Source organism: Oncorhynchus tshawytscha, unplaced genomic scaffold (assembly GCF_018296145.1).
Source record: "Oncorhynchus tshawytscha isolate Ot180627B unplaced genomic scaffold, Otsh_v2.0 Un_contig_2082_pilon_pilon, whole genome shotgun sequence".
Taxonomy (NCBI): domain Eukaryota; kingdom Metazoa; phylum Chordata; class Actinopteri; order Salmoniformes; family Salmonidae; genus Oncorhynchus; species Oncorhynchus tshawytscha.
Window position 1 is genome coordinate 10285 of NW_024609663.1, and position 71271 is coordinate 81555.

The window sequence follows — 71271 nt, forward strand, 5'->3', positions numbered from 1 at the left end:
CGATTCCCACGGGGGACCAGTAAGAAAAAAAGGTAAAATGTGTGCTCTCACTACTGTAAGTCGCTCTGGGTCAGAGCATCGGCTAAATGACTGAAATGTCAAAATGTAAATCTGCTATAGGAGACATATGACTTACTTAATTATGGAGAAACCTTGATGATTGATTTTATTAGGATCTCTTTTAGTCCCCATTTGGACTAATCTTCCAAGAGTCCTTAACATTAAAATACAATTTATAATACAAACACACTTTCACATATAACACACTATTACAAACATACATAATACACTAGCATAATGACCCAATAAATACTCAATCTAAAAATTAAAAATTAAAATAATAAAAAAATATATGTATTGATTCTTTATCTACTATAGTCCCACAACATTTCTATATACTATATTTAAATGGTTTTTAAATAATGTTTAAACTTATTAAACTTAAACTTATTAAACTTAAGTTAATTTATTCAATTTCTTTATTGCTCTAAATCAAAATATCAAAATATTTTGCCCATTTCTTTTTTCTGTCTGGATAACGCATAGATGGTGGACAATCTATTCCTAGTATTTACGGAATGTCTGTCTCTTACCAACTGAATACCATTGTGAATAGAACTTGGCCGTTTTAAATGATGTATATTATAAAATAAGCATGTTTTTTTCAATTATCTTGTCGATTGATGACCAACCAAGAACACTGCGCATGACTGCAACAGAAGAACCATATCTCCGCCTTAAAACAATCCTTGCTGCTTTATTCTGTGCATTCTGCAGCCTCCTAACTTCACTAGATGATGCATTTCCCCAGACCACCGAACAGTAGTTCACTTGACTCTCAACCAGGCCTGTGTTATTTGTTGAAGGATTTTCCCTGGTAAATATTTAGCTATCCTTCTGATTATGCATGCTGTTTTAATATTTTTTTTTTACATTGATTAATTATTTGAGACGACCATGATAAGCAGTTGTCTAGCTGCACTCCCAGTAGTTTGGTTTCTGCCACTTCTTCAATTTGTACTACTCCCATACTTAATTGTATCCCATGCTGTTTTGGCCTTTTCCTAGTTGAACAGACCAACATAAATGTGGTTTTCTTGGTGTTTAAAGCAAGTTTGTTTTGGCAAACCCATTTCCTGATAATCTCCAAATCTCCTTGCAAAGCTTGCTGTACCTGTTGAACCGATTGTCTTGCTGCATAAATTGTAGTATCTGCAAATATAGTAGCTTGAGTTTCAACCAAATCTGCTATAGGAGACATATGACTTACTTAATTATGGAGAAACCTTGATGATGATGTCTGTTATACAGTATATGCAAGTACAATTAAGCATGTCTTCAAAGTTCATAAACACAATATACACAAAGTGGAGTAAAAAACCTTTATTACTAAAAATATCTGATATTGAAATGTTCAAACAACTTACTTGAAGCAATACAATGATGTTCAAGTACATCCAACACTACCTTTCTTTGAGTTCATTTTTTTGTCTCATTTTAAATGAATACTGTAACATTGCATACTGTAAGATGGTCATTGTCATTGTCATGTGGATGGGGTTGGGGTTGGGGGAGTGGTGGGGTGCAACTGTAGAAAAGAGGGGCCTGTCCCAGAATGCAGCACAACACTGTGCTCGATCCACACTCCATGTGGCGCTTGCTGATGATGTCATTCGGGAGCGGATAGACCATTTATCTGTAGCAGGAACGTTTCAGACCTGTCAATTCTTCAGAAATGCAAGATATTGATGGAATCCATTCAGTCAGTATTAGTCCATTCCACAGGAGGCTGGTGATGGGAGGATGGCTCATAATAACTTTCCTTACTCCATGCAAACCTAACCTGGGTAACTAATTGTTAACCCCAAACTAGCATCATCATACTGGCTCCCAGGCTAACACAAACTAGCATCATCATACTGGCACCCAGGCTAACACAAACTAGCATTATCATACTGGCTCCCAGGCTAACACAAACTAGCATCATCATACTGGCTCCCAGGCTAACACAAACTAGCATCATCATACTGGCACCCAGGCTAACACAAACTAGGATCATCATACTGGCACCCAGGCTAACACAAACTAGTATTATCATACTGACACCCAGGCGAACACAAACTAGTATTATCATACTGACACCCAGGCTAACACAAACTAGTATTATCATACTGACACCCAGGCTAACACAAACTAGTATTATCATACTGACACCCAGGCTAACACAAACTAGTATTATCATACTGACACCCAGGCTAACACAAACTAGTATTATCATACTGACACCCAGGCTAACACAAACTAGTATTATCATACTGACACCCAGGCTAACACAAACTAGTATTATCATACTGACACCCAGGCTAACACAAACTAGCATCATCATACTGGCACCCAGGCTAACACAAACTAGGATCATCATACTGGCACCCAGGCTAACACAAACTAGTATTATCATACTGACACCCAGGCGAACACAAACTAGTATTATCATACTGACACCCAGGCTAACACAAACTAGTATTATCATACTGACACCCAGGCTAACACAAACTAGTATCATACTGGACACTCACCTGTTGTCACTCCTATCAGTGGCTGTCCTTAACGTGTAATGTGTAGTAGGACCAGGGCTCGGGGACGTACAGGTGACCGGGGTATTTCTTACGCAGCACCGGGTCGCTCCACAGCCAGGCCACCCACACGGCCACCAGGAACATGGTGACAGAGAAGCTGGCGAACAGAAAGAGGCCATTGGCGTCTGGGACAGAGCCCTTATGCCGCTGGTGGATCACCGTGGCTACCATAGCTAGGAAGGTGAGGAGGAAGAGTTGGAAGATCTGACCCTCTGTGACCAAGTACCTGAGAGGGTGTGAGAGAGGGGCAGAAGTGAGAGCTGCAGTCAAGATACTTTCACTTTCTAGAAGGAAATACTTAGAGTTGAGCCATGCTTCACACAGTGAAATGTCCCATACTTCAGGTACTTTCAGTACGACATAAATCAGAGTACATTAATCCCATAATGGAGTACATTTAGCAATTAGAATTCAGCAAACCTCTATGACAGTGAACATCAACTAGATTCAGCCAATTTCTTTCTTGAGCAGATGGTCAGAGGACCGGAACATAATTACAAATAATTTGTAGACTGCAAATTGATTGCAAGAAGCCCAAACAGATATTTCAAAACTTGCTTACATTTGTATACGATCACACATATCTTGCTACAGATTTCCCAAATTAAAATCACTTGGAGGTGAATTGCTGGTGTTTTTACAGTCTTATATGTCTAATAAAAATAAAACGTTTTTATAAAGTTCTACAAATCTATGCTCAGAAAACATTTCTCAAGTCAAAAGGAAGTAATGAGGGAACTGACCAATAGCAGAGGGCCCTGGGTCCGAGTAGCAGCCAGCCTAACACAAACTAGCATCATCATAATAGAAGGAAGTAATGAGGGAACTGACCAATAGCAGAGGGCCCTGGGTCCGAGTAGCAGCCAACCAGACACAAACTAGCATCATCATAATAGAAGGAAGTAATGAGGGAACTGACCAATAGCAGAGGGCCCTGGGTCCGAGTAGCAGCCAGCCTAACACAAACTAGCATCATCATAATAGAAGGAAGTAATGAGGGAACTGACCAATAGCAGAGGGCCCTGGGTCCGAGTAGCAGCCAGCCTAACACAAACTAGCATCATCATAATAGAAGGAAGTAATGAGGGAACTGACCAATAGCAGAGGGCCCTGGGTCCGAGTAGCAGCCAGCCTAACACAAACTAGCATCATCATAATAGAAGGAAGTAATGAGGGAACTGACCAATAGCAGAGGGCCCTGGGTCCGAGTAGCAGCCAGCCTAACACAAACTAGCATCATCATAATAGAAGGAAGTAATGAGGGAACTGACCAATAGCAGAGGGCCCTGGGTCCGAGTAGCAGCCAGCCTAACACAAACTAGCATCATCATAATAGAAGGAAGTAATGAGGGAACTGACCAATAGCAGAGGGCCCTGGGTCCGAGTAGCAGCCAGCCTAACACAAACTAGCATCATCATAATAGAAGGAAGTAATGAGGGAACTGACCAATAGTAGAGGGCACTGGGTTCGAGTAGCAGCCAGCCTAACACAAACTAGCATCATCATAATAGAAGGAAGTAATGAGGGAACTGACCAATAGCAGAGGGCACTGGGTTCGAGTAGCAGCCAGCCTAACACAAACTAGCATCATCATAATAGAAGGAAGTAATGAGGGAACTGACCAATAGTAGAGGGCCCTGGGTCCGAGTAGCAGTCAGCCAGACACAAACTAGCATCATCATAATAGAAGGAAGTAATGAGGGAACTGACCAATAGTAGAGGGCCCTGGGTCCGAGTAGCAGCCAACCAGACACAAACTAGCATCATCATAATAGAAGGAAGTAATGAGGGAACTGACCAATAGCAGAGGGCACTGGGTCCGAGTAGCAGCCAGCCTAACACAAACTAGCATCATCATAATAGAAGGAAGTAATGAGGGAACTGACCAATAGCAGAGGGCCCTGGGTCCGAGTAGCAGCCAGCCTAACACAAACTAGCATCATCATAATAGAAGGAAGTAATGAGGGAACTGACCAATAGCAGAGGGCCCTGGGTCCGAGTAGCAGCCAGCCTAACACAAACTAGCATCATCATAATAGAAGGAAGTAATGAGGGAACTGACCAATAGCAGAGGGCCCTGGGTCCGAGTAGCAGCCAACCAGCATCATCAAACTAGCATCATCATAATAGAAGGAAGTAATGAGGGAACTGACCAATAGCAGAGGGCCCTGGGTCCGAGTAGCAGCCAACCTAACACAAACTAGCATCATCATAATAGAAGGAAGTAATGAGGGAACTGACCAATAGCAGAGGGCCCTGGGTCCGAGTAGCAGCCAACCAACACAAACTAGCATCATCATAATAGAAGGAAGTAATGAGGGAACTGACCAATAGTAGAGGGCCCTGGGTCCGAGTAGCAGCCAGCCTAACACAAACTAGCATCATCATAATAGAAGGAAGTAATGAGGGAACTGACCAATAGCAGAGGGCCCTGGGTCCGAGTAGCAGCCAACCAACACAAACTAGCATCATCATAATAGAAGGAAGTAATGAGGGAACTGACCAATAGCAGAGGGCCCTGGGTCCGAGTAGCAGCCAGCCTAACACAAACTAGCATCATCATAATAGAAGGAAGTAATGAGGGAACTGACCAATAGCAGAGGGCCTGGGTCCGAGTAGCAGCCAGCCTAACACAAACTAGCATCATCATAATAGAAGGAAGTAATGAGGGAACTGACCAATAGTAGAGGGCCCTGGGTCCGAGTAGCAGTCAGCCAGACACAAACTAGCATCATCATAATAGAAGGAAGTAATGAGGGAACTGACCAATAGCAGAGGGCACTGGGTTCGAGTAGCAGCCAGCCTAACACAAACTAGCATCATCATAATAGAAGGAAGTAATGAGGGAACTGACCAATAGTAGAGGGCACTGGGTTCGAGTAGCAGCCAGCCTAACACAAACTAGCATCATCATAATAGAAGGAAGTAATGAGGGAACTGACCAATAGCAGAGGGCACTGGGTTCGAGTAGCAGCCAGCCTAACACAAACTAGCATCATCATAATAGAAGGAAGTAATGAGGGAACTGACCAATAGCAGAGGGCACTGGGTCCGAGTAGCAGCCAGCCTAACACAAACTAGCATCATCATAATAGAAGGAAGTAATGAGGGAACTGACCAATAGCAGAGGGCACTGGGTCCGAGTAGCAGCCAGCCTAACACAAACTAGCATCATCATAATAGAAGGAAGTAATGAGGGAACTGACCAATAGCAGAGGGCCCTGGGTCCGAGTAGCAGCCAGCCTAACACAAACTAGCATCATCATAATAGAAGGAAGTAATGAGGGAACTGACCAATAGCAGAGGGCCCTGGGTCCGAGTAGCAGCCAGCCTAACACAAACTAGCATCATCATAATAGAAGGAAGTAATGAGGGAACTGACCAATAGCAGAGGGCCCTGGGTCCGAGTAGCAGCCAGCCTAACACAAACTAGCATCATCATAATAGAAGGAAGTAATGAGGGAACTGACCAATAGTAGAGGGCACTGGGTCCGAGTAGCAGCCAACCAGACACAAACTAGCATCATCATAATAGAAGGAAGTAATGAGGGAACTGACCAATAGCAGAGGGCCCTGGGTCCGAGTAGCAGACAGCCTAACACAAACTAGCATCATCATAATAGAAGGAAGTAATGAGGGAACTGACCAATAGTAGAAGGCACTGGGTCCGAGTAGCAGCCAACCAGACACAAACTAGCATCATCATAATAGAAGGAAGTAATGAGGGAACTGACCAATAGCAGAGGGCCCTGGGTCTGAGTAGCAGACAGCCTAACACAAACTAGCATCATCATAATAGAAGGAAGTAATGAGGGAACTGACCAATAGTAGAGGGCCCTGGGTCCGAGTAGCAGCCAGCCTAACACAAACTAGCATCATCATAATAGAAGGAAGTAATGAGGGAACTGACCAATAGCAGAGGGCCCTGGGTCCGAGTAGCAGCCAACCTAACACAAACTAGCATCATCATAATAGAAGGAAGTAATGAGGGAACTGACCAATAGCAGAGGGCCCTGGGTCCGAGTAGCAGCCAGCCTAACACAAACTAGCATCATCATAATAGAAGGAAGTAATGAGGGAACTGACCAATAGTAGAGGGCACTGGGTCCGAGTAGCAGCCAGCCAGACACAAACTAGCATCATCATAATAGAAGGAAGTAATGAGGGAACTGACCAATAGTAGAGGGCACTGGGTCCGAGTAGCAGCCAACCAGACAGGGGCATCGTCTTCTCCTCTTTGACGTGAGTAAAGCAGCCAGTGAAGTAGAGGAAGAGGATTATGAAGAAAGGAATATACCTGGAGGAAGGAGAGAACTCTGTTGAAAACTAGTTCATGTCAACTTATTACAAACTCATTGCAAATACTGAACACTGGTCACTTTAAAAATGTTTACATACTGTATATAGTGTATTCTAGTCAAGACTCATCCTATATAACTGCTGCTGTACACACCTTTTCTAGCCACATACTGTCCATAATGTCATTGTCTATCCATACCATTATAAATACATATTTATATTCCGGACTCTGATATTGCTTGTTCTAATATTTCTTAATACCTTTATTGACATTTTTTGGACTTGCATTTGCTTATTGTTTTGTTCGGTATTACTGCACTGAACATAAGCTTTTCGCTAAACCCGCAATAACATCTGCAACGTATGTGTACCCGAACAATAACATCTGATTCTTAGATATACAGACCAATATATAAAGCAACTCAATTTGAAAAACAGTCCTTGTTCAACCACTTTAAAAAGTTTTTAATCTAAGTTCTATTATCAACCAATAGCATGTTATGACAGTAAGCAGAAGAGAATATCCCATTAAAAGTGATGACCACATACCACATCAAATGTCCCAGTTGTTCATCATAAAAATAAAGAAGCTCAAACGAATCAATCTAAAATAAATCAAATAAGAAACATGTTCAAACAATATCAACAGCATGTTTGTTGTTGGTTGATATGAAACAGCATACATTTGAGCTCTATCAGGCACCATGTGTTCATTCATCCTGGTTAACCCAGAACTATAATCTTCCGTAATTTGGTCATATTGTATCAGAAGGAGTTGGGTGAAAAGCAGAAGACGTTTCCATCCCGTATGGACTAACAAAGTATATCTTCTCTAATAAAAAGGTGTAGCCTACCAGTGTAGCAGGTTTGAGGTCTTTGATGATGGGGTTCTCTCTGACAGACAGGTGGAGCTGGTAGCCACTCAGCAGCAGACGATGGTTGATGGAGTCGCCCACCAGGTGGATGCTGGCGCCCATCACTAAGGTGATGATGCTCAGGTACACGGCGGAGCGAGGCAGGGCCCTGGGACTCCTCTCAATCAGCTGCTCAGAGAGGGACGAGAGCACACACACATTAACAGGCATGTAAACACACACACACATTAACAGGCATGTAAACACACACACACACTAACAGGCATGTAAACACACACACAAACACACACTAACAGGCATGTAAACACACACACACACACACACTAACAGACATGTAAACACACACACACACATTAACAGACATATAAACACACACACATTAACAGGCATGTAAACACACACACAGTAACAGGCAAGTAAACACACACACACACATTAACAGACATGTAAACACACACACACATTAACAGACATGTAAACACACACACACACAGTAACAGGCAAGTAAACACACACACACACATTAACAGGCAAGTAAACACACACACACATTAACAGGCAAGTAAACACACACAGTCAGTGTGCATACACACAGTCACTTAGTATAGCATGTGAGCATCACAAATGAATCGGATTAATTCATTCCATATTGAAAAGCGATTATTTTGGACACATTTCATTATCACTGTAGCTTATAGGGCAACTGCAATTGTGAACAAACGGTATCAACCAGCCTTGTAGTTTGTGTTTGGTGGTTCCAGACAGTCACCCACCTTGAGCAGTAGGAATGGCGTGATGACGTTGTAGGCCATGTGAAAGTAGTCTCCAGCACTGGGCTTGTTCAGGGGGAACCACTCCAGAGGGAGAATGATCTGAATTAAATCATGGATACAACACAGGGCTGCATTCATAGCATAGACATGAATGCTGCTATAACTAGGCTATTTGTTTGTTACACTTAGTTATTTACTCAAATATATTATTGTAGCAGGGTGGTTCCCACGCCAGAACAGCCCGGAAATATTTTGGGTATCACAGATTGTTATGGCAATTCTCACATAGACACTTAATTGGAAGGAAGTATGATAGACATGCTTTTTACATTTTCATCACAATGTTTTTTTTCTTTGAAAGTCATGTTGAAAGTGCCTCCTGTAAGAACCTATGATCCATGAACAGTACGTGATCCAGACATCTCAGTGCCATTGACACCTCTAGCACTGAGATGCAGAGCCTTAGACCAATGCGCCACTCGGGAGACCAATTGCCAGAACAACCTGAGATACCCACATTTTTTCAAGCTGTCCTGGTATGGAATCTCTCAGCAGGTTGTCCATACCATTACAAATGGGCCCTCCAGTCCTTGAGGGCCTGATTGGTGGCAGTTTTGCCCCAGACCCAGCTAACACACCTGACTCCAATAATCAACTAATCATGATCTTCAGTTTAGAATGAGATTTGATTAATCAGCTGTGTTTGCTAGGGATGGAGAAAAGAGTGACACCAATCAGGTCCTGGAGGACTGGAGTTGCCCAGGCCTGCCTTATAGTGTGCCTTAAAATATGGAATATGCCTTGAACATTCATTTATTCAACATAAAACATTAATATCTCAATGTACCTTTTTTGATGTAGCATATTTTTAGACATTGTTTGGAACAATATACTCTTAAAACAGGTCAGTGGCTCTCTGGTACTTTAGAAGATATGACCCATTTATAAAAGACATAGGTCTTCAGTAAATCATAGCCCACATTTAGGATTGCACATTCAGCAAATCACCAGCAGAGGGAGTTCCATTTGAATCCATTTTCCCATTCACTGTGTTGGTGGTGGTAATAAAATGCATCATAACTTCAAAATTAGCAGACAACCAACTCTGGAAATGTGATGTACTTAGAGTATATTATTCCAACCAATGTCTTTCAATGAGGAAAATGAAAAAGGGTACTTATGAGTTTTATGTTGAATAAATGAATGTGACAAATTTAATTTCAGAACTTAAACATACTCCGTATTAGTGATAGGGGCTATAAAAAAAATCTATAGTTACATATTGCAATATTATTGTGGGCGATGTATCAATACTTTGATTACAAGTATAGATTTAAAAAAAATGTAAAAATCTAATTCACCAAAACTCATCCTATAGCTTGTTCTCCATCTTTTTAAATAGTGAGCCAACATGTTTTCAGCACTTATTTCCATGACTGATAAAAACTAATTTTCCCATGTCCTCTCTTATCTCTCCACAGCAGACATAGTGTATCAAATAGCAGAATCGTGAGAATCGTAATACATATCGTATCGGCACCTAAGCATGGTGATGATAACATATTGTGAGGTCCCTGGTAATTCCCTACTCCACACTACATTTTTTATTTAACCTTTATTGAACTAAGCAAGTCAGTTAAGAACAAATTCTTATTTACAATGACGGCCTACCCCGGCCAAACCCTCCCCTAACCCGGACGACGCTGGGCCAATTGTGTGCCGCCCTATGGGACTCCCAATCACGGCCGATTGTGATACAGCCTGGAATCAAACCAGGGTCTGTAATGACACCTCTAGCACTGAGATGCGCCTTAGACCACTGCGCCACTCGGGAGCCCAAATGCCAGAACAACCTGAGATACGCAACATTTTTTCAAGCTGTCCTGGTATGGAATCTCTCAGCAGGTTGTCCATACCATTACAATGGGCCTTCCAAAGTCCAGTATCCAGTTTTGTACTGTGAGATAGAACCACAGGTCAAAGTGGAACTGTGGCCTCTTCATTGATGACCCTTTTGGCTTGGACTCTGGTTGGCTTTAGAGAAAGACATATTAGGAAGATTGAATTCCCTCCAACTCCAAAACAACATTATACAGAATGACAATGTATGAAGAAGACATTAGCCAATATGAAGGAACACAACAATGCTGTGGTAGGCCTACACCTATATAAATACACATGAATAACATTGTCATTATCTTTCTGTTCATATTATTCATCACTATTATTGTGTTGTTGGCCTTGATCTACCTCCGAGGTTAACGCCAGTGGGGGAAATAGGACGAGGACATGTAAATAAATAAGATGCATGTTATTCAGTGGGCTGTTTGCCACAGTCTATACACAGTCCAATGCATTCCTTGTACAGGCCCCATGTGTTCCTAACTCTCTGCAAATAATGGGCAATATAAAAGCCAGTATACACTGTATTGTATAGCTGTGCTTGACAACCTTCACAGCCGCCATCATTTGAAAGCATTACAGGCTGACAACTTCCCTGTCCTTGGTCACATGACACTGACCATGAGCACATTACAAGGCAAGAAGAACTTCAGCCAGCAAGCACAGGCAATAACTAACCTAGTTTAGAATATAAGGGGCAGTTTTGAGTGGCAGACTGATATGCCTTTACAGTATATTTTCTACTGACACTGTCTGACAGTAGCCTAGCGGACTAAACTCCACGGTGCAGGAAGTTTCTGATAAACTTCAACAGAGAGGACCCGAGACCAGGCTTTGTGGAATCTAGCTCTGACTAGATCAATTCGCCTTAGGTCAATACTAACATGAATTTAAATTATGAAACGCTCACCTTGTTTAAAAGCACCCGAAGCTTTTGGGACAAATAAAACCACTCGTGGGCCAAGTCGCCAGTTGGAGAACCCGGTCTTACAGCAACAGCAATGAACAAACAGGCGGTGGTTGTATTTGAATGAACTATTTTTTTTTTTTTTAACTTTATTTTACTAGGCAAGTCAGTTAAGAACAAATTCTTATTTTCTATGACGGCCTAGGAACAGTGGGTTAACTGCCTGTTCAGGGGCATAACGACAGATTTGTACCTTGTCAGCTCGGGGATTTGAACTTGCAACCTTCCGGTTACTAGTCCAACGCTCTAACGTGATAGATTTCAGTAAGCAAAGAAATGTATGCAACTACAGACGACAAACATAAGTGCAAGTGGGGCGTTTCATAATTAACATTTTAAAGTATTGACCATGGGCGAATCGATGTAGTCGGAGCTAGATTCCACCAAGCCTGGTCTCGGCTCCACTGTTGGTAAAGTTCACAAACGTCCTAAACCATGGGGTGGAGTTCAGTCCGTTAACAGTAGCCTAGTCTTTATTCTTTACGTTTCGTTGATAGACAAATGCCTGAGACACTTCGGCTTATCAGGGCGACTATTCGACATGCACGGTGCCTTCCAACTACTGGCCCGCTAGATGGGAACATTAATACTTGCCGATGATATAAACACGTTAATCACAAGTTAACTGTTCAAACCTGGGGTTTGTTGACGACCGAGGTGCATTGCTTTGACGTTTCCGTACCGCGGATTGCATTCTCTTCCCGATGTCCTCCAATCCTGCAACGAAAATTCGCCACTTATTTTTCTTCTTTGGTTTTTGGCGGTTGGCATCCAACCTTATGGTGCATTACCGCCACCTACTGTACTGGAGTGTGGGCCAAAGACAGATACTATTGTAAATCCTACCTGCCATGTCCCGTTTTCCTTTATAAAGAAGATAACAAAATATTTGGGACTGTATCTAATGACGTTCGACTCAATATCCTCTTTAAACTCATTTCCTGTATCCCCTTCTCCCTCAAACTGGATCTCAGTCTCTCTCTTTCCCTCTGATACTACCCACACTGTGTCAGTACATGCCCCACTGTCTCTATTTCCTGGCCATATTCACACTCTCCTGTTGGATGCTTTCCTATCCCATTTAGAGTCTTATTCAACCAGCTGTGTTCCAGCCTTCATCTTGTAAAAAATAGCCTCCTCTGGGCCCCCGATCTGCGGGCCCCCTATGTAATTTGAATACTGCCCCACCATGCCAAAGCATTAATTGTTGACGTGGGTCCATCACGTTTACATTTTGACAAGAAGATCTTTCTTTAATCTAGGCTATATGATAAATGATCCCACTGATGGTTTCACCAACAAAATGTTTATTTGCCACTACAAAAGCATCATATTTTAGTGTATTGATGACAATAAATCAAATTAATTAGCTAAATAAATCATACTATTCAATAGTTTCAATACCATGTTAAGATAATGAAATGCATTCTGGGATTCATTGTGCAAATACTCTCCAAAGCGTGTTTCTGTCATTGTTTTTAAGCAATAGTTGAGCTAGCTATCAAAAATAAAGAGAGAAAGTCGAGAATAGAAAATTACAGATTAAAAAATCAGCAATGCATCAACAGGAAAGTGGAGCCCAAAAGAGGAAGGCCAAAAATGAGAACGCAAAGGAGATATCAAAATTAGTTAAATTAGATTCCTTTTTCAAATGCAGTTCAAGTTCAGCCATTGCTAGCAGAAGCAATGTAGTGGGACCAGATAAGGATGTAGGTTTACCATCGCCAGCAACAGCTTTCAGCGGGTCAAGTGAGCCAAGGCCAAGCTGTTCCATCGTGCCAGAAGAAGCAACTTTGACAGAGGAGGATACTGAGCACAAGCCATGCCGGACATGCTATCCCCGGGCCGGGCGGGGAGGCTGAGGAGCAGGGCGACCTAGAATCATGGCGGCTGAGGAAACAGATGGAAGTGGGACAGACGGCCTTTTCAAATTTCTGGTGACAGTTGTTGGAGCGCATAGTTAATGTAACTCTCACACTTGCATCATGTCATTTGGCGTTCAGATGGCACCGTGAAAAGCTGGGGCAGGCCAACGGTGGGAATTTACTCAGTATAATTGAACTGCTGTCATTTTAAGACCCAGTTCTGAAATACATTTTAGAACGCTCTGCAGGATCCGTTAACTATCTCAGTCATTATCCAAAATGAGCTGATTTATATCTGAGTCTAGCGAGTGAAGTGTGACATTCAGGGAGAGATGCAGGAAGCCCATTTTTGTTTCTATTATTATGGACACCGGATGCATCCAAAGTAGACCAGAAGTCAAGTTTATCGCTATGTGAGCAAGATAAGGGATGCAAATAATGTCGCCACAGATCTGACCATCACAGAGTCGTTTCAGGGATTTCTGGAGACTGCTGACACATCAGCAGCTGAGCTACAACATAAAATCCTGGGCAGCAAAGAGGATAATGGGCTGGATATTTCAAAATGTCTTGGGAGAGGTATGATGGAGCGGCTAACATGAGCGGGGTCTAGTCGGGTGTGCAGGCCAGAATATCCGAAAAAGAGAAGCTTGCTGTTTATGTGCATTGCACAGCGTACAAACTTAACCTGGCTCTCAATGACTCTGTCAAAAATGTGCCAGAGATTAAACAGTTTTATGATACTGCTCTGCACCTTGTTCGGGCATAGCATAAAGAGATGGTCAATGTTGAGTGGTATGTTTGATTTGGCATCAGCAAAAGAAAATGTCATCTATGATGATCTTTATGGCCTTCCTGTAACATCGGGTGGTGTAGGTGTCCTGGAGGGCAGGTAGTTTGCCCCTGGTGATGCGTTGTGCAGACCTCACTACCCTCTGGAGAGCCTTACGGTTGAGGGCGGAGCAGTTGCCGTACCAGGCGGTGATACAGCCCGCCAGGATGCTCTCGATTGTGCATCTGTAGAAGTTTGTGAGTGCTTTTGGTGACAAGCCGAATTTCTTCAGCCTCCTGAGGTTGAAGAGGCGCTGCTGCGCCTTCTTCACGATGCTGTCTGTGTGAGTGGACCAATTCAGTTTGTCTGTGATGTGTATGCCGAGGAACTTAAAACTTGCTACCCTCTCCACTACTGTTCCATCGATGTGGATAGGGGGGTGTTCCCTCTGCTGTTTCCTGAAGTCCACAATCATCTCCTTAGTTTTGTTGACGTTGAGTGTGAGGTTATTTTCCTGACACCACACTCCGGGGGCCCTCACCTCCTCCCTGTAGGCCGTCTCGTCGTTGTTGGTAATCAAGCCTACCACTGTTGTGTCGTCCGCAAACTTGATGATTGAGTTGGAGGCGTGCGTGACCACGCAGTCATGGGTGAACAGGGAGTACAGGAGAGGGCTCAGAACGCACCCTTGTGGGGCCCCAGTGTTGAGGATCAGCGGGGAGGAGATGTTGTTGCCTACCCTCACCACCTGGGGGCGGCCCGTCAGGGAGTCCAGTACCCAGTTGCACAGGGCAGGGTCGAGACCCAGGGTCTCGAGCTTGATGACGAGCTTGGAGGGTACTATGGTGTTGAATGCCGAGCTGTAGTCAATGAACAGCATTCTCACATAGGTATTCCTCTTGTCCAGATGGGTTAGGGCAGTGTGCAGTGTGGTTGAGATTGCATCGTCTGTGGACCTATTTGGGCGGTAAGCAAATTGGAGTGGGTCTAGGGTGTCAGGTAGGGTGGAGGTGATATGGTCCTTGACTAGTCTCTCAAAGCACTTCATGATGACGGAAGTGAGTGCTACGGGGCGGTAGTCATTTAGCTCAGTTACCTTAGCTTTCTTGGGAACAGGAACAATGGTGGCCCTCTTGAAGCATGTGGGAACAGCAGACTGGTATAGGGATTGATTGAATATGTCCGTAAACACACCGGCCAGCTGGTCTGCGCATGCTCTGAGGGCGCGGCTGGGGATGCCATCTGGGCCTGCAGCCTTGCGAGGGTTAACACGTTTAAATGTCTTACTCACCTCGGCTGCAGTGAAGGAGAGACCGCATGTTTTCGTTGCAGGCCGTGTCAGTGGCACTGTAATGTCCTCAAAGCGGGCAAAAAGTTATTTAGTCTGCCTGGGAGCAAGACATCCTGGTCCGTGACTGGGCTGGATTTCTTCCTGTAGTCCGTGATTGACTGTAGACCCTGCCACATGCCTCTTGTGTCTGAGCCGTTGAATTGAGATTCTACTTTGTCTCTGTACTGACGCTTAGCTTGTTTGATAGCCTTGCGGAGGGAATAGCTGCACTGTTTGTATTCGGTCATGTTACCAGACACCTTGCCCTGATTAAAAGCAGTGGTTCGCGCTTTCAGTTTCACACGAATGCTGCCATCAATCCACGGTTTCTGGTTAGGGAATGTTTTAATCGTTGCTATGGGAACGACATCTTCAACGCACGTTCTAATGAACTCGCACACCGAATCAGCGTATTCGTCAATATTGTTATCTGACGCAATACGAAACATATCCCAGTCCACGTGATGGAAGCAGTCTTGGAGTGTGGAGTCAGCTTGGTCGGACCAGCGTTGGACAACAACCACCCGAGCCACTGTCTGTTCACCCCGCTATCATCCAGAAGGCGAGGTCAGTACAGGTGCATCAAAGCGGGGACAGAGAGACTGAAAAACAGCTTCTATCTCAAGGCCATCAGACTGTTAAACAGCTCCAGCCACTTTAATAATGGAAAAATTGATGTAATAAATGTATCTCTAGCCACTTTAAACAATGCCACTTTATATAATGTTTACATACCCTACATTACTCATCTCATATGTATATACTGTACTCTATACCATCTACTGCATCTTGCCTATGCCGTTCGGCCATCATTCATATATTTTTATGTACATATTCTTATTCATTCCTTTTCACTTGTGTGTATAAGGTAGTAGTTGTGAAATTGTTAGGTTAGATTACTTGTTAGATATTACTGCATGGTCGGAACTAGAAGCACAAGCATTTCGCTACACTCGCATTAACATCTGCTAACCATGTGTATGTGACAAATAAAATTTGATTTGATTTGCAGCCGTCATAACGCTCAGGAAGGAGACGCATTCTGTCTCCTAGAGATGAACGTACTTTGGTGCAAAAGGGGAAAATCAATCCCAGAGCAACAGCAAAGGACCTTGTGAAGATGCTGGAGGAAACAGGTACAAAAGTATCTATGTCCACAGTAAAACGAGTCCTATATTGACATAACCTGAAAGGCCGCTCAACAAGAAAGACTCAACTGCTTCCAAACCACCATAAAAAAGCCAGACCACGGTTTGCAACTGCACATGGGAACAAAGATCGTACTTTTTGGAAAAATGTCCTCTGATCTGATGAAACAAAAATAGAACTGTTTGGCCATAATGACCATTGTTATGTTTGGAGGAAAAAGGGGGAGGCTTGCAAGCCGAAGAACACCATCCCAACCGTGAAGCACGGGAGTGGCAGCATCATGTTGTGGGGGTGCGTTGCTGCAGGAGGGACTGGTGGACTTCACAAAATAGATGGCATCCTGAGGATGGAAAATTATGTGGATATATTGAAGCAACATCTCAAGACATCAGTCAGGAAGTTAAAGCTTGGTCGCAAATGACTCTTCCTGTCACCCCCTGACCTGAGAGAGCCTTTTTATGTCTCTATTTTGGTTTGGTCAGGGTGTGATTTGGGTGGGCATTCTATGTTTTGTTTTCTATGTTTCTTTATTTCTGTGTTTTGGCCGGGTATGATTCTCAATCAGGGACAGCTGTCTATCGTTGTCTCTGATTGGGAATCATACTTAGGCAGCCCTTTTCATCTCCTTTCAGTGTGGGTAGTTATCTTTGCTAGTGGCACTTAGCCCTCTAAGTGGCACAGTTGTTGCATTGTTTTGTTGGTGACATTTTAAATGAAAGGAAAATGTACGTTCACCACGCTGCACTTTGGTCCTCTTCTTTCAACGGCCGTGACACTTCCAAATGGACAATGACCCCAAGCAGACTTCCAAAGTTGTGGCAAAATGGCTAAAGGACAACCAAGTCAAGGTATTGGAGTGGCCATCACAAAGCCCTGACCTTAATCCTATAGAAATTGTGTGAGCAGAACTGAAAAAGCGTGTGCGAGCATTGAGGCCTACAAACCTGACTCAGTTACACCAGCTCTGCCAGGAGGAATGGGCCAAAATTCGCCCAATTTATTTTGGGAAGCTTGTGGAAGGCTACCCAAAACATTTTACCCAAGTTAAACAATGCTACCAAATACTAATTGAGTGTATGTAGACTTCTGACCCACTGGGAATGTGATGAAATAAATCAAACCGGAAATAAATCATTCTCTACTATTATTCTGACATTTCACATTCTTAAAATAAAATGGTGATCCTAACTGACCTAAGACAGGGAATTATTTTACTATGATTAAATGTTAGGAATTGTGAAAAACTGAGTTTTTAAATGTATCTGGCTAAGGTGAATGTAAACTTCCGACTTCAACTGTATATATATTCCCTCTCCTTCAGTCATTTGAAACCTCAAATCCCCTTTTCAGGCTCTAGGGCCTGAGAGAGTGGGACTGCACGAGTCAGTAATCTGTAGCTCCTCAGATGTTAAATCTTTCAAATCCAGGATTAGCTCAGTTGCAGACACAATGTCAATCTTTCTTGACTTTTTTTCAACTTGCGCAGTGCCGTTTACCACTATTGTTATAAAAGCGACAAAGTCTCTCACAACCCCATCTTTAAATCAAGCCACCCCTAGTTTGGGAAACAATGCCTTAGACTGTGGATAAAATATTTGTGAGGTGATATACTGTGTGTTTGTAATACATATCCATTTGTTGTGTATAGAAATGATAAAGTGATCAATATATTTTGTGTACAAATAATGTTTAAAAAGGAAGAAAACAAAATTGAAGCGATATCGAGAATTCCTCTTCATGTAACATTCAGTGGATTGATTCTTTATATACAGCTTGACTCCCAACTGCTTCAGTCTCTTCCTGCTCCTCAGTGGATTGATTCTTCATATACAGCTTGACTCCCAACTGCTTCAGTCTCTTCCTGCTACTCAGTGGATTGATTCTTCATATACAGCTTGACTCCCAACTGCTTCAGTCTCTTCCTGCTCCTCAGTGGATTGATTCTTCATATACAGCTTGACTCCCAACTGCTTCAGTCTCTTCCTGCTCCTCAGTGGATTGATTCTTCATATACAGTTTGTGACTTCCAACTGCTCCAGTCTCTTCCTGCTCCTCAGTGGATTGATTCTTCATATACAGTTTGTGACTTCCAACTGCTCCAGTCTCTTCCTGCTCCTCAGTGGATTGATTCTTCATAAGTCTCTTCCTGCTCCTCAGTGGATTGATTCTTCAGTTTGACTTCCAACTGCTCCAGTGACTTCCAACTGCTCCAGTCTCTTCCTGCTCCTCAGTGGATTGATTCTTCATATACAGTTTGACTTCCAACTGCTCCAGTCTCTTTCTGCTCCTCAGTAGCATTGGTAAATCAGCGAACAAAAGCAAGGCCTACGTGTTTAGTACTGTGTACTTGTCCTATAGTCAATGTAATACTACCAGAGGTACCACTAACTCTCTGTCCCTCATTGCAGTATATATGGAGCTCTTGTTCAGCTACCAGTTTATTCATCCGTGCTGACAATGTGAAGAACAGTTCATTGCTCCTTCCACATTGTATCTTGTCAGGACTTCACCTCTGTCCAACACCAAGAAGCCATAGTGGTTCACTTCAGTTGTTCACCTCTTCTCCCAAGCCCACCCCCACCACAGTGTCCAGTTTAATCATAGTAATAGAATACAAATATATGCCATTTAGCAGACGCTCTTATCCAAAGTGACTTACATTCATGCTTGTATATATTTTACGTGGGTGGCCCTGTGAATCAAATCCACAATCCTGGCATTACAGGCACCATGCTCCACCAACTGAACCATCCAGTTCCTACATCCCATATACATTGTCATTAGCATGTGGCTAATGGCTAGTGCTAGTGGTACTGGCAGCCCTTGGCTATTGGATGTGACTGTGTCTTCTCAGTGTGTTCTCCCCGGGTGGCTGACCAGAGCAGAGTTATGTTACGAATCCCTTTTGGCCCGACAGTCTAGGGGGGGGATGGTAATGAGACCCGTAACATAACTCATGCAAATTATTGTGACAAAGTAAGTGTGAACGAAATAACCACGACAACAGATATCTACCGTCAAACTCCAGGTTTATTTATAAACACACGGTAATGGGAGGGAGCAGGAAAAGGGGCGGAGCTGGACCCAAGGAAAGAAACAATAAATATACAAAAACACACCTAAGCTAGACTAGCCTACTTTAACAACAGCTAACTAACTAACCAAAAATACAGTGGGTGGTCGCCCAGTTCTAACTAGTGTATTTAACAAAGTTCATCTACGGGTAGTGTATGCCCATGGGCGACTTGTCTTGGTTTCCCCCTTTTCCCACCAGCAACAAACAAACACCATAACCAAAAACAATACTCACAGGTGATGACAAAGTGCTATGGAGGTGCTCAAACAAAAGAGAGGTTAAGACACAAAGCGAGAGTGAAACACAGAGACCTACAGACATGGCATTTACAGAGAGATTGAGCTCTAGAGCAAACAACTGATGGGGTTTTTAAACCATGGGAAAGGATCTGTGATAGGGTAGGAAACAGGAGGAGGTGTGTCTTCTGATTGATGATTGAATTGGTGACTGATTGGGGAGTGATGATTTTCACCTGTGAGGGGAGAAGGAGAGAAAAGAACACAGGATACACACACACAGGATACCTGTATCCGTAACACAGACTAAAGAGGAAGATGATGCCAAGGCTGAGGGTTACACTCAGCAGTGCCGCCCCCAGTGTGTTGGTGAAGGTGATGTGCAGAGAGTATGTGAGGAGCCACGGGCGTCGCGTCACCATGTCCTGCTCAATGGCCTCCATCTGGAAATGAGTGCCGATTATGCCGAACATGTGGAACAGTTGGTGGCTGTGACCTTCAGAGGGTGCAAAAGGACTGTGGTTAAATACCTACAGTGTATTGGTATAGGAGAGGTACGAAGCAGAACTCAACAAGGAGTACTGTAACTGGCCAGCAACAGAGGAACTGGCCTCCACAGCATAAGGGGGAAACAGGAAGGCACAGTGAGACCCAGAGGCAGTGATATAAAGAATATTATGTTGTTTTAATGCTAAATATGTCATACCACTAATGTCAAGCCAGTGTTGATCAGTATCCACTGTATTACAACAAGTCTTGCACAATACAGTGACAAATCATTCTGAAATGAATCAAACAAGCAGCCTTTCCAGATAGACCATGCACTTTGACCTATGTAGTCGAAGCACCCTGGTAGGTGTGTTGCGAAGAGTAATGTGGTCAAGAATGCCAGGGCGATGTGGGTGTGGTGGAGGGGGTTGTTGTCAGTGCAGCACTCACCCACACAGAGGAAGAGCTGTCAAAACACAGTAGAATGTATTAGCCTCGAGTCACGTGAAAGGCTTCTATAGGCTCTTGTCACAGTCATACACATGGCTGTTGAACCAGAATAGTATTGTATGTACAGGATATAAGAACTGTTCAGAAGCAGAGGTCAAGTATACTTCAATGCACACCTGCATTCCCATGAACGGGCACACAGCGATAATTATACCATTGACAACCGAGAGAGCAGAGCCTGTTAAGACTCATTGTACCTCAGGCACAATAATCAACATCTCAGACAATACTAGCTTCAGCTCATTTCAAATCAAATCAAATGTTATTTGTCACACGCGCCGAATAAATATGACCTTACAGCGAAATGCTTACTTTACAAGCCCTTAATTAACCAACAATGCAGTTTTAAGAAAATACCCCCAAAAAAGTCAGAGATAAGAATAATAAATAATTAAAGAGCAGCAGTAAATAACAATAGCAGGACTATATACAGGGGGTACCGGAAGAGAGTCAATGTCAATGTGCGGGGGCACAGGTGTTGAAGTAATTGAGGTAATTTGCACATGTAGGTAGGGTGGCTGCAGTCTTTGACAATTTAGGGCCTTCCTCTGGCACCACCTGGTATAGAGGTCCTGGATGGCAGGAAGCTTGGCCCCGGTGATGTGCTGGGCCGTATGCACTACCCTCTGTAGTGCCTTGCGGTCGAAGGCCGAGCAGTTGCCATACCAGGCAGTGATGCAACCTGTCAGGATGCTCTCGATGGTGCAGCTGTAAAATCTTTTGAGGATCTGAGGACCCATGCCAAATATTTTCAGTCTCCTGAGTGGGAATAGGTTTTGTCAGACCCTCTTCGCAACTGTCTTGGTGTGCTTGGACCATGTTAGTTTGTTGGTGATGTGGATGCCAAGGAACTTGAAGCTCTCAACCTGCTCCACTAGAGCCCCATCAATGAGAATGGGGGCTGCTCGGTTCTCCTTTTCCTGTAGTCCACAAACATCTTCTTTGTCTTGATCAGGTGGCGGGAGAGGTGGTTGTCCTTGCACCAAACGGTCAGGTCTCTGACCTCCTCTCTACAAGCTGTCTCATCGTTGTCGGTGTTCAGGCCTACCACTGTTGTGTCATCAGAAAACTTAATGATGGTGTTGGAGTCGTGACTGGCCGTGCAGTCATGAGTGAACAGGGAGTACAGGAGGGACCTGAGCATCCACCCCTGAGGGGCCCCCATGTTGAGGATCAGCGTGTCTGATGTGTTGTTACCTACCCTTACCACCTGGGGGCGGGAAGTCCAGGATCCAGTTGCAGAGGGAGGTGTTTAGTCCCAGGGTCCTTAGCTTAGTGATGAGCTTTGAGGGCACTATGATGTTGTGTCGCTGAGCGGTAGTCAATGAATAGCATTGTCACATAGGTGTTCCTTTTGTCCAGGTGTGAAAGGACAGTGTGGAGTGCAAAAGAGATAGCATCATCTGTGGATCTGTTGGTGCGGTATGCAAATTGGAGTAGGTCTAGGTTTTCTGGGATAATGGTGTTGATGTGAGCCATGACCAGAAAGGTTCATCCCTAGTCCCATGATCTGACTAAAAACAATAAAAACATCACATGAATCAAACATTGACACAGTACACTTCAATATGACAAACACTGTTCTACACTTATCAACTTTTCCTCAGGCACGGTGAATTTGGTCAGGTCGCCCAAAAAGTTACATATTGCAGCTTTAAAGTCAGGCTAATAACACTTCCCTGTGGATATTTTGTCTCAGATTACCTCCTACATAAGGACAAAAATCATCAGACAACAGAACCACACTATCTACTGTGGACTTTACCTTTGTTTCATCTGTCTGTGAACACATTGGACAATAGTGCAATATTGCATGCAGAGTTTTAAGGGAGACATACAAAACGGGTCTGCTGAAACTTTTGAGGGCTACTTGGATATATCTGGGCACCTACTCTGCACTGGGGCATTATCTGAGCAGACACCTGCCTACTGCTGCTTTCATCGTTCCACTTGACATTGTGCCTTCTACTTAACAATGTGCCTTGGATGTTTTTGGACTACTGCCAAACTTGAACTGCACTTGGATTTACTCTTTTTGACTCTCCGTGTCCTGGAGTAGTGCTTACCATGCTCTCGGCTTTCAACCGACCTGTACTGGAAATGTAAGCGTGCGTGCTGGTGGCAGGGAAGTCAGGCGCAGGAGATCGAACTTGGTATAAACGGAGCAGTTTAATAAGAGCTCAAAAACTCAGACAACCAAAATATACAAATAAAACATGTGGGTACAAAACCCGTCGCACACCAGAACATATCTTACACAACGCTTACAAACAAACAATCACCGACAAGGACAATGAGGGAGAACAGAGGGTTAAATACCCAACATGTAATGAATGGGTTTGAAACCAGGTGTGATACAAGACAAGACATAACCAAAGGAAAATGAAAAGAGGATCAGCGATGGCTAGAAGGTCGGCGACTTCAACCGCCGAATGCGGCCCGAACAAGGAGAGGGACTTAACATCGGCGGAAGTCATGACAGGAAACTACATCCCCTCCCATCTCACCTGCCCTCCCCATCCTACCCCGACCCCCACTCGAGGAGAAAGAACGGCCAAACCTCCCCGGCTGTGTCACCAGCTGTCATCATCGGCAGCTCTATGGTGAGAAACATCTCGGTTCCCAGAGCAAACAAAACCCCTGTGCTATCCAGGAGCATGTGTACATGACATTACAAGGCTGCTTCTGACCATTCTATGACAGATGCCGGGAGCTGACACTGTAATAGTCAATGTGGGGTCAAACAACATCAGGAGGGCTGGCTCGGAATTTCTGAAGATTCCTTTTAAGAAACTGATTCTAGCATTGAAAGATTTCAAAAGCGTCCTGTCATTTCTGGTCCGGTACCATCGTTTGCCCTGGGTGTGAAAGATTCAGCAGGCTACTGGCATTACACATCTGGCGAAAAGATTACTGTAGCTCTGTTGGAATCAGTTTTATAGATAACTTTGACACCTTCTGGAAACAGAAGATGCTCTACAGGAATGACGGAGTTCATCCTAATCATCTTGGCTCCTGGACTCCTGGACTGTCTATGCATTTCAAGGCTGCGTTAAGACAATGACTTCTCAATGACCCAAGACCAGCTCAATTAATCCCTACCATTGTGACAATGAGTTGTCACAATGCTGCGTCAAATGTACATTATCCCAGGGGCATTGGCAGACACAATACCTTGGATGATACAATGGTAATCCAGGTAGAATCAGGACGGTAGGTAGAATGGGGAATTCCCCAGGATAGCTGTTTAGGCCCCTTACTTTTTTCAATTTTTACTAATGACATACCACTGGCTTTGAGTAAAGACTGGGGGATAGGTTTATGACAGTCATAAATACCTCTTCCCCCCTTTTCCCTTCTCTAACCTATTGAGGTTAAATTTAAAAAAAAACCTTGGTTAACACAGAGATTCTGGGAACCTCAGTATGTGGGGGGAAATGAACTATATTCTGATAATCCGAACAATTGAACATATGCGGTGGTACTTAATGAATATGATGTCAGTTCAGTTGTCATTTGAGACATTCTCATCAATGATAAGATGACATAAACTCTACAGTGGAAAGTCTATACATCAGAGTTATCAGATTCACATTAAATTGTTCAATTGAAATGTTTGAATATGAAATTATTTGTGGGATGAAATGTGATTTTAGCTTCTAAAATGTGGATTTTCATAAGTTAGGGCTGCTCACTCAGTGGCCCGCCCACGTGAAGAGACAGAGGTTGTAAACTATGACATCCCTTTTCTCCCTTCCCATATAAAGCCTTGACGACAACATAACTTCCTGTTCCAATGAGGTAGGATGACGATCCTATGTCAGAATGGTTCAGATAAAACTACAGAAGAAGCCAACATCAGCATGAGCTTTGGTTGCGAATGGTATGAACTTTGAACTCTTATTCACGACAGAAGTGATACCTCCTAGCCGTTGAGTTAGCGACCGCAGCTGCAAACGCAGGTTAGGAAGGAACAGACAGAGTATCCCATCTACCACACAACGACGTTACTACAATTTATTCAAGTGACCACCAGAGACATTCTTCAAAGGACAAAGGACTCGGTTTGGCAACACGGTCTTTCACTCAAACCCCGCCCCTTTTCTTTTGTGTAACAAGCTGTGATATCTATTCCGCCCGCTAGGGACGTTTTCCTATGACGTAAAGAATTATCCAGGTATAATTAATACTTTGTATATGTAATTCTGTGTGATTAGTTAGGTATTTAGTAAATAAATAATTAAACCCAATTTTGTATTGCTGATTCAACTTGTTAGCCAGGATTCTTGCAGATAACCAATAATTTACAACTTTCAGATTATGAGACTGAAGTAAGCTAAGGATTAATGTTGACTGCTATTGATGTAAAATATTACTAGGTCTTTAGAGTTTATTCGGAAGATAACAGCTCTATAAATATTATTTTGTGGTGCTCGACTCTCTAGTTAATTACATTTACATGATTAGCTCAATCAGGTGATATTATTTTATAGAATAGCATGTCATAGCAATTAATCCGGCACAGCCAAAGACACGACAACAGTGTTTGGAGGATATATTGGCAGTTTGCCGGCCCTCAACTTTGTCTCTGGCCTAATAACACCCGTGCAAATATATCCTCCGAACACTTCTCGGGCATTATCACTTAATTAGAAACCCATGACCCGTTATTGAACTTGGGAATAAACTGTAGCTTGGTTCAGTGAAAGGTAAATGTTTGTACAGTATCTAGCAGGAACTCTTCTTGTTTAAATATTACACAGGACACTGTGGTTTTATATTCCCATCACAAATCACATGACCACCTTCAATTAAATTCCCTCACTTTCTCTCCTCACCTTTCGTACAATCATCACTCAATCAAATCAAAGTTCATTAGTTCTATACACAGATTTGCAGAAACTATTGCTGGTGCAGTGAAATGCTTGCATTTCCCTAGCTCCGACAGTGCAGCTCTGAGTTACAGTTCATATAAGGAAATCAGTCAATTTAAATAAATTCATTAGGCCCTAATCTACAGATTTCACATGATTGGGAATACAGATATGCACCTGTTGGTCACAGATACCTTAAAGTTAGTGGCGTGGACCAGAAAACCAGTCAGTATCTCGTGTGACCACCATTTGCCTCATGCAGCGTGACACATCAACTTCTCATAGAGGTGATCAGGCTGTTGGTTGTGGCCTGGGGAATGTTGTTCCACTGATCTTCAATGGCTGTGCGAAGTTGCTGGATAATGGCGGGAACTCGAACACGCTGTCCTACACATCGATCCAGAGCATCCGAAATATGCTCAATGGGTGACATGTCTGGTGAGTATGCAGGCCATGGAAGAATTGGGACATTTTCAGCTTCCAGGAATTGTGTACAGATCCTTGCTGTGCATTATCATGGTGAAATCAGAGGTGATGGTGGCGGATGAATGGCACGACAATGGGCCTCAGGATCTCATCACAGTATCTGTGTATTCAAATTGGCATCGATAAAATGCAATTGTTTTCGTTGTCTGTAGCTTATGCCTGTCCATACCGTAACCCCACCTCCACCATGGGGCACTCAAAGTTCACAAAGTTCACATCAGCAAACCGCTAGCCCACAGACTGCCATCTGCAAGGTACAGTTGAAACCGGTATTCATTGTGAAGAGCACACTTTTTCGGTGTGTCAGTGGCCATCGAAGGGGAGCATTTTGCGCTTTCTTCACCACACTGTCTGTGTGTAGGGACCATTTCAGTTCGTCAGTGATGTGCACGCCGAGGAACTTTAAGCTTTTGACCTTCTCCACTGTTGCCCCATCAATGCATTTGTATATGCATTTATTATGGATCCCTTAAGTTCCTACCAAAGCAGCAGCTACTCTTCCTGGGGTCCAGCAAAATTAAGGCAGTTTATACATTTTTAAAACATTACAATACATTCACAGATTTCACAACACACTGTGTGCCCTCAGGTCCCTACTTCACCACTACCACATATCTACAGTACTAAATTTGTGTGTATATATAGTGCGTATGTGCCAATGTTGGAATTTCTTCACAGTCCCTGCTGTTCCATAAGGTGTTTGTGGATGGGGGGTTCTCTCTCTGCTGTCTCCGTTAGTCCTTTCGTTTTGTTGACGTAGAGGGAGAGGTTATTTTCCTGGCGCCACACTGCCAGGTCTCTTATCTCCTCCCTGTTAAGTTTTGTTGGCGTAGAGGGAGAGTTTATTTTCCTGGCGCCACACTGCCAGGTCTCTCATCTCCTCCCTATTAAGTTTTGTTGGCGTAGAGGGAGAGGTTATTTTCCTGGCACCACTCTCCTTACTACCTTATTCAACTAAAACCACACTTGATAGTAATTTTTAAAATGTAACTAGGCAAGTCAGTTAAGAACAAATTCTTATTTACAATGACAGCCTAGGAACAGTGTGTTAACTGCCTTGTTCAGGGGCAGAACAACGGATTTTTACTTTGTCAGCTTGGGGATTCGATCTAGGTTACTAGTCCAATGCTCTAACCACTAGGCTACATGCCGCCCCTATCCACATGTGTTTTTTGTTTGTTGTTAGCTAACTAGCACCCACACAATTGAAAAGGGAAACGCATATAGCCAAATCCAATGTTTTAGAGTTCTTCTATTATTTAAATCAGTTGACCTTGTTAATTTACTACCTGCACTGCAATCTCAATATACCCACTGGGAACACACTGGTTGAATCAACTTTGGAATAGACGTTGAATTGACTTCTGTGCCCAGTGGGTAGGGTAGTCATTGCTCCATACTGTACTTGTGTGCAGAAGTACAGTATGTCTTTCCATATCTGGCTTGGGTAGTTCGCCTAACAGTTGTAATATTTCACATAAAAGAACATGCACTTGGGATGTCTGAAACAGAAGTGACAAGGATTAAGACAGTGAGTAAGAGCCAGAGATCAATTAACCAAATATACATGTCAAGAATAATACTCAACAGCCTGACAGCCTTTTTCATCATACGTCATCATACGTCATCAGAGCACATTGTACTGTCTACACTCGGTTTGCTGTTTACATTAAAACATCTTCATTAAATCGATTTTAATCCGAACTAAAGTTTTGTTGCTAAGGATTCCATGACGCGGTTAGCCTTTACGGCTAAGTTTGTGTTCCTTTACTTGCGTGGATTCCGCGAGTGCTAGCTGGCTGTACTACAGACAGCTGTCGTCGTCGTGGGAAAGACTCATTGTTATCTTTTCATAAAACAACTGGTTGCAGTAAAGAGACTGAACATTATGAAGTGGATATGAACACACATACTCAATTACATGCTTGCTTACACATACAGACTTATACAGTCGTGGCGAAAAGTTTTGAGAATGACACAAATACTGAAGTATAATTAGAAGCATTTCAAAAAGTTGATGCAAAGAGTCAATATTTGCAATGTTGATCCTTCTTTTTCAAGACCTCTGCAATCTGCCCTGGCATGCTGTCAATTAACTTCTGGGCCACATCCTGACTGATGGCAGCCCATTCTTGCATAATCAACACTTGGAGTTTGTCAGAATTTGTGGGTTTTTGTTTGTCCACCGCCTCTTGAGGATTGACCACAAGTTCTCAATGGGATTAAGGTCTGGGGATTTTCCTGGCCATGGGCCCAAAATATCGATGTTTTGTTCTCCGAACCACTTAGTTATCCCTTTTGCTTTATGGCAAGGTGCTCCATCATGCTGGAAAAGGCATTGTTCGTCACCAAACTGTTCCTGGATGGTTGGGAGAAGTTGCTCTTGGAGGATGTGTTGGTACCATTCTTTATTCATGGCTGTGTTCTTAGGTAAAATTGTGAGTGAGTCCACTCCCTTGGCTGAGACGCAAACCCAAATCAAATCAATTTATAGAGCCCTTCTTACATCAGCTGATATCTCAAAGTGCTGTACAGAAACCCAGCCTAAAACCTCTAACAGCAAGCAATGCAGGTGTAGAAACCCCACACATGAATGGTCTCAGGATGATTTACTGTTGGCATGACACAGGATTGAGGGTATCTTTCACCTTGTCTTCTCCAGACAAGCTTTTTTCCGAGATGCCCCAAACAATCTGAAAGGGGATTCATCAGAGAAAATGACTTTACCCAAGTCCCCTGCAGTCTAATCCTTGTACCTTTTGCAGAATATCAGTCTGTCCCTGTTGTTTTTCCTGGAGAGAAGTGGCTTCTTTGCTACCCTTCTTGACACCAGGCCATCCTCCAAAAGTATTTGCCTCACAGATGCACTCACACCTGCCTGCTGCCATTCCTGAGCAAGCTCTGTACTGGTGGTGCACCGATCCCGCAGCTGAATCAACTTTAGGAGACGGTCCTTGCGCTTGTTGGACTTTCTTGGGCGCCCTGAAGCCTTCTTCACAACATTTGAACCGCTCTCCTTGAAGTTCTTGATGATCCGATAAATGGTTGATTTAGGTGCAATCTTACTGGCAGCAATATCCTTGCCTGTGAGGGCCTTTTTGTGCAAAGCAATGATGACGGCACGTGTTTCCTTGCAGGTAACCATGGTTGACAGAGGAAGAACAATGATTCCAAGCATCACCCTCCTTTTGAAGCTTCCAGTCTGTTATTCGAACTCAATCAGCATGACAGAGTGATCTCCAGCCTTAGGAGTGATCTCGTCAACACTCACACCTGTGTTAACGAGAGAATCACTGACATGATGTCAGCTGGTCCTTTTGTGTCAGGGCTGAAATGCAGTGGAAATGTTTTTGGGGGATTCAGTTCATTTGCATGGCAAATAGGGACTTTGCAATTAATTGCAATTCATCTGATCACTCTTCATAACATTCTGGAGTATATGCAAATTGCCATCATACATACTGAGGCAGCAGACTTTGTGAAAATTAATATTGTGTCATTCTCAAACTTTTGGCCACGATTGTACATACACACACACACACCTGATCTTGCTCTCTCACTCTCTCTTTCTTTTCTCTTCTCTCCCTCTCTCCCTATTGTCGAGAACAGTTTTATGATTTAATGTGTTTATTGTTTGTCTATATTTTATATGTATTTGTCCACAAGTTTATATATGTTTACAACAGGCAAGGGGAAGATATCAGAATAGGGGCATTGGGGAATAATAACATACAGTATTGTATGGAATACATTTGTACTGTAGTGAAGCCGTCTCTAGAGTAATGCAAGGTCTCTTTCATGACCATGTAAAACATAAATTCCTATGGAAATGCTGGGATGTGTTTTTCAGTTATGTTAAAGGTAATTATGATGCAACTATGATGGGGATACGATATGGATTACAATTATCATCATGAATATTAAGGCTACATGCACTACATGTTACACACATAGACACTCAACCATGCAAATTGGCAGAGTTATTATTTATTTGGACAACACACATTAAAGTCTTACTCTTATACAGACATCGTACACACTCTCATTATATCATATCCAATATCATACACATCAACCTACTCAGATTTGTTACACACATAATATCTTGTCTCAATTTTCTAACATCTGTGGCATTGTCTCACAGGCAAACAGGCAAGGGAATAAAACAAATATTGATAGAACCTATTTCTTGAATTCTAAATATCAGACATTTGAAAGTTCTAGTTTTGACCTTCATAATACCTCTGATGGCAGTAACTTTACAAGCACTAATTATGGCCAATTTAGCCTGAGAATAGTATCTAGTTATGGTAAGGGGTGAAATAAGTATAGCCAGTTTAGCAGATTCTATAAAAAAAAATATATAAAAAGATCAGGATTTACGTGGCTCAAAGAAAAGGAATATAACATATACTGTTTACAGGAAACTCACTCTACATGGTGAAATAATTTTATGTCATGGACAAAGGAACCCAAAGGGTGTGATGATATTAATTAACAAAAATGTCGATTTGAATGTGCAAATAGTCAGGAATGAATCGCAAGGAAGGTGGATTCTTTGAATATGAAAGTGGACGAAAAAGAGATTTGGCTCATTAATCTAGATGGTCCAAATCAGGATGATCCACACTTCTTCAAAAACATTTATACCAATTTTTTGAACTTACAGGCAACAAATGATCTAATCATTATGGTAGGAGACTATAACACAGTATTAAGTACCTCAATGGGCCATAAAGGTAATCACTCTACAAACTATCATCGCCGTGCTCTTAAGGAAATTACAAATATTATGGACACATTAGAAATAGTGGATATTTGGAGACTAAAATATCCCAGACCTAGTCAGATATGCATGGAGGAGACTTAATCAAGCTAGTCGTCTTGAGTACTTTCTTGTCTCTTTCTCTCTTGCATCAAAGGTTAAAAAAGTTTTAATAGGAGACAGAATGCGATCGGATCTTCAAATCAAATCAAATCAAATATGTTTATATAGCCCTTCGTACATCAGCTGATATCTCAAAGTGCTGTACAGAAACCCAGCCTAAAACCCCAAACAGCAAGCAATGCAGGTGTAGAAGCACAGTGGCTAGGAAAAACTTCCTAGAAAGGCCAAAGCCTAGGAAGAAACCTAGAGAGGAACCAGGCTATGAGGGGTGGCCAGTCCTCTTCTGGCAGTGCCGGGTGGAGATTATAACAGAACATGGCCAATATGTTCAAATGTTCATAAATGACCAGCATGTTCAAATAATAATAATCACAGTAGTTGTCGAGGGTGCAGCAAGTCAGCACCTCAGGAGTAAATGTCAATTGGATTTTCATAGCCGATCATTAAGAGTATCTCTACCACTCCTGCTGTCTCTAGAGAGTTGAAAACAGCAGGTCTGGGACAGGTAGCATGTCCGGTGAACAGGTCAGGATTCCATAGCCGCAGGCAGAACAGTTGAAACTGGAGCAGCAGCACGGCCAGGTGGACTGGGGACAGCAACGAGTCATCATGCCAGGTAGTCCTGAGGCATGGTGCTGGGGCTCAGGTCCTCTGAGAGAGAGAAAGAAAGAGAGAAAGAGAGAATTAGAGAGAGCATACTTAAATTCACACAGGACACCGGATAAGACAAGAGAAGTACTCCAGATATAATAAACTGACCCTAGCCCCCCGACACATAAACTACTGCAGCATAAATACTGGAGGCTGAGTCACGAGGTGTCAGGAGACACTGTGGCCCCATCCGATGATACCCCCGGACAGAGCCAAACAGGAAGGATAAACCCCACCCACTTTGCCAAAGCACAGCCCCCACACCACTAGAGGGATATCTTCAACCACCAACTTACCATCTTGAGACAAGGCTGAGTATAGCCCACAAAGATCTTCGCCACGGCACAACCCAAGGGGGGCGCCAACCCCCAGAATTAAAAGGGTTTTACCAGGTACTGTTCATCTTGATCAGACAGAGAGGTCGGTGGCGAGGGAGATAATATACAACAACTACTAGAAATAATAGAACATCATGAAACATACAAGAGCCAGGAATGGTATTTATAGCAGATTTTGAAAAGGCATTTGATAAAGACCGGATTTTATTTATAAATCCCTGGATTTTTCAATTTCGGTAATTCTCTTATAAAATGGGTAGAAATAATATATAGCAACCCCAGGTGTAAAATAAACCTCTCTCTAAAAGCTTCACTCATTCAAAAGTTTTATTTGAACCCTAAACGGTTCTCAAGTAGATTACTAAGAAAAGCTCATCCATTGTTTAAATATTTTCTTTTTGCCTTTGTGCAGATTGCTATGTCTCATTTTTGATTAATTGAAAATTATACTTTTTTCAAAGTAACTATTTTTCAAACAAGCATTGCAGAGCTGGCTACAATTTGAATTTCATCCCCCTGAAAAGATAGAACAAATATTACCACAAATATTATGGCTGAACTCAAATGTGCTTGTTGATACAATACCTGTACTTATGGGAAAGATGTTTGAAAAGGGTATTTTGTTCTTAAATTATATTGTAAATTAGAATGGTAGAGTTCTGACCTTCATGGAGTTATCAGAATTATACGGAAAGGTCTGCTCAATCCAAGAGTACAACCAAATGAGTACAGCATCGCCCCAAAAACGGAGGAGGCGGGTGGCAGTGGGAGGAGGTCGGGAACTGGTCTATCTACCCAATATAAAGGATCAAAACTAGTGGAGGAATAAAAATAGCAGAAATGGGAAAGTATATCAGTTTCATTTGAGGACCGGGATGTTGACAACTGTGCCATGCAGATTGCAAAATAGTTGTGAAAAGATTTTTGATGTACGGATTCCATGGTACAGGGTGTATGAGTTGATATATAAAACAACACAATATTTAAGACTTCACGCTTTTCAGCAAAAATTATTATATAGAATTCTTGCCACCAAGAAAATGCTGAATATTTGGGGCATAAAATCATCGAAGCTCTGCAGATTTTGTTTTGAGGATACAATCAATAGACCATTAATTTTGGTATTGCCCTCAGTGTAACGGGTTTCTTCTTCCTCCTCTGAGGACCTCCGGCAGCTCAGGACAGGTGGGAGACTCCGGCAGCTCAGGACAGGCGGGAGACTCTGTAGGGAGGAGACGGAGAGACAGCCTGGTGCAGGGGGCTGCCACTGGATAGACCGGACCGTGGAGGCCCACTGGAGGTCTCAAGCACCGAGCCTGCCCAACCCTACCTGGCTGAATGCTCCCCGTAGCCAGGCCAGTGTGGTGAGGTGGAATAGCCCGCACTGGGCTGTGCTGGCGAACCGGGGACACCATGTGTAGGGCTGGTGCCATGTACCCCGGCCCGAGGAGACGCACTGGAGACCAGATGCGCTGAGCCGGCTTCATGGCTCCTGGCTCGTTGCCCACTCTAGCCCGGCCGATACGAGGCACTGCTATGTACCGCACCGGTCTATGCCTGCGCACCGGGGTAACCGTGCGCCTCACGGCATAACACGGTGTCTCCCCCGTCCCCCTCTCTTCACGGTAAGCACGGGGAGTTGGCTCAGGTCTCCTACCTGACTTAGCCACACTCCCCGTGTGCCCCCCCAATACATTTTTGGGGCTGCCTCTCGGGCTTCCAACCGCACTGCCGTGCTGCCTCCTCATACCACCGCCTCTCGGCTTTCACTACCTCCAGCTCTGCCTTGGGGCGGCGATACTCTCCGGGCTGTACCCAGGGTCCCTTGCCATGTCCAGGAGTCTGGAGATCGCTGCTGCTGCCCGTTACCACACTGCTTGGTCCTTTGGTGGTGGGTGATTCTGTAACGGGTTTCTTCTTCCTCCTCCGAGGAGTAAGAGAGGTCGGACCAATGTGCAGCGTGGTAAGTGTCCATTTTAATATAGAAAACTGAACACCACAAAAATACAAAATAACAACGTGAATGAACAAACGAAAATCGAAACAGTCCCGTGTGGTACAGACACAGGAAACAATCACCCACAACTCAAAGGTGAAACCAGGCTACCTAAGTATGGTTCTCAATCAGGGACAACGATTGACAGCTGCCTCTGATTGAGAACCATACCTGGCCAACCACAGAAATCCCAAATTATAGAAAAAAGAACATAGACAACCCACCCAACTCACGCCCTGACCATACTAAAACAAAGACATAACAAAAGAACTAAGGTCAGAACGTGACACTCAGGTAGCCTGTTTCTGGTCTCAGGTTCAGGAATGGCTTGAAAATGCATAGCATTGATCTAAAATTGACCCTAGAAATTGTACTGTTAGAAGGTCTGGAGAGACCGGGTGAGTCAATTTCTAATATACTAATACTCTTAGTAAAAGTATTTATCTTCAACTCGTAATCTGTGGATTCTATTTGATTAGATAGATTGAAATTGTACGTTAAACATCACAGCATAGTTGAAAGATATGTGTTGGGTAGAAACCCGAAGAGGGTGGCCAGCAGAGATGGAGACAAGTGGGAGTGGAGTTGCTGTGTGAGAGATAGAATGATGGTCAAAGATAACAGTAAAAAAAGACAAGTGGGAGTGGAGTTGCTGTGTGAGACATAGAATGATGGTCAAAGATAACAGTACAAAAAGACAAGTGGGAGTGGAGTTGCTGTGTGAGACATAGAATGATGGTCAAAGATAACAGTACAAAAAGACAAGTGGGAGTGGAGTTGCTGTGTGAGACATAGAATGATGGTCAAAGATAACAGTAAAAAAAGACAAGTGGGAGTGGAGTTGCTGTGTGAGACATAGAATGATGGTCAAAGATAACAGTAAAAAAAGACAAATGGGAGTGGAGTTGCTGTGTGAGAGATAGAATGATGGTCAAAGATAACAGTAAAAAAAGACAAGTGGGAGTGGAGTTGCTGTGTGAGAGATAGAATGATGGTCAAAGATAACAGTAAAAAAAAAGAAGTCTGAATTAAACATGATAAAAAGTACATTTAAATGACACTTAGTGGCAGTGTTTTTACAACTAATGCCGGTTTGCCTGAAGCTGATGCCGTGCAGGTGTTTGTACACACAAGAACACACACATACTGTACATGTAATAGTGCCAGACATGCACACAAACATGAGGGACAGCTATTGGGGAACTGTGGGGGGGATCTTGGAGGGTTCGGGTTCACGTTTTTTGGCCTGGTGGTAGATCGGTCAACATGCCCTTGAGCTGGGCATTGACCCTGGATGCTTCTGTGTGTCTCTCTGAATGGGAATCTGTTGGATGACTGGTATGATGTAGTTATTGAGCAGCGTCATTGCAACTATATTGTATGTTTCGAATATTCAATAAAAAAAAATATATATAAAAAAATAGAAATAAGGATAGCAGTAGCACAGCAGTTGATTGAAAGTATGTTTATGATGTGATGGTTATATTGGAGAAATGGTAAGCCAAGTCTTAGCAGAAAAGAGGAGAGGGAGAAGAAGCATTGGGAGACTGACATCAAGCTGAAGAAATGTAGGCAAACCAGTCAGGCTGTGTTTTAACAACAATGTGTGGGCTTATTGTTCCATGACAAGAGACGTCACAGCAGATGCTACACAATAGTTGATTCATGAAGAGGATGTGTCAGGGGGAAGTTCATATTAAAGCATCCTGGTAGAGTCATCATCCGTTTGGTGGGCCACCATAGAGATGGATTGAGATCTCTACCTGGTAGTGGTACTGTAGGTGTCATCATCCGTTTGGTGGGCCACCATAGAGATGGATTGAGATCTCTACCTGGTAGTGGTACTGTAGGTGTCATCATCCATTTGGTGGGCCACCATAGAGATGGATAGAGATCTCTACCTGATAGTGGTACTGTAGGTGTCATCATCCGTTTTTCCATTTCTCAGTTTTTCACAATTTCTGACATTTAATCCTCGTAAAAATTCCCTGTCTTGGGTCAGTTAGGATCACCACTTTATTTTAAGAATGTGAAATGTCAGAATAATTGTAGAGAGAATGATTTATTTCAGCTTTTACTTCTTTCATCACATTCCCAGTGGGTCAGAAGTTTACATACACTCAATTAGTATTTGGTAGCATTGCCTTTAAATGGTTTAACTTGGGTCAAACGTTTCGGGTAACCTTCCACAAGCTTCCCACAATAAGTTGGGTGAATTTGGGCCCATTCCTCCTGACAGAGCTGGAGTAACTGAGTCAGGTTTGTAGGCCTCCTTGCTCACAAACACTTTTTCAGTTCTGCCCACAAATTTTCTATAGAATTGAGGTCAGGGCTTTGTGATGGCCACTCCAATACCTTGACTTTGTTGTCCTTAAGCCATTTTGCCACAACTTTGGAAGTATGCTTGGGGCCATTGTCCATTTGGAAGACCCATTTGCGACGAAGCTTTAACTTCCTGACTGATGTCTTGAGATGTTGCTTCAATATATCCACATAATTCTCTTCCTCATGATGCCATTTTTGTGTGTGAAGTGCACCAGTCCCTCCTGCTTCACAGTTGGGATGGTGTTCTTCAGCTTGCAAGCATCCCCCTTTTTCCTCCAAACATAACAATGGTCATTATGGCCAAACAGTTCTATTTTTGTTTCATCCGACCAGAGGACATTTCTCCAAAAAGATTTTCACAGATTTTCAGGTTGTCAATGTGAGTGGTTAAAGTAGTAGAGGTATACCAGTACAAAGGGATAGGCCAAAAAGTGATATAAGTTTCAGTAAGATTAGATTTGTATAATTTATAGCAAGTCGCAGAAAATTGAGGTTGTGGTGGCAGCTGTAAAGAGGTATTTGGGTGTGCAAGGCTTGACATCAGAAGATTTACAGGGTGTGATAAGTGGTGATGTCCCATACCTTTCAGGATGATAGCATGAGGTAGGAATAAATAAATTTAATGGAGTAGGGTGGTGTTAATTTTATTTTATAATATTATAATAATTTATAATATATAATTTTGAAATATATGAGTGTAGTGTTAGATGGTAGGGTATTTATTTAGTACATTTGTATTTTTCAAGCAAGGTATAAGGGAGTTGTACTCCAGTCTAGTAGGTGGCGGTAATACAACAAATTGGATGCCAACCACCGTTAAACCTGATAGAAGAAGAATCAAACGATTTTTCTTTCCAAGTTCGCAGTCGTCTTGAAAGCTTGGAAGTCGGAACTCTCCTTGATGTTTTGAAACCAGCATTATTAGGGGTGTTTTCACATATTCATTATTGATCTCTTCACAGGTGGTGAGGATTCTATACCACCTACGAAATGATTAGGAGCTTCAGGATTAGAAAATGCCTTCTAACCACTGTTCTAATATGCATCACTACCATCATTGTGCTTTATTCTGGACAGCAATCCTCCAATTCATTTGTGGACTTTATAAGAAATGCCATTCGGTCGCTGGACGGAATCTTCTCTCCACCGCCGGACAACGACCCATGGTTTCAGAAGCGCTTCATCAGATCTATCAAACCATTTCTGATGAGAGAGAACAAGAAACTATCCGATGATACCAGAACGTGGTGGCGGGTAGGCTAAATATATTTTTTGATTAATATATATATTTTTTAAATATTTTAAATATGTCTTAACTAATGTAACAGGCAGAGAGCTGGCCTCGACCTTATAGTCCGAAATCCATCGCACTATCGACTGTGCCCCAAAAGAATGCTCGAGCGGCAGAGTCGATATCCTTGCTTATCCACCCAGGGTCGTTACACTACTCCCTCCTTTCAAAGAGCGCGTCTTCGTGCTAGCTTGCGACTCAACGTCTTCTAGGAACGCGCTCACCGGCCAAGCACACGCACTGTCGTGGATGCAAGGTCCGATCACTTCTGACACCAGGGTAATGAAACAGGCAGGGAGCAGGCCTCGAACCCTCGACCTTCTAGCCCGAAGTCCAGCGCGCTATCGACTGTGCCCCAAAAAGCATGCTCGAGCGGCAGAGTCGATATCCGCGCTTATAAACCCATGGTCGTTACAAAACAAAAAGCTATGACAAACATTGGATAAATAAAAGCATTTCCGGCGCAAGTCCAACACGTTCTCATTGAGTAATAGGCCTATAATTAATTAAAATTATAGCCTATACACTGACCCTAGCAACAAATAGGAAAAATAACACGATCCCACCAGAATGGCGTGTGGCGGGTAAATGATTGCTTATTCAACACTATTGCATTAACTTACCCCATCTCTAAAGAACAACCCCACTGAGCTCAGACCTCATTTAAACCTTTTTCGTTTTGATTAACATTTCGGTTGAGCTGTCAATTAACGTGAAATCAACAAAACATTATACCATGTCATTGGATTTAGATTAAAAGTTGGGTGAAGAAGACGCAATTCCCTCACATTGATTTTATGCAAGTCCAATCAATTTTCCAGTTTGATGCAAGGTCATAGACCTATGATGTGGAAACATTTATTCAACTAGTTTTTGCCCATGAGACTGATCATCTGTCACAGTAGCCTCCAATATAGATTGGCCCAGTGGTCACCAACCTTTTGAGACAAGATCAGAGTCAAAATGCATGCCGAGATCTACCGCTCTGATTTTTATTAACATTATTTATATGTAAGCCTATGCAACAACAACCAATTAAAAACAGTAGTGGCAATGAGGTTTGTGCAGTAAACTATAGGCCCAATACATTATCACCGCATACTGGATTTGCTTGAATTTACCTGCCAATGAATGCATTGTTGTTCGGGACATTTAAAAAAGAGATTATTTCAAAATTTGAGGTGGACGATATGATCACACCGGTAATAGATCTATTGTTGTATTACTTGTGAGGCACAGCTGAGTGAGCATGCATTTTAAATAATTAGCTTTTTATTTTACTGGGCTGATGGTGCCTACATCTGATAGTCCGTCTCAGCGGAGGGAGAGCGCAGCAGACTGAGGGTCCGTCACTCAACATCCCTCCCCTCTCCCTTTCTTCCACTGACACTTGACCAAAAAGAGACACCGTGTTACAGCTGATGGCGAAACTTGAGTCGCACCCCATTTATTTCTGCCTCATGTACAAATTCATGTTGTTACTCCCATGAACAGAGAACGTTAAATATTCATTGATATTAAAGACCCAACTTGCTAAAAATACAACGCAAGCCTATAGATGCACTTCATACTCAATCATTACTGCTGCACTGCTTGATGTGGCGTTGGTTATAAAAGTGTTGAATACAAAGTGTTGACAGTGCTGAGTAAGAACTGAAACATGAACTCAGGCATAAAACACTAGCTCTTTGCTGTATTAGTTGTGTCAATCTAATCATGGTTTTGAAATATCACAGTATCAATTTTGCCGTAGCTTTCTTTTATGCCTGCTACATTACTGCAGACTCGGTCATTTGAGCAATCTGATTCACCAGCATAGGCATAGTGCACTGAATTTCCTCTCCAGGCCCACCGGGGAGGCAGAGTTTGTACCTTAAGCACATGACATGGTATCAGTTTGCCTACCCGGGGCGCAGGGAAGCTAAATTGGCTGCACCTAACAGCCCGACACGAATAATAATAATACAAAATAGGAACACAAGGCTTTATCGTTGGGTATTTTACAGAAATGTTTGGAGATCGACAGGTTGGTGACCACTGGATTAGCCCATTAACGTTGGTCAATGAATGTCCCAAACGCTCACTACAACTATACATTGAAATGTCCAAACATGTTCATTATTTTCTAAAGTTACGTATCTTGTTAATACTGTTGCATGTTTTTTTCTCTTGTTGCTTATAAGTTTAATTCAGAATGAACTTTTATTGGTTGGGTTTAGGCTATGTGAATGAGTGAGCCCTTCACTACAAGGACATTGTTTTAATGTATTGATAATCTACCAAATAAAACAAGTTGGATGCAGAAATCCTTTCATTTGAACCATTCATCATTCCAATACTATAGCAACAATGTCAATTGTGCCTCTTCCCTGTTAATTGGTTGTGAATCCTGATTGGCTGGTTAATTGAACACTGGTGATCCCTCTGACCTAATTATTGAATGAACTGGTGTGTCATTGTTTAGAGATCCTTGTGGGTGTAAGGTAGCTGTTTAGACAGGCAGCCCACATTTATTTATATATATATATATATATATACTTTTTGTGTTGCACTAATTAGTCTTTTGACCAATCAGATTAGCTCAGAAAAAGATATGTTATTGGTCACACTACACAGTGGAACAAAGGTCAGAATTTGGTTGCCTGTGTGACTGCAGCTGGTGAACCACAGTTTTAGCTGTCAGTTTTGCCCTTTTTATAATACAAATAAATATCCACACTTCTGTTTTTAAGCCTCTTTAAGTGATGTAGCAAGGCCAGCTCTTTCACACGCTGCAATACATGGGTTGTCACTGACAACGCTTATATTGTAGTCAACAATAACCTGTTTTTCTGGACAGAGACCATGTACAATCCAAACATAATCAGTCTCAGAATACTCAAATCTGCTGCAATGCATCATTTCTAACAGCTCAGTTCCCTCTGCAGTCGCTGGGCAGGTGAACATGAAATCATTATATACAAATCACACTATACATAATCAGATTTGACTGGTTTGGGCTGACGTTATGATTGTCATCTGAGTTGTGCTGCTTGTCCATTTTGTATTTATTGGTGTGTCATGTGTTGGCTGGTGCAATCAAATAAGTACCATCTTATCACCAGGAAATCCAGAATGACAGTAGCACAGCCAAATTCAGCGAGGTGGTGGAGAAGTTGTTCCAGGTCATCCCTGATGCTGACCTCCACATGGACGCGGGCCGTGAGCGCCATGGAAGCTGTGCTGTGGTGGGGAACTCTGGGAACCTCAAGGGTTCCTACTATGGAGCCCTCATAGACTCCAGTGACGTCGTCATAAGGTAGGCCAACAGAGGGTGTTGACCGAGGGTGCACTTGTCACACAGCCTGTTTGGGCACGCAAGCTCCGTACAGGGCAGACTGGGGGGGGGGGGCAACCGGGCGCACGATGTCACAACTTCGGCGGCAGTGGGTTCAGCACAACAAAGACAAACTGTATACAAAAAAATTCTAATTATACGACTGCCAAGTGGGAGGGCAAAGAGACAGGTGCTCAGGCGCAGGTAGAACCCTGTCTGTGCACATCTGCCATCCAGGTCAGTAGGAGGGATCAGCCAATTTAATTGAGAGTTGTGTCCCAATTATCCCCACCAGCTCAGTGTTCACTTTCCATCATTGGTTTGAAAATAAATGACTATATACACTGCATTCAGAAAGTATTCAGACCTCTTCCCTTTTTCCACATTTTGTTACGTTACAGCCTTATTTTAAAATTGATTAAATAAATCATCCTCAATCTACACACAATACCCCATAATGACAAAGTGGAAACAGGTTTTTAATTTTTTTTGCAAAGTCATATCAAATGTCCATAAGGATTCAGACCCTTTGCTATGAAACTCAGAAATTGAGCTTGGCTGCATCCTGAGGCTGTAATCTCTGCCAAATGTGCTTCAACAACGTACTGCGTGTATAGTCCAAATACCTTTGTAATTGTGTTATTTTTTTAAAATATAAATTTGCAACAATTTTAAACCTGCTTTTACTTTGTCATTATGGGGAATTGTGTGTAGATTTGAGGGGGGTGGGGTGCGACGATTTAATCAATTTTAGAACAAGGCTGTAACGTAACAAAATGTGGGAATAGTCAAGGGGTCTGAATACTTTCTGTAGGCACTGTAAGATGTGGTGGAACTCCCACTACCTAGCCCATGCCTCCACCAATCCAACGCTTTTAGATTTGTGGGAAGTAGTGGAGGTGGTCACACTCCAGTAGAAAAGAACAAACCTTCCATAGCTGCATGTGACAGTAAATAACCGACCTTGGCTTTATGCCTTTTCAGACAGCACACTCCAGGTAGCAGCAGGCACCATTCCAGTTTGTTTACTGACTGCCAATCAACTCATAGAAGCTGAAAATAAGAAATCAACTACTTTAAAGAAAGATGGCGCTACCCGTGCCGTCGCTGTGTTTTGAATTGCGCTACCCGTGCCGTCGCTGTGTTTTGAATGGCGCTACCCCGTGCAGTTTTGCTGCACCATTCCAGTTTGAATTACCCGTGCCGTCGCTGTGTTTTGAATGGCGCTACCCGTAAGAAATCGCTGTGTTTTGAATGGCGCTACCCGTGCCGTCGCTGTGTTTTGAATGGCGCTACCCGTGCCGTCGCTGTGTTTTGAATGGCGCTACCCGTGCCGTCGCTGTGTTTTGAATGGCGCTACCCGTGCCGTCGCTGTGTTTTGAATGGCGCTACCCGTGCCGTCGCTGTGTTTTGAATGGCGCTACCCGTGCCGTCGCTGTGTTTTGAATGGCGCTACCCGTGCCGTCGCTGTGTTTTGAATGGCGCTACCCGTGCGCTGTGTTTTGAATCGCTGTGTTTTGAATGGCGCTACCCGTGCCGTCGCTGTGTTGAAATGGCGTCGCTGTGTTTTGAATGGCGCTACCCGTGCCGTCGCTGTGTTTTGAATGGCGCTACCCGTGCCGTCGCTGTGTTTTGAATGGCGCTACCCGTGCCGTCGCTGTGTTTTGAATGGCGCTACCCGTGCCGTCGCTGTGTTTTGAATGGCGCTACCCGTGCCGTCGCTGTGTTTTGAATGGCGCTACCCGTGCCGTCGCTGTGTTTTGAATGGCGCTACCCGTGCCGTCGCTGTGTTTTGAATGGCGCTACCCGTGCCGTCGCTGTGTTTTGAATGGCGCTACCCGTGCCGTCGCTGTGTTTTGAATGGCGCTACCCGTGCCGTCGCTGTGTTTTGAATGGCGCTACCCGTGCCGTCGCTGTGTGTTTTGAATGGCGCTACCCGTGCCGTCGCTGTGTTTTGAATGGCGCTACCCGTGCCGTCGCTGTGTTTTGAATGGCGCTACCCGTGCCGTCGCTGTGTTTTGAATGGCGCTACCCGTGCCGTCGCTGTGTTTTGAATGGCGCTACCCGTGCCGTCGCTGTGTTTTGAATCGCTGTGTTTTGAATGGCGCTACCCGTGCCGTCGCTGTGTTTTGAATGGCGCTGAACCCGTGCCGTCGCTGTGTTTTGAATGGCGCTACCCGTGCCGTCGCTGTGTTTTGAATGGCGCTACCCGTGCCGTCGCTGTGTTTTGAATGGCGCTACCCGTGCCGTCGCTGTGTTTTGAATGGCGCTACCCGTGCCGTCGCTGTGTTGAACGAAGAGCTTTGAAATATTGCAGTCATTGTATGGATTCCTGCTATTTACTGTGCTATCTAGAATGAACAAGGCTCCTACCTCTGGCTATGAGGAGGATGTTGGGAAACGGACCACGTATCGCGTCATGTACCCAGAGAGTGCAATAGATCTGGACAAAGCCACTAGGTTCCTGTTGATCCCTTTCAAGACTCTGGACCTTCAGTGGCTACCAGGCGCCATGACCACTGGGTCTCACATCACTTTGTGAGTAACAACTTATCATGGACTCTTCTGATTTTAGTGTTCATCAACACCGGTCCTACAGTCCCTGGACAAGAACACCAGATTCAACTCATTGAGGGCTTGATGATTAGTTGACAAGTTGAATCAGGTGTGTTTGTCCAGGGCTACTGGAGTTGGGGAAACCCTCCTACAACATGCATTTTCCCAAGGTAAGATAGCTAGCACCTCCTAGATGAAATGAAGTCTTCTTTTATTCAACAGGTCATATTTACCACTTAGACAGAAGATAAAGGCCAACAAAGATTTGGTGAGTCACCTTAATTTATTGTGGTTATTATTCATCTACACAGTCAATATCTAATGCATGATATTTTATATTGTCTCTTAGACAGTAGGTCTGCTTGTAGTTGAGGATGTGTGTAATGGTCAGAGCCATGTTTAGATCCATTCTAAAACAAACAACTAAATATATGGTTAGGTGGTCTCATAACAAAGGAGGCGGTGATGTCAAATGTATGTATTTATTTTGTAATTTAGCAGACACTCTTTTCCAGAGCAACTTAGTGAGTGCATACATTTTCATACTGATCCACTATGGGAATTGAACACACAACCCCAGTGTTGCAACCGCCATGCTCTACCAACTAAGCTACATTGGCATTATTATTTGCCTAGGGGTGAATGTGTCTTATGAGTCAGAGCTTGAGACTGCATCGGAATGGGAGTGTACTAACTGCATCATGGCATCCCATCTCTGACACAATTTTTTTTTTTTTACCTTTTATTTTACTAGGCAAGTCAGTTAAGAACAAATTCTTATTTTCAATGACGGCCTAGGAACAGTGAGTTAACTGCCTGTTCAGGGGCAGAATGACAGATTTGTACCTTGTCGGCTCTGGGATTCGAACTTGCAACCTTTCGGTTACTAGTCCAACGCTCTAACCACTAGGCTACCCTGCCGCCCCAGGGACTATCAATCTAACAAAGTGACTTCTCAAATTTGATGCATCACAATAGAAATTCCTCTTTTTCTATTTAAATCAGGTTGATAGACATGTAATGTGCAGTATATTCCATGCAGGTATTGGTTCTGAATCCTGTGTTTATGAAATATGTACATGAAACCTGGCTTGACTATCAGGGCAAATACCCCTCTACTGGATTCATGGCTTTGATATTATCCCTACACATCTGTGACAAGGTAAGACCTATAGAGATCTACAGACACAACAACACCTCATGGCACTACGCGGAAGAGACTCACGCAAACGCACAGTAGTGGATTTTATATTGTACATTTGTAATATTAGTGTTTTGTGTTGAATTATATTTTATTTATGATGTAGGCTTTTGCGACATGATTGTTTGGACCCCAGGAAGAGTAGCTCATGCCCTGACAGGAACTAATGTGGATCCTTATAAATACTAAATATCAACATGTTCTGCTAGTAATGTGGATGGGCATGTACTTCCTCAGCAAGACACACTGTATACTAGGGAAAGGGGAATACCCAGTCAGTTGTCCAACTGAAATGTGTCTTTCGCTTTTATCCCAACCCCTCTGAATCGGAGAGAGAGGTGTGGGGGGGCTGCCTTAATCGTCATCCACGTCTTCGGCGCCCGGGGAACAGTGGGTTAACTGCCTTGTTCAGGGGCAGAATGACAGATTTTTACCTTGTCAGCTCAGGGATTCGATCCAGCAACCTTCCGGTTACTGGCCCAATGCTCCGGTTACTGGCCCAATGCTCTGGTTACTGGCCCAATGCTCCGGTTACTGGCCCAATGCACTAGGCTACCTGCCGCCCCACTACACACATTACACACTGTATTGTGATGCACACTGTGTACTACACATGATTGCAGTGCAGGAAACCAACCCTGACACCTAATGGATTGGCATAGTTTTGACAATCTGTGGTATCGTCACATATTACTGGCCCAAATCATGTAGGCTGCATACACAATATATCCCATTGCCATAAATAGAACCTTTTGGTTAACATTATGAAACTCTAAACATGTATTTCCATTGCAGGTGAATGTGTATGGATTTGGGAAAGACAAAGATGGGAACTGGCACCACTACTGGGAAACCTTAGTCGATAAAAATCTCCAAACTGGACTACACGATGGAGACTACGAGTACAACGTCACCATGAGGCTCTCAGAAATACACAGACTACGGCTATTTAAGGGACTTAGTTTATAATTCATAAAGGTAATGTCCCTTACAGCTGTATAGACACTATAAAGAGCTTTTTATTAAAGCGGATTCATCAAATAGGTGTTAGCCTATTGTCTACATTGCACAGCGTTTACATACTCAAATACCTTCTCCTTTTATCTGCACTACCGTTTTTGGTTTTGAACTTGAACAATTTGGGGCCAAACTTATGAACTTTGGCTTAGACCATGGTTTAACTATTGGTCTAAAAAGGCTAGCTGCTAGCTTTTCTCATAGGCCAACCTGGTGAAATTAGCCACGATGCTGAGGACGGCCAGCAGATAATTGTATCCAGTAACAAATTCCGTCTCGGCCAGTTTAAAATTGGCATGACCCAATGCTTTTTGTTTCACTAATGCATCCTTAACAGAAGTCCACCGGCACGTTCTGATACTCAAATTAACTGCATCACATGCAAAAATCTGTCTGGACGATTACCTCAGTGTAAGATGCCTAGTTCCTGACAATATTCACCACCTGTGATGTAAGTATGAATCTCCCGTGTTATTTTTCTGTTTCAACATGTGAATTTACATTCTTTGTGGTATTGTTAAGGAAACTACAGCCATCACCTTAAAAATGAAGCCTAAGAATGGATTCCATAAAGTGCTAGGCCTACGACGTCAGCCTTCACCTACACTGCTACTAGGGACTAATAATATCTCAGCATATGAGGCTGCATGGATGTGTACACTAGCCTACATGTACGTTAGGGCTACAATGTTTTTATAATCCTTATCTAGCCGATCTATCCTACCTTGTTTAACAGTGTAAATTGACTGGTCTGGCTAGGTTCACCAAGTGTCCAGTAAAGTGAAGCTACACCAGAAATCCGCTGAGGTGAAGCCTAGCCTCCTCATGGCTTCACTACTTATGAAACCCATTCAGTAAGCGACTGACTGCTCTCCTATTCTCTAACACATGCTATTGACTGACTGGCTTGTTCAGATCGACAATAGAGCCATCTTCATTGTCGTGGATGTGATATTTGCTGGGCTAGCTTATATCAACACGATAGCCTATTGTCGGTTTAAATAGCTATTTAAAGCAAAATTATGTCCAAAATGGTGTTGATATAGGCAAGCCTAGCCTACTATAGGTTGAATGTTACACGTATTCACATCAGATAGTGTCCTCCTAGCTATAACCTATTGCATATGGGACTTTAGTTTAGCCTAATTTATTATGCCTACACTAATTCTAGTTCTTTTGTGAATCGAAGAGGAGGAAACGCGCAATAAAGGAGCTTGGAGTCACTCCGACTGAAAGGCTATAGGATAGGCCAAAAAAATCGTACAAATATTAGTCACTACAAGGAATGTAGGTGAAATGACATAATGTGTACACTGAATTGTATAAGGTTTTTATATGCATTTTGATCATTGGCTACTTTGTCACATTTGCTCTATTTCCCTCGAGGACCAGCAGTGAAGGGTTTGCTCCTTAAAAATAATATTGCCCCAAATGGGATTCAAACTCACAGCCATTATTTTTTACCTTTTATTTAACAAGGCAAGTCAGTTAAGTACAATTTCTTATTTTCAATGACAGCCTAGGAACAGTGGGTTAACTGCCTTGTTCAGGGGCAGAAGGACAGATTTTTACCTTGTCAGCTCGGGATTTGATCTGGCAGCCTATCGGTTACTAGTCCAACGCTCTAACCACGAGGCTACCTGCTGGTTACTAGTCCAATGCTCTAACCATGAGGCTACCTGCTGGTTACTAGTCCAACGCTCGGTTACTAGTCTAACCACGAGGCTACCTACCGCTGACACCGTGGATCACTTTAGTGGATCACTCCACCGCTCCGGGCTAGCAGTAGTGGGTAAATTACTGGGAGGGTCATCGCCTTTTAACTTTGTATTCAGACATTGTAACATGTTATATAATCCTCCTACTTTTTTCAGTAAAAGTAAATGGATGTGTGTTTAAATGGATGAGCAAAAAAACTTAATTTAAACAGGAAACTAAAAAGATTTGGCATGGGTCCTGAGATCCTCAAAAGGTTCTACAGCTGCAACATCGAGAGCATCCTGACTGGTTGTATCACTGCCTGGTACGGCAATTGCTCGGCCACTGACCGCAATGCACTACAGAGGGTAGTATGTACGGCCCAGTACATCACTGGGGCTAAGCTGCCTGCTATCCAGGACCTCTACACCAGGTGGTGTCAGAGGAAGGCCCTAAAAATTGTCAAAGACCCCAGCCACCCATCAGATTGTTCTCTCTGCTTCCGCATGGCAAGCTGTATCGGAGTGCCAAGTCTAGGACAAAAAGGCTTCTCAACAGTTTTTACCCCCAAGCCATAAGACTCCTGACCAGGTAATCAAATGGCTACCCGGACTAGTTGCATTGTGTCGAACAAATTCAACCAAGCAGTTGGATGTTTTAACCATGTGCCTCTTTTGGCCAAATTGACCTGTTGAACAAATCTGCTTGGATGGGGGAGCTACCATTTTGTCTCTGCTAGGTTGATTGGAGTTATTTTCTTACAGGATATAATTATCTACTCTGCTGGCCTGTCCTCAGGATCCGACTATAATTATCTGCTGGTAATTCTAGTAGGATGTTTTTCAGGGATTGTTTAGTTTAATTGTCAACAGTAACACGACTGTCTGGATGTTGTGCATGCATCAATGGAAGTTGCAGGGGGATGTATTGGGGGTTTTAAATGCTGGGTCATTACCACTAATTACTGTTACTTTGCTAGCTTTCAGACGTGTGTTCTACTGTGTGGATGTTACTATTCTTTCATTTCAGTTGACAATTCTGCTTTGCCTGTTTATTGTATGGTGTATTTATTCTGTACTGCCAGAAGTGTTATTGCGTTGGTATTTTGCATGCACATGTGGGGCAGCAGACATGTGGGGCGGCAGGTAGCCTAGTGGTTAGAGCGTTGGACTAGTAACTGGAAGGATGCAAGATCAAATCCCGAGCAGACAAGGTAAAAATGTGTCTTTCTGCCCCCGGACAAGGCAGTTAACCCACTGTTCCTAGGCCGTCATTGAAAATCAGAATGTGTTCTTAACTGGCTTGCCTAGTTAAATAAAGGTGAACAAGTGTTTTTTTATAGAGGTCTTAATGACAGTGTTTTATTGCTCTGACATGGGTGAGCTTCTAGAGTCCTCCCAGACCGTTCTTGGCGCTGGCTCATGCAGAGGAATTTAGGACCCTGTGGTGTCGGGGCAGGTCTACCAGGTCTCAGCCTGGTAGAGTCTCACAAGGCTGGAGAGAGAGGGTGCCATAAATCTGGACCCTTTTGTCAATCCAGGTAATTGGTTTCTCTCTCCAGGAGGTGAATGTTTACGCTTGTTTATATTGATGCGTTGTTTATAACATGTCTATAAAGGGCTATAAGTGTAATGCCATTTATTCATATACATATGTATCTTGCATAGTTATAACCGTTTAATACTGTTTACATATTAATTACATGTTTTATTGCTATAAAACATGTAATATGTAAACAGTATTAGATGGTTATAACTATGCAATATACATATACAACAATAAGATTTCAAGTCATTGGGATGACCAAAAATCACTAACATCTTGAAAGGAAACTTGTGTGTCTGGTGGTGACTATCAAGAGTACAGTGATGGGCCTCAACATCATGAACATGTAACTGGACAGCACTTTAGAGTACAGAACCAAACCAGTTATAAGTATATAGCGGATGAGGGCGTTCGCAGCCGACCGCTCAGACTGGTGAGGGCGTTCGCAGCCGACCGCTCAGACTGGTGAGGGGGCGTTCGCAGCCGACCGCTCAGACTGGTGAGGGGGCGTTCGCAGCCGACCGCTCAGACTGGTGAGGGGGCGTTCGCAGCCGACCCCGCTCAGACTGGTGAGGGGGCGTTCGCAGCCGACCGCTCAGACTGGTGAGGGGGCGTTCGCAGCCGACCGCTCAGACTGGTGAGGGGGCGTTCGCAGCCGACCGCTCAGACTGGCGAGGGGGCGTTCGCAGCCGACCGCTCAGACTGGCGAGGGGGCGTTCGCAGCCGACCGCTCAGACTGGCGAGGGGGCGTTCGCAGCCGACCGCTCAGACTGGCGAGGGGGCGTTCGCAGCCGACCGCTCAGACTGGCGAGGGGGCGTTCGCAGCCGACCGCTCAGACTGGCGAGGGGGCGTTCGCAGCCGACTGCTCAGAGCATACCAGCCAACTGTTTTTACGTGGTCCTTCTAGCCGGTTTTAGTGACCAGTAGTATCTACAAGTAAATTATTTAGAAATGTACATGTGTGGGTGGTGGTGTTTTTGATGCCATGGGGAATAGTTAGGTCATTTCTGAACCTTATTTGGTAACTTTGGGAGTTTTTGCACATACTTGATACTGTACATTTTACTATGCTACTACATGGAAGGATTTTATTTATACTTTTCCATTGACTTTGATTAAAATAATAAACACCTGCATCAGCTAGGCTGGGACTATGCTGCACACTAGAGAGCCTCGTCACGGGAAACACTCATGAAATATCCCCTAATTTGGCGACATATTTAAAATGTTTGCAGGAGAGTATACAGGCAGCTGACATGGGCAATGACCAATCACTACTTTCAAAGGACGACATTACTCGTCCATCTAGTTATCAGTTATCCATCTAGTTATTCACCCACACATGTCAAAGTCGAACCGCAATGCTGACGTTTCTTTACTCTGAGGTCCAACCATGCTAACGCAGTGGAGTTGCCAATTCATGTTCAACTGAGCTACGCAGGGTGCGTGGTAAGCGAGGGTCTCAATAGACTTCAATAGGAGTATGGTGGCGGGCGGCAAAACGCAAGTGGTGCGATTTGTGGTGCCCGCTCCTGTGAGCGGCGCCGCTGGCTTAGAGTTTGAGCTGCCACAAGATGAAATGAGTTGAAGTCTTGAGAGGCCGAAGCGCATGGTTGACCTATGAGCAGAGTACATCTTCTCCCACTAAGTTTTTTTTAATGACAACATTCCAGCTGACAAAAACCGTGACTGCTGGTAGACACTTTTTTTCTTTTTTTTCTTCTGCGGTTCAATTTTCGTCTTCAGTGTGTAAGTGCCTTTATCGCGGAGTGATCCTTCATGTCGAAGCCACTCAGCAGAGGCGGAGAACTGGTGAACTCTGATTTGCGGAGTGCGGGCACAGGTCACGTCAACATGGATATCTAATAGGTACGCATTCTCAGGAATTTCAATTATGACGGGTGTTTTCACATGTTTTTATGTTAAATGTTTATTAGGCTAGACTTCTGACATGTTGAAATATATTAAGCATTTGCCATTATAACTATGGAGAAATATTGTTTGTGAAGTATTCATTCTAAAGATGCACTCTCAAACGTTTATAATTTCAGACAGTTTTGAAAGTGGTGCTCATGAGCCAAAAGTGGTCCCATTTTTTTTTTGTGTGTACTAAGTTATGATTTTATTTTTGACCAAATGTGTGATATCATACAATCAAATCCCTGCAAAATGTTACGAGTTTGTTGTGCTTAAGATCCCGGACTGCATCTTTAATTTATGAAATTGTGATTTGAGGTGCATTTGGGATTATTCCGATGTTGGTGGCTGTGTGTTTTAATATCAATCGTCATCTCCATAATTTTCTAAATGTGTTAAATTAAATCTCTGGTAGACATAACATGCATTACATCCAATGTTAGTCTGCTACAGTACAGTGCCAGTTACATATGGGTGCATGCGTGCGCACACCCATACCTGAGTCTCCCCTTTTAATAATCTTCATTCTGCAACCTGACTCAGTGTTTACTGTGTTTGTTTGATTATTTATGGATACAAAATAAACTGAAATATCACATTTACATAAGAATTCAGACCCTTTACTCAGTACTTTGTTGATGGACCTTTGGCAGAGATTACAGCCTCAGAGATTACAGTAATCTAACTAACAATTCCAAAAAAAAAAAACTACTGTCTTATACACAGTCATAAGGATATATGAATGAGTGATTAGGCAAGATACAGTAGATCAAGTACAGTATATACATATATGCATAGTTAAAGTGGCTAGTGATACATGTATTACATAAGGATGCAGTCGATGATATAGAGTACAGTATCAACGTATGCATATGAGATGAACAATGTAGGGTAAGTAACATTATATAAGGTAGCATTGTTTAAAGTGGCTATGATATATTTACATAATTTCCCATCAATTCCCATGATTAAAGTGGCCAGTGAGTCTGGCTGTTTAACAGTCTGATGGCCTTGAGATAATCTTTGATTCTTGGCCTTCCTGACTCAGGTAGTTTGCCCCCGGTGATGCGTTGTGAGACCTCACTACCCTCTGGAGAATTGCAGTTGCCATACCAGGCGGTGATACACAGCTCTCGATTGTGCATCAGTTTGTGAGTGCTTTTGGTGACAAGAATTTCTTCAGCCTCCTGAGGTTGAAGAGGCGCTGCTGCGCCTTCCTCACGATAGTGGACCAATTCAGTTTGTCTGTGATGTGTATGCCGAGGAACTTAAAACTTGTTACCCTCTCCACTACTGTTCCATCGATGTGGATGGGGGGTGTTCCCTCTGCTGTTTCCTGAAGTCCACAATCATCTCCTTAGTTTTGTTGAGAGTGTCAGGGACGTTGTTGGTAATCAAGCCTACCACTGTTGTGTCGTCCGCAAACTTTGATTGATGGACCTGAACAGGGATTCAGAGCCCCAGTGTTTAGCGGGGAGGAGAGAAGCCTCACCTGACGAGCTTGGAGGGTACTATGGTGTTGAATGCCGAGCTGTAGTCGATGAACAGCATTCTGTCTTATTTGGGCGGTAAGCAAATTGGAGTGGGTCAAAGGGTGTCAGGTTGGAGGTGATATGGTCCTTGACTAGTCTCTCAAAGCACTTCATGATGACGGATGTGAGTTAAATAAATCGTTTAGCTCATTTACCTTAGCTTTCTTGGGAACAGGAACAATGGTGGCCCTCTTGAAGCATGTGGGAACAGCAGACTGGTATAGGGATTGCATGCTCTGAGGCGCGGCTGGGGATGCCGTCTGGGCCTGCAGCCTTGCGAGGGTTAACACGTTTAAATGCTTCCACGTGATGGAAGCAGTCTTGGAGTGTGGAGTCAGCTTGGTCGGACCAGCGTTGGACAGCGTTGGTCTTCTTGGGTATGACGCTACAAGCTTGGCGCACATATATTTGGGGAGTTTCTTCTCTCAAGCTCTGTCAAGTTGAATGGGGAGTGTCGCTGCACAGCTATTTTCAGGTCTTTCCAGAGATGTTAGATGGGGTTCAAATCCGGTCTCTGGCTGGGCCACTCAAGGACATTCAGAGACTTGTCCCGAAGCCACACCTGTGTTGTCTTGGCTGTGTGCTAATTAAATAAATACAAATGAAAAACTTTGGGTCGTTGTGCTGTTGGAAGGGGAACCTTTACCCCAGTCTGAGGTCCTGGGCGCTCTGGAGCAGGATTTCATCAAGCATCTCTCTGTACTTTGCACCATTTGTCTTTCCCTCTCCTGACTAGTCTCTCAGTCCCTGCCGCTGAGAAACATCCTCATAGCATGATGCTTTCACCACCATACTTCATTGTAGGGATGGTACCATGATTCCTCCAGACATAATGCTTGGTATTCAGGCTAAAGGGTTTAATCTTGGTTTCATCAGATAATCTTTTTTCTCATGGTCTGAGTCCTTTAGGTGTCTTTTAGCCCGCTTGGAGTTTGCCGTCATGCATTTTTACTGAGGAATGGCTTCCGTCTGTCAACTCTGCCCTAAAGGTCTGATTGGTGGAGTGATACAGAGATAGTTGTACTTCTGGAAGGTTCACGCATCTTCAGAGGTACTCTGGAGCTCTGTCAGAGTGACCATTGGTCTTGTTCACCTCCCTGACCAAGGCCCTTCTCCTCCAATTCCTCAGTTTGGCTGTGCAGCCAGCTCTAGAAGTCTTGGTTCCAAACTTCTTCCATTTAATAATGATGGAGGCCACTGTGTTCTTGGGGACCTTCAATTCTGCTGAAAAAATGTTGACACCCTTCCCCAGATCTGTGCCTTGGCACAATCCTGTCTCGGAGCTCTACAGAGAATTCCTTTGACCTCATGGCTTGATTTTTAAACTTCTTTTTTTTCCCCCCCTGACATGCACTGTCAACTGAGACCTTTTTTTATATAGATCGGTGTGTGCCTTTCCAAATCATGTTGAATCAATTGAATTTACCACAGTTGGACTCCCAAGTTATTGATCATCCTTGATGTTTCTATGGAAACAGGATGCACCTGAGCTAAATTGAGTCTCATAGCAAAGGGTGTGAATACTTGTATTTCTGTTTTTATTTTTGTTTGCAAAAAATTCTAAACCAATTTTCACTTTGGTTTATTTCATCCATTTTAGAATAAGAGTGCAACAAAATATGGAAAAAGCCAAGGGGTCTGAATGCACTGCATATATTAGTTTATTTAGAGGAGACAAACTAAGATGCATACACAACATACACCCCGAAACAATGTATGTTGTAGGAACATGCACAATTATGGGAGACAATTTCATTCAGAAGTTAATAATCTGGAATTATTGCACATCAATAGGAGAATGTCATTGATGTTTCTGTAAATATTGGGGTATCTAAGAACATGGATAATCAGTTTTTAGCGCTATCTGCTTCCCCCCTGCAGGAATGGACCTCAAACTAGGTCCTAGTCAGAGCCCTTGCCCAAAGATGGAAGCTGCCTAGTTGTGAAAGCGACAATTCCATTCCTGCTTCCAATGTGTAAGAAGAACTCTTCTGGCAGGTGTAAGGACCAGCTAGTGAGAGGAGGCTGGACTCTGCCCAACATTCTACATTTACTCAGTCAGTGTTTGAGAGAACATGTTAATAAAGAATTCCAGAACACTGTGAATTCTCAGAGACCGATGCTGAGAGACTCACCCTGCACCTCACTAGCTGTGGAGCTAGTGGAGTTTTTCATGGTGTACTAGTCATTGACTTTCCACTACTGAGCCTTATCTACATCTACCATGAGAAACACAGACAGTGGAGATGTTCTGTCTGTCTCCTGCTCAAATCAAATTTTATTTGTCACATACACATGGTTAGCAGATGTTAATGCGAGGGTAGCAAAACGCTTGTGCTTCTAGTTCCGACAATGCAGTAATAACCAACGAGTAATCTAGCTAACAATTCCAAAACTACTACCTTATACACACACACACGTGTAAAGGGATAAAGAATGGCCTTCCTGTGACATCGGGTGGTGTGCTCCATCAGTCTGCCTCGGTCCACTGCTCTGTCAGTCTCTCCCCCTCTGGGCGATCAGGTTGTGTCTAAGTGAAGTGTTTGTCTACAGGGCATGTTGGTAGAAGACTCCGGTGTAGGGTAGACCTGCTTGCTAGTTTGCTTCAAAAGTGTCTGCTAAATGACATGTAAATTCACCTGAATGTTCCTGCAGGTAGAACCCTATCATAGGACAATTTAAACTTCTTGGGCATTGATACCCTAGTTACACTGGGCCATTTTTCCTCCTGAGTGTTTGATTCAATATATATATATATATCATATTTGGGTTTAATGTGTAGCTAATGTATTGAATATATGGTTTACTGGATGTGCAGTGTTTTGAACTTTCTATAACATTTTTGGTAACGTGAATACATTTCTGTGCCAATGTAACAGTACAACTTTAGTCCGTCCCCTCGCCCATACCCGGGCTTGAACCAGGGACCCTCTACACACATCAACAACTGACACCCACGAAGCATCGTTACCCATCTCTCCACAAAAGCTGCAGCCCTTGCAGAGCAAGGGGAACCACTACTTCAAGGTCTCAGCAAGTGACGTCAGCGATTGAAACGCTATTAGCGCGTACCACCGTTAACTAGCTAGCCTTTTCACATCCATTACACCAACAGGTAACATACTAGGAGCTACTTTAGAGTTACTATGTACGATGTGCATACAGTCTATGTTCGAACGGAGACTGGTATCTAAAGAAATGTCGTCTAAAGGCAAGGAGAAAAACATGTTAATAGCTACTGAAGAAAAAACACTGCAACAGCTAGAGTTTAGTCTTCTCTCATCCCTGTTTTCTGTGTCATTTTGTCAAGGCATATGATTAATGCGTTAGACTACACATAGAAAAAAGGGTTATTTGGCTTTCCCCACAGGAGAACTCTTTTTGGCTATCCGTACATTTAAAAAAAAAAGAAAATGTTGATGTTTAGTTTATATGGGATTTGAAATGATTTTTTACCTTTTGATACTTAAGTATATTTAAAAACGAATACTTCTAGACTTTTACTCGTATTTTGCTGGATCAATTTTACTTGAGTCATTTTCTATTAAGGTATCTTTACTTTGAGAGTGAGAGACTCTCCCCTATTTGACATTGATAACACCATCACTGTGAAACTATCCCCTGCACTAATAATGATAAACTCAGCCCTGTTGGTCATTACCCCGGTCAATCACCAACTAGCTGTTCATTGCCTAACTTTTGTTAACCCCTAAAAAGGACAACTGGGTATTTTCTAGAAAGTAAAGCTGAGGGAAGCACTTTGCTAAATATAACATGTTTACATGCGTTTCCTGTTGTTTCAAATGGTCATTTTTAGCTGCTCTGCAGTGATACACATTATTGTAAAAATCAAACACAGATTCAACCACAAAGACCAGGGAGGTTTTCCAATGCCTTGCAAAGAAAGGCACCTAAAAATGTAAAAACCGCTGACTTTCAATATCCCTTTGAGCATGGTGAAGTTATTAATTACACTGGATGGTGAATCAATGCACCCAGTCTTTACAAAGATACAGGACTCATTTGCTGCAGAGGAAGGAAATTGCTCAGGGATTTTCCTGGGAGGCCAATGGTGACTTTAAAACAGTTACAGAGTTTAATAGTTGTGATAGGAGAAAACTGAGGATGGATCAACAACATTGGAGTTACTCCACAATACTAACCTACATGACACGGTGAAAAGGAAGCCTTCACACAATACAAATATTCCAAAACATGCTGTTTGCAATAAGGCACTAAAGTAAATCTGCCAAAACTTTGTCCTGAATACAAAGTGTTATGTATTTGGTCTGTACCCGCTTTAAGTTAGTTTTAACAGTGGCCAAGTAGGATACTGTGGCTATTTGATCATAATGTACCATCAAAAACAATGGAGAAAATGCAACCCATAACATTTTAACATGGAAAAAGTTATCTCGTTCAGCCGACTGTAGCAAGCAATGTGTGGTGCTCAATGTAAGCCTACATTCCATCCAACTTTTGGGGGGAAAAAACTTGCAGGGTGTCACGACCTCTGCTGAAGTTGGCTCCCCTGCCTGTTCGGGAGGTGCTCAGCAGTCCTTGTCACCGGCCTACTAGCCGCCACCGATTCCTTTTCCCTTTTTCTGTTGGTTTTGTCTTATTAGTTGCACCTGTGTCTAATTGTGTTTTTCTGATGTGCTTCCTTATTTAAGGCTAGTGAACCCGCCCCTGTTTTGCTCCAGACCGTGTACTCTGTGTTTTGGGTTGGTCAGTATTTTTCGCGCCCTGTGTTTTGGCCATTGGATTTTGGTGCCATATTAAAGTGCACATTTCCCTGTGAAGCTCTCTGCGCCTGATTCTTACCTCACACACTCAGTCCCTCGTGACACGGGGCTTGACATTAACCTGTTTATCCACTTGTCCTTCAGATAGGGAAGTGACTGAAAATATTGTGGCCTACGATACCAGAAACCACTTTACAAAATAAGGTGCATTATTATTCCCACAATATTATTACAGAGAATCAGATACATTATGCTACCCTCTGCCTACTCATCTTATTCAAGCCTGTCTCAAAATACAACACTGCCCCTTTAGGACAATAAAAAGCCATTTTACCTGAATAGCTTTTCAAAGATGTCTCGAAAAGCACGTTTTATGCTCTTGTAGGAAACATTCACTCCCCCATTTGCTGACTACAAATGATCTATAACTGGGCTAATAACTCACTAACTAGCAAAGGATAGAAACAAAATGTTTGATCCCTTTGATCTCAAAACAGGCACATTTACTCAAGACCGATCATGCTGTAAATACAGTCCAATTCAAAGTAAATGGCACAGATCCATATATGGAAATGGTCTATTTACATATAGGCCTACTGCAGCTCTTTTGGATATGCTGCACTGGTCTGTGTAGTCTGTCTAGTGTACTGGCTGAGTCATGCACAATAGAATCCTAGTCCGAAGCGCTCTGCCTACAACATTTCTTGTATAGTTCTTCTCGTTTAGGTATGTTGCGTTGAAAGTGGCTAAAGCTGCTGTTGATTCGATCACAATTGCCAAAGTAAAGGGAAACGTTGATCGTGTTAACTAACGGAAAACTCTCGAAAGTGAATGAAGTTCAATCTCTGGCTTCTTTCCGTGGGCTGATATTTCTTCTGTGAGGCAGTCTCAGGCTACTGCGCAGGCACGCAGTTTAGAGGGAATATTGCTGAGTACCACTCTAAACATTTTCAAGCATGGTGGTTGCTGCAACATGTTATGGGTATGCTTGTCATTGGCAAGGACTAGGGAGTTTTTTTTAGGATAAAAAAAGTAACGGAATGGAGCTAAGCACAGACAAAATCCTAGAGGAAAACCTGGTTCAGTCTGCTTTCCACCAGACACTTGGAGACAAATTCAACTTTCAGCAGGACAATAACCCAAAACACAAGGCCAAATATCCACTGGAGTTGTTTACCAAGATGACATTGAATGTTCCTGAGTGGCTTATTTACATTTTTGGCATGAATATCTATGACAAGACTTGAAAATGGCTGTCTAGCAATGATCAACAACCAACTTGACAGAGTTTGAAGAATAATGGGCAAATATTGAACAATCCTGGTGTGAAAAGCTTTTAGAGTCTTACCTAGAAAGACTGACAGTTGTAATCGTTGCCAAAGGTGATTCTATTGACTCGGGGTGTTGAAGCTAAACAACATAATATTTTATTTTCCATTTAATAACACATTTGTATTTTTCTTCCACTTTAAAATTACAGTATTTTGTTTAAATCATTCACCAAAAAATGACACTTAAGTCCATTCGAGACAGTATGCACATTCGTGAGGCTAGCATCTCCATTGAACACAGGTGGTGGATGTCAACACCCCTCATGAATATTTTAAAAAGTGTTAAAATAACAACATGTATCCACCAAAGAGGGGAATAGGCATGAGCTTGACAGCCCGCCGTTCCGCTCGGTGGACAATGAATCCCATTGTTAGGGGAAAACACAAGTATCTTGTCATTATATCCAGTATCTCCACACACACACACACACACACACACACACACACACACACACAAGCGGAACACATGTGGATGAAAGTTGGGGGAAGGGATTTTTCACGTGGGCGTAGGATCTCGACTGTAGTTTGAGTTTATTGATTCTAGCAGATAAGTTATGGAGAATTTATATCATTAACACATTTCTCACTTAAAGTACATAATACGTGGAGCTTTACCAGAGACTGAAGAGGAAGTGAGACATCCCACTCGCTGTTTTTTTTCTGGTTCAAGGAAAGTCGATCAACTAACTAGATCAGACCCAGCTGCTATTGCATTGGTGTCTATGGAAGACTACACCATTAAAAGTAGACTTGAACTGACCATTATTTTCAATGGGAAATGGCCTGAGTTCACTATCTTCATTTATCCACCATATACTTCCCAGTGCTCTGCTGGTCACGACTTTTGCCTAGTTTGAAGGCTCTCTTTCTTAGAAGCCAGCTTCAATGTATCGGCTATTCAGTTTGCTATTTTTGTCAGTTACTTCTATACAATTGTGTGTATGTTTCACGGTGACGGGCATTGAAGGAGTGTATCATACAAAACGCTGATAAAGTTGAGGCAACACAACAATAGATACAACACATTTGACATATTTTATTCTAGATGTATTAGAGTTGATTTATACCTCATCCACATGGGTTGGACACTGACATTCATGAATAAACAAAAGGGATTTCCTTGACAAAAAAAACATTTGAAAATGATTCATTTGCACATAGAAGCACTAAACACCAATGGTCCGATCCTCATTAGATCATGTAACATTACATGATAGCCCGCCATTTTGTTGAAATCCTGAATAAGTCGTTCTTCAACAGCTCAGAACAGGTGCATGGAGAATAGTTCTATGCATATCCCTTCAAAGGCTATTTGTTGTGGTGCAAAGCATGTCAGAAAACCCATTTGTATTTGTCTCGTGGGCTAAACTCATTTGCCATGTCTCTAGAGGAACAGGATAATGCCACAACCCTTGTGGGGAATACTGGAAAATCACAATATTAGACTTGGTTATGTATAAAAAGATACTTGACTATTTACAAAATTCAAGTTTGTATTTCTACAAAGTAAAAGTGCATCAAAATGATGAATTTATTCCATGTATTTTCCTCCAATGGAGATACGGTAGGACTAGTATGAGAGGAGAGGGGAAGGAACGTGGGATCTCCAAAACAGAAGGTCTTTTCTTGGGACTTACAAAAAAAACTGTTCTCTGGAAACAAAGTTCTCTGGAAAGAAAAGCACCAGAGAGGTTCTTGAATGTGGACAATTGTTGTCCTGGTGTCTTGGAGATTTTCAGTTCACAATACCATTCTCTAAAAGTCACTTGGGTAGAGTCACATTTACTGGCACATGCCGCCAACTTCTTCGTCTTTGTGTTTCTCTCCAGAAGTATGTACTGTACATGTCAGCGCAGTCGGCCATAGTAAGCCAATATTGCCGCCTGCAGTTGGCACAGCACCTTGAGGTTTCTTCTTGTACAGTGTACAGTTATCTCAAAATAAAGCCTACCAATGTGAATCAAATTTAAGCTGCTTGCCTCAGAATCATTGTCTGACTATAACTGCAGCATTTTCTAAGTTAGTCATTATTACACCAATACGAATGGACTCATCAACCAAAATATCTCTACATCGCTCTTCAATGTGGTCAGGAGGAAGGGTGCCATTGTCTAGATACAGGGTAGAGGTTAGAGGTGGGTAACCATGGGGAAGGGTGTCTAGCTAAAGGGTAGAGGTCAGAGGTGGGTAACCAGGAGCAGTGTGGGTGGAGGTTAGAGGTGGGTAACCAGGGGCAGTGTGGGTAGAGGTTAGAGGTGGGTAACCATGGGGAAGGGTGCCTAGATACAGGGTAGAGGTTAGAGGTGGGTAACCATGGGGAAGGGTGCCTAGATACAGGGTAGAGGTTAGAGGTGGGTAACCAGGGGCAGTGTGGGTAGAGGTTAGAGGTGGGTAACCATGGGGAAGGGTGTCTAGCTAAAGGGTAGAGGTTAGAGGTGGGTAACCATGGGGAAGGGTGTCTAGATACAGGGTAGAGGTTAGAGGTGGGTAACCAGGGGCAGTGTGGGTGGAGGTTAGAGGTGGGTAACCATGGGGAAGGGTGTCTAGATACAGGGTAGAGGTTAGAGGTGGGTAACCAGGGGCAGTGTGGGTAGAGGTTAGAGGTGGGTAACCATGGGGAAGGGTGTCTAGATACAGGGTAGAGGTTAGAGGTGGGTAACCATGGGGAAGGGTGCCTAGATACAGGGTAGAGGTTAGAGGTGGGTAACCATGGGGAAGGGTGTCTAGATACAGGGTAGAGGTTAGAGGTGGGTAACCATGGGGAAGGGTGTCAAGGTAAAGGGTAGAGGTCAGAGGTGGGTAACCAGGGGCAGTGTGGGTGGAGGTTAGAGGTGGGTTACCATGGGGAAGGGTGTCTAGCTAAAGTGTAGAGGTCAGAGGTGGGTATCCAGGGGCAGTGTGGGTGGAGGTTAGAGGTGGGTAACCATGGGGAAGGGTGTCTAGCTAAACGGTAGAGGTTAGAGGTGGGTAACCAGGGGCAGTGTGGGTTGAGGTTAGAGGTGGGTAACCATGGGGAAGGGTGTCTAGATACAGGGTAGAGGTTAGAGGTGGGTAACCATGGGGAAGGGTACCTAGATACAGGGTAGAGGTTAGAGGTGGGTAACCAGGGTCAGTGTGGGAGGAGGTTAGAGGTGGGTAACCAGGGTCAGTGTGGGTAGAGGTTAGAGGTGGGTAACTAGGGGCAGTGTGGGTGGAGGTTAGAGGTGGGTAACCATGGGGAAGGGTGCCTAGATACAGGGTAGAGGTTAGAGGTGGGTAACCATGGGGAAGGTTAGGTGTAACTAGATAGCTAAAGGGTAGAGGTTAGAGGTGGGTAACCAGGGGCAGTGTGGGTGGAGGTTAGAGGTGGGTAACCATGGGGAAGGTTGTCTAGCTAAAGGGTAGAGGTCAGAGGTCAGGGTCAGGTAAAGGGGGAGGCAGGTCAGGTTAGAGGTGGGTGGGGAAGGGGTAACCAGGGGGGGGCAGTGTGGGTGGAGGTTAGAGGTGGGTAACCATGGGGAAGGGTGTCTAGCTAAAGGGTAGAGTCAGAGGTGGGTAACCAGGGGCAGTGTGGGTGGGGAAGGTTAAAGGGTAGGTGGGTAACCAGGGGCAGTGTGGGTAGAGGTTAGAGGTGGGTAACCAGGGGCAGTGTGGGTAGGTGGAGGTTAGAGGTGGGTAACCATGGGGAAGGGTGTCAAGGTAAAGGGTAGAGGTCAGAGGTGGGTAACCAGGGGCAGTGTGGGTGGAGGTTAGAGGTGGGTTACCATGGGAATGGGGAAGGGTGTCTAGCTAGAGGTCAGAGGTGGGTATCCAGGGGCAGAGTGGGTGGAGGTTAGAGGTGGGTAACCATGGGGAAGGGTGGATGGGGAAGAGGTCAGAGGTGGGTAACCATGGGGAGAGGTGGGTGTCTAGATACAGGGTAGAAGAGGTGGGTAACCAGGGGCAGTGTGGGTGGAGGTTAGAGGTGGGTAACCATGGGGAAGGGTGTCTAGCTAAAGGGTAGAGGTCAGAGGTGGGTAACCAGGGGCAGTGTAGGTGGAGGTCAGAGGTGGGTAACCAGGGGGAAGGGTATCTAGCTAAAGGGTAGAGGTCAGAGGTGGGTAACCAGGGGCAGTGTGGGTGGAGGTTAGAGGTGGGTAACCATGGGGAAGGGTGCCTAGATACAGGGTAGAGTTAGAGGTGGGTGGGGAACCTAGATACAGGGTAGAGGTTAGAGGTGGGTAACTAGGGGCAGTGTGGGTAGAGGTTAGAGGTGGGTAACCATGGGGAAGGGTGTCAAGGTAAAGGGTAGAGGTCAGAGGTGGGTATCCAGGGGCAGTGTGGGTGGAGGTTAGAGGTGGGTAACCATGGGGAAGGGTGTCTAGCTAAAGGGTAGAGGTCAGAGGAGGGTAACCAGGGTCAGTGTGGGAGGAGGTCAGAGGTGGGTAACCAGGGGCAGTGTAGGTGGAGGTTAGAGGGGGGTAACCATGGTGAAGGGTGTCTAGCTAAAGGGTAGAGATCAGAGGTGGGTAACCAGGGGCAGTGTGGGTAAAGGTTAGAGGTGGGTAACCAGGGGCAGTGTGGGTAGAGGTTAGAGGTGGGTAACTAGGGGCAGTGTGGGTAGAGGTTAGAGGTGGGTAACCATGGGGAAGGGTGTGTAGAGGTCAGAGGTGGGTAACCAGGGGCAGTGTGTGGGTGGAGGTTAGGGTGGGTAACCATGGGGAAGGGTCAGCTAAAGGGTAGAGGTCAGAGGTGGGTAAGTGTGGGAGGAGGTCAGAGGTGGGTAACCAGGGGCAGTGTGGGTGGAGGTTAGAGGTGGGTAACCATGGGGAAGGGTGTCTAGCTAAAGGGTAGAGGTCAGAGGTGGGTAACCAGGGGCAGTGTGGGTGGAGGTTAGAGGTGGGTAACCATGGGGAAGGGTGTCTAGCTAAAGGGTAGAGGTCAGAGGTGGGTAACCAGGGGCAGTGTAGGTGGAGGTTAGAGGTGGGTAACCATGGGGAAGGGTGCCTAGATACAGGGTAGAGGTTAGAGGTGGGTAACCAGGGGCAGTGTGGGTGGAGGTTAGAGGTGGGTAACCATGGGGAAGGGTGTCTAGCTAAAGGGTAGAGGTCAGAGGTGGGTAACCAGGGGCAGTGTAGGTGGAGGTCAGAGGTGGGTATCCAGGGGGAAGGGTATCTAGCTAAAGGGTAGAGGTCAGAGGTGGGTAACTAGGGGCAGTGTGGGTGGAGGTTAGAGGTGGGTAACCATGGGGAAGGGTGCCTAGATACAGGGTAGAGATTAGAGGTGGGTAACCATGGGGAAGGGTGCCTAGATACAGGGTAGAGGTTAGAGGTGGGTAACCAGGGGCAGTGTGGGTGGAGGTTAGAGGTGGGTAACCATGGGGAAGGGTGTCTAGCTAAAGGGAAGAGGTCAGAGGTGGGTAACCAGGGGCAGTGTAGGTGGAGGTTAGAGATGGGTAACCATGGGGAAGGGTGTCTAGCTAAAGGGTAGAGGTCAGAGGAGGGTAACCAGGGTCAGTGTGGGAGGAGGTCAGAGGTGGGTAACCAGGGGCAGTGTAGGTGGAGGTTAGAGGTGGGTAACCATGGGGAAGGGTGTCTAGCTAAAGGGTAGAGATCAGAGGTGGGTAACCAGGGGCAGTGTGGGTAAAGGTTAGAGGTGGGTAACCAGGGGCAGTGTGGGTAGAGGTTAGAGGTGGGTAACTAGGGGCAGTGTGGGTAGAGGTTAGAGGTGGGTAACCATGGGGAAGGGTGTCAAGGTAAAGGGTAGAGGTCAGAGGTGGGTAACCAGGGGCAGTGTGGGTGGAGGTTAGAGGTGGGTTACCATGGGGAAGGGTGTCTAGCTAAAGGGTAGAGGTCAGAGGTGGGTATCCAGGGGCAGTGTGGGTGGAGGTTAGAGGTGGGTAACCATGGGGAAGGGTGTCTAGCTAAAGGGTAGAGGTCAGAGGTGGGTAACCAGGGGCAGTGTAGGTGGAGGTCAGCGGTGGGTAACCAGGGGGAAGGGTATCTAGCTAAAGGGTAGAGGTCAGAGGTGGGTAACTAGGGGCAGTGTGGGTGGAGGTTAGAGGTGGGTAACCATGGGGAAGGGTGCCTAGATACAGGGTAGAGATTAGAGGTGGGTAACCATGGGGAAGGGTGCCTAGATACAGGGTAGAGGTTAGAGGTGGGTAACCAGGGGCAGTGTGGGTGGAGGTTAGAGGTGGGTAACCATGGGGAAGGGTGTCTAGCTAAAGGGTAGAGGTCAGAGGAGGGTAACCAGGGTCAGTGTGGGAGGAGGTCAGAGGTGGGTAACCAGGGGCAGTGTAGGTGGAGGTTAGAGGTGGGTAACCATGGGGAAGGGTGTCTAGCTAAAGGGTACAGATCAGAGGTGGGTAACCAGGGGCAGTGTGGGTAGAGATTAGAGGTGGGTAACCATGGGGAAGGGTGTCAAGGTAAAGGTTAGAGGTCAGAGGTGGGTAACCAGGGGCAGTGTGGGTGGAGGTTAGAGGTGGGTTACCATGGGGAAGGGTGTCTAGCTAAAGGGTAGAGGTCAGAGGTGGGTATCCAAGGGCAGTGTGGGTGGAGGTTAGAGGTGGGTAACCATGGGGAAGGGTGTCTAGCTAAACGGTAGAGGTTAGAGGTGGGTAACCAGTGGCAGTGTGGGTTGAGGTTAGAGGTGGGTAACCATGGGGAAGGGTGTCTCGCTAAACGGTAGAGGTTAGAGGTGGGTAACCAGGGGCAGTGTGGGTAGAGGTTAGAGGTGGGTAACCAGGGGCAGTGTGGGTAGAGGTTAGAGGTGGGTAACCAGGGACAGTGTGGGTAGAGGTTAGAGGTGGGTAACCAGGGGGAAGGGTATCTAGTTAAAGGGTAGAGGTCAGAGGTGGGTAACCAGGGGCAGTGTGGGTGGAGGTTAGATGTGGGTAACCATGGGGAAGGGTGTCTAGCTAAAGGGTAGAGGTCAGAGGTGGGTAACCAGGGGCAGTGTGGGTGGAGGTTAGAGGTGGGTAACCATGGGGAAGGGTGTCTAGCTAAAGGGTAGAGGTCAGAGGTGGGTATGGGTAACCAGGCACCGAGGAGGGTCCAGTAGTCTCAGCAGTACAGTGGAGGGCAGGGCATTATGGTTGGTAGTGCTAACGTCTCATGGGTCATACAGGTACAGTCGGTCATCCAGTGCACTGAGCAGGTCTTGATCTGACGGTCTCATCTTGCAGAGCCTTCTGGATTGTACCGCTGTAGTGTCGGGGGGGATGGGACAGTCCCTGAGTGTTGGTTCCCCTGTGTGTGTGTGTGATGGCTGGTCCCTCGCCTGCGTTAGTTACCGCTCCTCTGCCACCTTTCCATTGGTCTCCTGCTCATTCTCTTCTCTCCTCTTCTGCCTCTGGAAGAAGCCAAGCTTGGAGGAGGAGGGAGAAGTGAGATTGAGAGGCATAGATACTTCTAGATCGTTTTCATAGAAACAATCTTAGCTGGCTTTATCAGTGTGGGGCATGCTGTTTCTTAGTGGGAAAATACATACAATAATGTACAATCATTCTTTGCCAGAAGAGGGCAGAAGAGGGCAGTGTCGTCCACTATTACACTGCAGTTACAACACCTTCTAGAGTTAAAATACTCCTACTGAATTTAGAGAAAGAACCTGAGTGTACCTGAAATGGCACACTATGCTTACTGTCACTTCTGCATCCAGGACAGTACAATTACAGGTGCAATCTGGTAATTATCTATCTAGTTTAAACAAACACAAATCCTGTTACTGTAAACTCACTATCTAGATATAATCATGTCCATGATAAATGTATATTGTGATCATCATGCCGTTGTAATGTTTGTACATGATGAGAGCTCCAGGGTAGTAGGGCAGGGCTTACCTTCCATAGAGCTAGGCTGAGCAGGGACAGCAGTAACAACCCTCCCAGTGTGCTCCCAATGATAATCCAGATTGAGATTCTGTAATCCCCTTCTTTCCTAATCTCCAGGATTATCTGTGGAAACAAGCACACAAAACAAGACAAAATGGCACCCCGATCAAATAACAAAAGCTGATCCTAATTCAGTTTACACGTCAGACTGCAGTAGATAACAGATTAAGTCTACTATTGGGAATCTTACTACATGTTGCTTTTCTCTACCATTGGAAGACTTTCAAAGGGCAGATTCTAGGGTTTTTAAAAGCAACTGGTGCCTCTAAAGCTCTTGGACACACATATGCAGATCTGTCTTGCGTGATGCTTTGTGGGTCAGTGTTAACACGGTGTCATCTTGCGTGATGCTTTGTGGGTCAGTGTTAACACGGTGTCATCTTGCGTGATGCTTTGTGGGTCAGTGTTAACACGGTGTCATCTTGCGTGATGCTTTGTGGGTCAGTGTTAACACGGTGTCATCTTGCGTGATGCTTTGTGGGTCAGTGTTAACACGGTGTCATCTTGCGTGATGCTTTGTGGGTCATGGTGTCATCTTGTGTGGATCACCGGTTTGACTGGAATTCCATCTGACCAACGATGCATTCAGAATAAAATGTCTCCATGCTCTCTTTCCCTGTGGAGTCTCGTCAAAAGCAGAGATGAAGGGAACTGGTTGTGCTTCTAAGAGCGCTGAGTTGAGTGCATAACAACTTTGTGTGACTGGTTGTTGCTTAACTCTAAATATTGGCCTATAGGTGGCAGCAAAGAGCAGTGTATGGGAGAACAGGGCTACACCACATGTGTTGCTGTTGGTCCTTTCGGTCCTTAAGCACCATGCAGTCAATCATGTGTGTTAGAATAACAGCCTTGGCTGTGAGGATTCTGCATAGCTCTTAGGAGCTCATTTGTAGAACACGAACTGCAACTATAGTGAGAAGTAGTCTAGTCTCTTGGCCAGGCTGCTATTGAAAATACTACTTTTCAATCGAATGAATGAATGAATGACTCTATAGAAAAGGTGACACACTGAAGTGTGTCTTGACTCGGAGTGTTTTGTACTCACATGTCTGACAGGCCTTTCTTCATGAAGAAACATGGGGCTTGAAGGTGGAAGTTCTACTGTTGCACTCGTCACCAGTTCCAGGACTTTGAACCTCAGCTGGTGTTGTAACAGAGGGTGAATGAACACAACAGGAAGTTAACGTCTCACAGACATGCTCAAGGAGTGTAGGATTTAGCCGTGGAATACGATATACTCACAGCATGCAAGGCGTCCAACCTCAATGCCCCCCTGATTCTGACGCTGACTTCCTTGTAGGGGTTCAGGTTGACAGTGCATTGGACCGGCAGAGGCAGAGTATTGGACTGGTTCTGAATAGAGGCCAAACACAAGCTTGTTAGTTAAGAATGTTCCATTATTTAGGTAAGCTAGTTGAAATCATATGGTGTGGGTGGGTTACCAGACGTGAGACTCGAGAGAAGTCTTCTGGGGACGCCCTGCTCTGTGCCACATGTTGAGGGGGTATGCAGTGGGTGCCGTCTGTCTAAGGAGACAGAATTACATCTCCGTTAGAACCGAGACAGTATGAGTACACACTTGGTGGTCTCTCAAAGGAAGCAGACCATTCCTTGGCCAGATTTTTAAGTCCTCTCACTTTGTCAATATGGAAGTCCGATATCTGCAACAACTGGTTCCCGTTTTTGGTCATCTCTGGAATTTCTATATTCAACTGCAGGTCCGTCACGGGAAAGAAGCCCAGGTTCTGAATCTGGGAGAAATATAGGGCACTAATTCAGTCTTAACTCAAGCAATAAAAAAATAGTTGGGGTATTTTGTAAATGTAATTGCAATATACAGTATTTCTACACTGTAAAGACAATTGATTGTTGCGTGGTTGATGAATGATTGTGCCGCAACCCTGTGTGTTGTGACCTTTCACCCTCACCTGGAAGGTGAAGTTGAATGGAGGACCAATATTTCCTGGTATCTCCAAGGAGAGGTCTGCTTTGATTTCACAGCCAGAGGGGTTGGAGTCCCTTTACGGAGAAAGGAAGGTGATACACTCATGTACAGTGGCATGGTAGCCTAGTGGTTAGAGCGTTGGTCTAGTAACCGGAAGGTTGCAAGTTCAAACCCCCGAGCTGACAAGGTACAAATCTGTCGTTCTGCCCCTGAACAAGCAGTTCATTGAAAATAAGAATTTGTTCTTAACTGACTTGCCTAGTTAAATAAAGATAAAATAAAAATATCTGTATACTGTATATCTAACGTTTGCCATTGGGTCTGTGCAACACTAAATCAACATTGAATCCGTCAGTTCCAGTGACAGGGAATCGCTATGATAGTTAACTGTTTTATTTTACAAGAGTTTGATGAGTTTATTTAAGGAGAGTGACAGAAGGAGAAGGAATGTTAGAGAGGATATTGTGACAAAGACAAACCTTGTAAATAGGAGGTCAGCCTCGTATTTCAGCGGGTGAAAGATGTCGTTGAAATTGTCTTCTAAGGTAACCTCCTCTCCGTCACTGCAGAGAAAAGAAATGCATTTCAACTAATCTGGCATGCCAAACTCACATCTCAATGGGACTGCATGCCAAGTGACCCTTGGATGACGAGAACATATTTCAGAGATGTTATAGCTCAGTTTCTGTCTGTCCTGTTTCTCACTGGTTGGATCTGTAGTCTGTGGTTAGTGTGATGAATCAGTTCATTGTTGAAATGCTGATTGAGATTCAGTATCTGCAGGTTTTCACCCTCTTTTCACCCTCACCCTGATTAGTGACTGTTTGACACCACCCTCATCTGTTGATTAGTGACTGTTTGACACCACCCTCATCTGTTGATTAGTGACTGTTTGACACCACCCTCATCTGTTGATTAGTGACTGTTTGACACCACCCTCATCTGTTGATTAGTGACTGTTTGACACCACCCTCATCTGTTGATTAGTGACTGTTTGACACCACCCTCATCTGTTGATTAGTGACCACCCCTCATCTGTTGATTAGTGACTGTTTGACACCACCCTCATCTGTTGATTAGTGACTGTTTGCACCACCCTCATCTGTTGATGAGTGACTGTTTGGCACCACCCTCATCTGTTGATGAGTGACTGTTTGGCACCACCCTCATCTGTTGATGAGTGACTGTTTGGCACCACCCTCATCTGTTTTTGAGTGACTGTTTGGCACCACCCTCATCTGTTGATTAGTGACTGTTTGACACCACCCTCATCTGTTGATTAGTGACTGTTTGACACCACCCTCATCTGTTGATTAGTGACTGTTTGGCACCACCCTCATCTGATTAGTGAGTGACTGTTTGTGACACCACCCTCATCTGTTGATGAGTGACTGTTTGGCACCACCCTCATCTGTTGATGAGTGACTGTTTGGCACCACCCTCATCTGTTGATGAGTGACTGTTTGGCACCACCCTCATCTGTTGATGAGTGACTGTTTGGCACCACCCTCATCTGTTGATTAGTGACTGTTTGACACCACCCTCATCTGTTGATTAGTGACTGTTTGACACCACCCTCATCTGTTGATTAGTGACTGTTTGACACTAGGAAAGTCAGGAGAGCAGAAACTCCTGAGCTAAGAACATTAGCTCATTATCTCACCTGGTCATAACTGTAAAAAATAATATTTATCAGACAAAGTGTTTAAAAAACGGTTAAATATTTGAAGTGGTTTAGTGCGCCCTCACCTGCTGGCTTCTAGAATGACTCGTACGTGGTCCAGGAACACTGATCGGCTGAACTCAAACTCCAGGCGGAAAGATACCTACGTGGGGGACGACCAGAGAGAGTATTATAGTACCACGATGACAATGTTTCCAGATATTAATTTACTGTAGTCATTTCTCTCACAGGAAATATCATGCCTTTGCGTCATTGTAAATAACTTTGTGGGTCAAAGCTTTTTTCCTTGTGTAATTCTTTGACAGTCTTAACTCAGTTCTGTCAACATCGCTGATTTGGTCGTTACAGTGCTCGTACTAGTCACATTACCCATAAGTTTTGCCACAACAGAACAGTCAGAACATGCATACAGGTGTGGACACAGAGTAGAGCTGAGCTGAGAGCAGTAGCACTGGGTGAGGGTTCTCCTGGATATAAACCATTTCCAAACTGTACGCTCCCTCAGTCCCCAGCCTCTGACAATAATACATCCCACATTAGGGATTAAAGAGAGAAGCCTGCAATAACCTGGACTAAGTCCTTGGCCCAGGACCCAAGGAGCCTGCAGCCCTGTTGGTACCAAACTAAGAACCAGGGCATTTCCCCTCTGAAGACCAAGCACTGAACATATGTACAATTACTGTACTGCCAACATGGATGGGTTCAATGGAGACGCACTGTAGCTACCGTGAGTTCACATATGTCTGATTCTAAATCAACCCTTAAAACCTAGGAACCTTGTACCTTCATGTAGATGTAAACAGATTGGATATGGACAGTAGGTGAGAGTGGAGTGTTTTACATTCAGCATCACTACGTCAAGAGAAATAATATCTACATATATTTCAGGATGTTATGTATAATAACCAGGGTCGGTAGTCATTTAGGCAGGTTACCTTAGTGTTCTTGGGCACAGGGACTATGGTGGTCTGCTTGAAACATGTAGGTATTACAGACTCGGTCAGGGAGAGGTTGAAAATATCAGTGAAAACACTTGCCAGTTGGTCAGCACATGCTCACTGTACACGTCCTGGTAATCCGTCTGGCCCAGAGGCCTTGTGAATGTTGACCTGTTTAAAGGTCTTACTCACATCGGCTGCGGAGAGCGTGATCACACAGTCGTCCAGAACAGCTGATGCTCTCATGCATGTTTCAGTGTTACT

General features: G+C 44.0%; 3 protein-coding genes and 1 long non-coding RNA gene across 15 annotated transcripts in view; 2 read left to right on the forward strand and 2 right to left on the reverse strand.

The window, feature by feature from the left end:
* Positions 1 to 1368: 1368 nt before the first annotated feature.
* On the reverse strand, positions 1369 to 12236 carry LOC112241781 (ceroid-lipofuscinosis neuronal protein 6). 6 transcript variants are annotated; one of them, XM_042316699.1, is made up of 8 exons: positions 12089 to 12236; positions 10501 to 10618; positions 8585 to 8683; positions 7791 to 7979; positions 7486 to 7541; positions 6812 to 6934; positions 2577 to 2862; positions 1369 to 1696 (listed from the first exon to the last, which is right to left on the reverse strand). In XM_042316699.1, the coding sequence occupies exons 1-7, from the start codon at positions 12145 to 12147 to the stop codon at positions 2592 to 2594; spliced, it is 915 nt and encodes a 304-aa protein (XP_042172633.1). In that variant the 5' UTR covers positions 12148 to 12236; the 3' UTR covers positions 1369 to 1696; positions 2577 to 2591. The 6 variants fall into 6 exon arrangements, with proteins under 6 accessions (XP_042172633.1, XP_042172632.1, XP_042172631.1 ...); XM_042316698.1 differs by having other exon boundaries at positions 1369 to 1727; XM_042316697.1 differs by having other exon boundaries at positions 1369 to 1789.
* Positions 12237 to 37267: 25031 nt separating this feature from the next.
* On the forward strand, positions 37268 to 54807 carry LOC112238569 (CMP-N-acetylneuraminate-beta-galactosamide-alpha-2,3-sialyltransferase 1-like). Of its 5 annotated transcripts, none has more exons than XM_042316696.1 (7): positions 37268 to 37403; positions 37516 to 37692; positions 40834 to 41027; positions 43401 to 43583; positions 43824 to 43869; positions 44644 to 44763; positions 45598 to 47355. In XM_042316696.1, the coding sequence occupies exons 2-7, from the start codon at positions 37645 to 37647 to the stop codon at positions 45769 to 45771; spliced, it is 765 nt and encodes a 254-aa protein (XP_042172630.1). In that variant the 5' UTR covers positions 37268 to 37403; positions 37516 to 37644; the 3' UTR covers positions 45772 to 47355. The 5 variants fall into 5 exon arrangements, with proteins under 5 accessions (XP_042172630.1, XP_042172629.1, XP_042172628.1 ...); XM_042316694.1 differs by adding an exon at positions 54394 to 54807 and having other exon boundaries at positions 37281 to 37692; positions 45598 to 45780; XM_042316693.1 differs by having other exon boundaries at positions 37281 to 37692; positions 45598 to 45780; positions 46157 to 47354.
* Positions 54808 to 60553: 5746 nt separating this feature from the next.
* On the forward strand, positions 60554 to 65573 carry LOC121845403. Of its 3 annotated transcripts, XR_006082547.1 has the most exons (9): positions 60554 to 61064; positions 61101 to 61184; positions 61281 to 61839; positions 62163 to 62225; positions 62775 to 63016; positions 63355 to 63600; positions 64105 to 64825; positions 65246 to 65317; positions 65522 to 65573. It is a non-coding gene; the product is annotated as an uncharacterized LOC121845403 (long non-coding RNA). The 3 variants fall into 3 exon arrangements; XR_006082548.1 differs by lacking the exons at positions 65246 to 65317; positions 65522 to 65573 and adding an exon at positions 64849 to 64899 and having other exon boundaries at positions 64105 to 64728; XR_006082549.1 differs by lacking the exons at positions 65246 to 65317; positions 65522 to 65573 and having other exon boundaries at positions 64105 to 64609; positions 64658 to 64774.
* A 206-nt stretch (positions 65574 to 65779) lies between these two features.
* LOC112238567 (integrin alpha-11-like) overlaps positions 65780 to 71271 on the reverse strand; it is a 100000-nt gene continuing 94508 nt past the window's right edge. Inside the window, exons 21-29 of the mRNA XM_042316703.1 lie at positions 70135 to 70211; positions 68865 to 68948; positions 68369 to 68459; positions 68078 to 68191; positions 67883 to 67966; positions 67683 to 67793; positions 67486 to 67581; positions 66390 to 66503; positions 65780 to 65914 (exon numbers count right to left, since the gene is read on the reverse strand). Of these exons, the coding sequence (XP_042172637.1) occupies positions 65837 to 65914; positions 66390 to 66503; positions 67486 to 67581; positions 67683 to 67793; positions 67883 to 67966; positions 68078 to 68191; positions 68369 to 68459; positions 68865 to 68948; positions 70135 to 70211 (849 nt within the window). The 3' untranslated portion in view covers positions 65780 to 65836. The remainder of the gene's footprint in view (positions 65915 to 66389; positions 66504 to 67485; positions 67582 to 67682; positions 67794 to 67882; positions 67967 to 68077; positions 68192 to 68368; positions 68460 to 68864; positions 68949 to 70134; positions 70212 to 71271) is intronic.

Bases quoted from the DNA above. Each gene is read 5' to 3' on its own strand.
- LOC112241781 (XM_042316699.1), bottom strand. From the start codon at position 12,147: ATGCAATCCGCGGTACGGAAACGTCAAAGCAATGCACCTCGGTCGTCA. The intron at 10,619-12,088 runs GTTTGAACAGTT...CTTTCTCTAAAG, and splicing joins CGGTCGTCAACAAACCCCAG to CCAACCAGAGTCCAAGCCAA. The intron at 8,684-10,500 runs GTATGGACAACC...GATTTAATTCAG, and splicing joins TTGGAAGGCCCATTGTAATG to ATCATTCTCCCTCTGGAGTG.
- LOC112238569 (XM_042316694.1), top strand. From the start codon at position 37,429: ATGATTAGGAGCTTCAGGATTAGAAAATGCCTTCTAACCACTGTTCTA. The intron at 37,693-40,833 runs GTAGGCTAAATA...TCTTATCACCAG, and splicing joins ATACCAGAACGTGGTGGCGG to GAAATCCAGAATGACAGTAG. The intron at 44,764-45,597 runs GTAAGACCTATA...TTTCCATTGCAG, and splicing joins CCCTACACATCTGTGACAAG to GTGAATGTGTATGGATTTGG.